At 35.1% G+C, this 72089-nt stretch overlaps 1 protein-coding gene across 1 annotated transcript; it reads left to right on the plus strand.

Annotated features, from left to right (window-relative positions):
* Positions 1-9345: 9345 nt before the first annotated feature.
* LOC141690717 (putative pectinesterase/pectinesterase inhibitor 41) lies at positions 9346-39687 on the plus strand. The gene is made up of 8 exons (XM_074495492.1): positions 9346-9561; positions 9639-9691; positions 9781-10176; positions 37844-38175; positions 38289-38543; positions 38626-38819; positions 39449-39453; positions 39543-39687. The coding sequence occupies exons 1-8, from the start codon at positions 9346-9348 to the stop codon at positions 39685-39687; spliced, it is 1596 nt and encodes a 531-aa protein (XP_074351593.1).
* The last annotated feature ends 32402 nt before the right edge of the window (positions 39688-72089 follow it).

Raw genomic sequence — 72089 nt, forward strand, 5'->3', positions numbered from 1 at the left:
AGTTTTCCAAAGAAGCTACTTGCGTTTTCAGTTCTTGGATATCTTGAGAAGAAGAGCTTGTAGTAGAGATTATAGTAGATTGACCAAAAGTAGCTTGCACAAACTTCTGAATTTCATTCATGTCCAAAGGTGAAGGAGTGTATCTTACAGTGTGCATTTGATCCAACTTCAACCTTATGTCATTGGTTTTATTGATATGATCTTGAACAACTTTGTGCAAGGCTACAAATGATTCTTTGAGTTGATTTACACTTTTATCAATCCCACTGACATCGTATCAAGACATTTGTTCTGAGAAGATCTTAAATTGGCTTTTTATCTCAGTTCGTGAAGGGATGATTTGGTCCATCTTTTCTCTGACCATCTTCATTACTTTGTCTTGATGTCCATTCAATGTTATTTGTAGAGCTTTTCCAAAGTTATGGAAAGCCTTGATTTGAGCCTTGTAGACCTCATTGATGGCATCATATACCTCTTGTGGAGTGAGGGATCTGGCATTGCTTCCCAAGATTCTAATGTACTCCCTGAATTTTGCCAACACAACATCCATCTCAATTGTGAACTCCTTGTCCAACCAAGCATCACAGTTAGCATCCTGACCAGCTTCATTAACAATCTTTGCTTGATTTTATTCCACATTAGCCTGGTAGGAGAGCATGATAGCTTGGTAGTCTTGATTGGACATGTTGGATGTGAGTAGCTGTTGTGAGATTTGAGCCAGACCTCCAAGTTGATCAACTCTAAGATCTTCAATGGTAGATAGTTGATTTTCAGTGTCTTGGAGAAATTGGGAGATGAGGTGTGATTGAGAAGTAGAGGGTTGTGAATTAGAACCACCTGTGACTGAAGTCACAGTTTTACTCACAGATTGCTCTGTGGCTTTGACAAGTTGTTGTTCCTCACATAAAGTGGGAACCTCCAACTGAATTGAAGGGGATTTTACTGGGCTACTTTCATGTGCACCAGTCTCAAACCCTTGTGCTTCTTGCAAAGCACTGCCACTTGAATATGATAAAATTGCCTCCCCTATAACAGGATCATTGGCAATTGTACTCCTAGCATCAACTGTCAAAGCAATTTTTGCTAGGGTTTTTAGGGGAGTTGTTCCTACATGAGGAACCTCCAATTGAATTGGAGATGATTTAGATAGCTCCCCCTCAGAAGTACTACCCTCAAACCTTACAGTCTGTGAAGACTAATTTGCACATGAAGGTGCATTTAGTATCTCAATGGGGTCTTCAGTAAAAACTGATGAATCCCCCATGGTTTTGATGGTGTCATCAAGGTCTACCCCAACTAGTAGCCTCTCACTATCTAATTGAAGTGACTCGGTGGTGATCAAGGTTTTTTGAACCAAGTCACTTGAGTTAGCTTGCACTTGAGAATGGGATTCAAGTGCTGTTGGTAGAGAAGAAATTTGAGATATGAGAGATTGTTTCTCAGATGTGAGTGTTGGCAGCTCCCCCTGAATAGATGAGGGAGCTTTAAAATATATGCTCTCATTGTGTGTTCCATCCTTATTCCTCCTACCATACACTTGAATTGCTTCAAGTGCAGGCTGTGCAGACTCTGTACAAGGTGCATTAGGGTGAATGCTCTTTTCAATAGACACACCCTGTTGAGAGGATGTATCTAGAGTTTGTTTAGTCCCCATTTTTACAACTGCATCATGTTGGCAGGATACAGAGGTAGCTTGAGTGGTCAACTCAGATTTCTTACTCTTCTTTGATCTCTTGACCAAGGGTGAGTCAGCTTTCATTTGATCCGTACCACTCTCAGTTATAACTGCTAAGGTTACCTCCTTTCTCTACCTTTTACTCACCTCATCCTTTTAAGAAGATGAGGCGGTTGGTTTCCTAGCTACTAAGGGTTTTGAAGAAATGGTTTCAGCTTGGGAAGATCCCTGTTAGTGTTCCTGTGTTTGTACTTCCACGGGTTCAGGGATCATAGCTATGCTAGATTGTACATTTGACCTCATGTCAGGCATTGGGTAAGGGTAAGTCCTAAACCTCTCCAACATGAATGGAGTGATTTTTAGACTTACATTTACCTTATTCTTTGTAGTAAGTGAACCAAATATTATTTTGGACACTTGCTTTCAATTGCCTATTTTTGTGCTATCTATACCATTTAATAAATGTATGTGTGCTACTTTATGATTTAAAGTGGACATAATAAATCCAGGAAAGAAAATTTCCTTACCTCTAGCTGACAGGGCATTGTTAGCCTGGTTTCAAGTTCTTCCAGTATTAATAGACCAATATTCGAGTGTCTGTTGTGGGCTATTGAGTACACCAGCTTCCTGCATGTGAAGGCCCTCACCACGGAATCACAGACAAAGGACTAATCCTTCCTTAGATTGGTCCTGTTCAAGCTTGACAAGTTCATTCTTCCACCATAATTGATGAAGTCCAGAAACTCAGTCAGCTCATCAAGAGTTGGCACCTCCACCAGATTTGCAGTTGGCAGTCCCAAAGCTCTATTCACATCTTGCTCATTAAACTCAATTTGTTGGCCTCCAACTGAGCAAGTTACCACCAGAGATACAAAATTGTCATTCATAACAGTCCTCACCACAGCTGTTGTCCAAAACTCATGCAGCACATCTAGGTACAGCACTGGGTTAGTAGTTAAAGCTCCTGTAAGGTAAGATTCAGACAATTTTTTTATAAACCCCTTGAAACTGTCAGGAGCTTGGTTAGCATCAGTAAAGGCGAGGTAATTAGTTCCTTTCTATGGAATAGAGGATCTTGCAACATTGAGTGCCATTGTTGATTGATGAGAGGGAATGGGTAAAAATTGTTTTTGAGAAAGTAGTGAAAACAAGAGAGAAATCGTTTTTTTTAAAGGCTAGGTCACTTGAGATCTCGAAAATTGTAAGTATGTATATGTATCGAGATGTCTAGGTATTTATAGTAAAAACAAATGACTTTTCGAGAACTCAAAAATAGATATTTGGAATTAGTCTATCGAGAAGTCATATTAAGAAATGAAAAACATATCGAGAAGTCATTTTAAATTACACTTATAGAGAACTAAAAATTAACTTATCGAGATGTCAAATAAATACCCAGTTTGTCCAAAAATGGACTGAATTCATTCCAACTTTTATTTGAATAAATTCAAAATAAAATTAGAATAAATTTGCCAAAAGTATTTTACCAAAATAATTTATTATGTTAAATTATTTCAGTTCTGAGTTATTGAGAAGTCTAAAAAATTATACTTGTAGAGAACTTTATGAATTAACACTACCAGAGAACTCTACAAGGACTTATCGATAAGTCATAATAATGCTTATCGAGAAGTCAGTGAATTGACTTATCGAGAACTCACTCGAGAAGTCTTAAAATGACTTCTCGATAAGTCAGTTATACTTATCGAGAACTCAGTTCTCTATATACTTTTGAACAACTCAATTCTGCCTTGTGTTATTTTTACATATTAAGGATGTAAATTAACAACTAAGCAGTTTACTTAAAATTTGAAAAATTCTAAGAAAAAATATTTGTTTTAGAAAGAATAAATATGCACAAATTTCTGAAATATTTATAATTCATATTTCAGTTAATTTCTAAATAAAATTAAACAAAAGTTGATTTATTAGAAATTAATCTGCTGCAAAACATTAGCTGAGTTCTTGCCTTAGAATGAAGAATTAAGCATTCCAATTTCACCTACAAGTCTCGTGAAAGTTGCTTCATCCAAAGGTTTAGTAAAAATGTTAGCTAGTTGCTTTTCTGTTGGAACAAAAATGAGCTCAATGGTGCCATTTGTAGCATGTTCTCTAATAAAATGGTACCTTACATCAATGTGCTTTGTTCTCGAATGATTAACTGGATTAGCCTTTATAGATATAGCACTAGTATTGTCACACATGATAGGAATTTTGTGTAACACTATGCCATAATCCATTAGCTGATTTCTAATCCAAATCACTTGAGCACAACAACTTCCTGTAGCTATGTATTTTGCCTCTGCTGTAAAAGTTGATACAAATTATTGTTTCTTGCTATACCAGGATACAAGCCTTTGACCAAGAAATTGACAGCTTCCACTAGTACTCTTTCTGTCCACCCTGCATCCAGCAAAATCTGCATCTGTGTAGCCAATAGCTTCAAAACCAGTTCCCTAAGGATACCACAATCCCAAGTTTGGAGTCCCCTTCAAATATCTGAAAATCCTCTTTACAGCCATCAAATGTGATTCTTTTATATTGGCTTGAAATCTTGCACATTGACATATTGCAAACATGATGTTTGGTCTACTTTCAGTTAAGTAAAGCAATGATCCAATCATTCCCCTATAGCTTGATATATCTACACTCTTGCCTTTTCTATCTTCATCCAACTTTGTTGTTGTAGATATTGGTGTAGAAGCAGGTGAACAATCAACCATACCAAACTTTTTCAATAAGTCCTTAACATACTTAGTTTGGCTGATAAGATTCCATCAATTCTTTAGATTACTTGTAGTCCAAGAAAGTAAGTTAATTCCCCCATCATACTCATTTCATATTCACTCTGCATGAGCTTAGAAAATCTTTGGAAAAGCTTTTTATTTGTAGAACCAAAGATTATATCATCCACATAGATCTGAACTAGGATCATATCTTCACCATGTTTCTTGTAGAAGAGAGTCTTGTCTATAGTACCTCTAGTAAAACCATGTTTTAGTAGGAATTCTGACAATGTATCACACCTAGCTCTAGGTGCTTGCTTTAGTCCATAAAGAGCTTTGAGTAATTTGTACACAAAATTTGGAAATTCTGGATTTTCAAAGCCAGGTGGCTGTTGCACATAAACTTCTTCTTCTAACTCACCATTTAGGAAGGCACTCTTGACATCCATTTGATACACTTTAAAGTTTGAATGTGTAGCAAATGCTAGAAAAATCCTTATTGCTTCAAGTCTTGCAACTAGAGCAAAAGTTTCATTATAATCAGTTCCTCCTTCTTGTGAGTAGCCTCTTGCAACCAACCTTGCCTTGTTTCTGGTAACTATATCATTTTCATCCATCTTGTTCCTGAACACCCATTTTGTTCCAATAATGCTTCTATTATTTGGTGCAGGAACTAACTCCCAAACTTTTTTCCTTTCAAACTGATTAAGCTCCTCTTGCATTGCAGATATCCAATCAGGATCCATTAGAGCTTCTTCAGTTTTTTAGGGTTCTATTTGAGACAGAAAGCATGCATGTAGGCACTCTTTAGCAGTTGTACTTTTAGTCCTCACACCAGCAGTTGGATCACCAATAATTGCTTCTCTAGAGTGACTCATGTCCCACTTCCTTATATGAGTTTGTTGACTTGTGCCTTCATCATTTTCTTCATTATTGGTATGACTGCTAGATCCTTCTTCTCTTTCTCCCCCTGAGTTTGTGCTATCAAATTCAGGTGTTTGAGATGAGCTTCCATTCCCATGATTATCATGTTCAGTAGTTTCTTCATTTATCATCTGTTGTGTATCAACTTCCTCTTCTCCATCAAGATCACTATCAATGTTGAGGTTTTCAAATGCAAGGGCTTCAACTTCATTTTCATCAAGGCATTCCAATCCTGGACACTTATCATCATCAAAAGTCATATCTGTGCTTTCTATAATCTTCGTTTGATCTATCACATAGACCTTGTAGGCAGTTCTCTCCAATTTGAGTCAAATTTTCCCACATATTCAGAGTTGTCTTTCAAAATGTAACACTTGCTTCCAAACACATGAAGATATTTTATAGTAGGCTTTCTCTTGGATATGATTGAGTATGGTGATTTGCCATGTGCCTTGTTAATGAGATATCTGTTCTGAGTGTAACATGCAGTGTTAACAACCTCTTCCCAGAAGCTTTTTGGCAACTTGGCATGTTGCAGCATTGTTCTTGCAGCTTCAACTAATGTTATGTTCTTCCTTTCAACTACTCCATTTTATTGAGGTGTTCTAGCTGCTGAAAATTCTTGAACAATGCCTTTGGTTTTGCAGAATTGATTCAAAGTTGCATTTCTGAATTCTGTTCCATTATCACTTCTCAGTCTTTTTACATAATTATGATATTCAGCCTGTTTTTCTATCTACTTGATGTGCTCAATTATGATGTGTGGAGTCTCATCCTTAGAGCACATGAACTCTACCCAAATGCATCTTGAGAAATCATCCATCATCACAAGTGCATATTTGTTTCTTGAAATAGATAAGACATTTACTGGTCCAAACAAGTCCATGTGAATAAGTTGCAATGGTGCTCTTATAGAATTCACAGTTTTTGACTTGTGAATTGATCTTTTCATTTTTCCTTTCTGACAAGCTTCACAAACTTCAAATTGAGCAAACTCCAGTTTAGGCATGTCTCTTACTAACTCCTTTTTGACCAAGGTGTTAATTGCCTTGAAATTCAAGTGAGACAACTTCTTATGCCATAGTTTGCTTTTTTCTTCAGATGGCTTGGTGTAGAAGCAACAAATTCCATTTTTATTTGTTGAGTCCATGTCTGCAACAAACAAGCTTCCTTTCCTTGCTCCTTTCAGAGCAAATTCACCAGTTTTCTTATTGATAAAAGTGCATTCTTCTTTGTTGAATAAGACTTCAAAACCTTTGTCTGCAAATTGGCTAACACTGAGAAGATTCACTTCAAGACCAGCTACTAGTGCTACATCATCAATGACAACATTTTCCGAAGCAATCTTGCCATATCCCATTGTGAATCCTTTGATGTTGTCTCCAAAGGTCACCAAAGGGCCACCCCTCTCCTCAAACTGTGATAGCAGGGCCTTATCACCTATCATATGTCTGGAACACCCACTGTCAATGATCCATATGACCTTCTTCACTTCGCCTGCACAAAATGAGTTTTAAGTGTGTTTAGCAACCCAAGCAGTGTTGGGTACTTTCTTCTTGTTAACTGATGTAGCAGAAGTAAAATGAGTTGTTTCAGATAAAATAGAATTTAATGACTGTTGTGCATTCTCCCTATCTGATGTAAATGAGTAGGGATCATTTGCATCTGCTTCATTGTATTTGCATGCTCCTTCAGCTGCCTTGCTAACAACCTTTTTACACAAGTAAGTTAGTGTGATTCACAGAGTCACATTTTTCACACTTCTTTCTTGGAGCATCTGCAACATAAGCAAAATTATTGCGTTTGTTTATCCCAATTTTTCCATTTCTATTTTTCTTCTTCTTTCTTGCATCTTCAGACTTGGTCTCTTTGACAGGTGTCTTGGAACTTTGTTTATCCATGAGCTTCTCTTCAGCTTTGGAAGATGGAATTGCTTCTGCATTTTTCTTCTCTTTATCTTCATCAGCAATTTCTTGCTTGATAATCAACTCTTCTTCACTGAAATTTACTTCACATGCCTTGAACATAGGTGAGAGAACCTTTTTCAGCATTGCTGGTACATTTTCATATTTTGTTGCTTTTCCTTTGTCACCTTTATCTTTTTTTTGTTGTTCAAGGCATCATAGTCAATACCAATAGCAATATTTGCACATGGCTTGTTTTTCTCATGGTACTGTCCAATTAACTCATATGCATTCTTGAAGGATTTCAATTTAACTTCATTTTTTTTTCAACTTCTCCCTTAGCACTGCTTCATTGCACACTTGAGCTTGTTCTTCAGATATGTATTTTCTTGTCTTATAGTTTCAAGCTCCACCAACAACAATCCAGCTTCTTGTTTGTCACTTTCAAGCTTCTCATTTATCTTTGTTAGTCTACCAACTTCTTCATTAGTATCAACCAACTTGTATGTATGTGTAACATTTCTCTGCTCATCTTTTATACAATTTCCTTATATTGACTCGCATTTAAGTCAATGGCAGTGAGAGTTGGTACATGTGATTTTGATGAGGATGATTCTCCTTGTTCCAAGGCCATTAGAGCATAATTTCCAACTTTCTCATCTTCATCATTATCAGAATCATCCCAACTTTTTCCCTCTGCAATATAAGCTTTGCTTTGTTGTTTCTTCAGAAGAGCTTCATACTTTGCTTCTAGTTCAAGATAAGCTTTGTCCTTCTTTGCTTTCTTGGGTTTCCTGCATTCAGTAGAAAAATGGCCTAGTTCATCAAAGTTAAAGCACCTTATCTTTGATCTGTCAACAGATCCAGTTTTGTAACCATTTTTGCTATCAGATGTGTAATTCCCCTTTCCTTTCCAGCTGCTACCTTTGTTGAAAGACTATATTTTACCCTCGAAGAATCATTGCTTCTTTACTCTAATGTTAGACAACTTTCTTGCCAGATAGACCATTGACTAATCAAGCTCATCAAGTTCATCCAAGGTGTAGAACTCATCTTCTTCCAGTTCCAGAATGACCTGTTCTTGTGAATCAATTGTTCTTTGCTCACTTGTTGAGGCAACTGAAGTTTGAGATCTTGGGTCATCATTAGAAATCTGGCTTTCATTGACAATTAGCGCACTTGAACCATCTATAACATGCCCTTCACTACTAGAATTCTGTCAATAGACATCGGTCCTTAGACATCGGTTGCTCAGACGACCGATGTTAAAGTTCTTTTAGACATCGGTTATTTTAAAACCGATGTTACTGCTTATATTAGACATCGGTCGAGAAAATAACCGTTGTCTATAGTTATTTTTCAAAAATGAAAATGTTAGTTAGACATCGAGTTTTTATATAACTGATGTCTTTGTTTTATAGACATCGGTTGTAGTTTACAACCGTTGTCGATGATTAACTAAAAGAAATTAAAAAAACATGCGGAAAGTTTCCCCCCTTTTATTTCCCAATTATTCCCCCCTTAACCAAAAACGAAACCCACGTTCTCTTGTATATCTCTCCTCTCAACTCTCTTCCTCTCCGGTATCTCACTCTTATTCTCTCTCATATCTCTCTCTGTATCTTTCTCATTCTCTCTCATTCTCTCTCTCTCTCTTTTCTTCTTTCTCATCTCTCTATTTGTGACCATATTTCCATAATTAAAACCCTAATTTATATTACCATCTAACATTGCAAGTAATTAGGGTTCCAATTAAACACCAAATTATAGATCTTCAATTAATCAAACTCCTACTATGAGAAACCCTAATTTCTCGACCCGGCTTGGATTAGTTGTTTAATTGGGTTTTGTTTTCTTTATCAAGATTTGTTTTTCTGTGTTCTTATTTTTTATTGGTGTTTTCAACAAGTTTTAAAATATCAGTACCCATCTCAAATTAGAGGTTTCAAAGCTTGTGGATGAGATTTACGAGAAAGTGAAGGAGAAAGCTTGGGGTAAGTAATTAAAAACTTTACTCTCAAGAAAACCTCTTTGGTCTTGATTTATGAATGTTCTATATCTCTCTTATGCATTTGACTTTTTTTTATCAAAGAGTGAGAGAATTTGAGCAAGAGGGATGTCAGCTTTAGATCGTCTCGATTTGGAGGATATCAAGGTTTTGAGGGAGCGGAGTTTACAGCAAATGAAGAAAATGGTCGAGAAGAGGCGACAAGGAGTTGCGTTAGGTAATGGTGAGTACATGGAGATTTATGTCTTGAAGGTGTTCTTTTCTGTTGTTAAAGCTAGTGATCGCGTTGTTTGCCAATTTTATTGTGAAAATTGGCCTTTCAAGGTATGATTATTATGTGTATCTTCGTGTTCGTAATTAATTTTATGTTTTGTGTTGTATATGATGTGTAATACATCAAGTTTGATAGTGTATATGATGTCAATCTTCTCTTACGAATAACAACAACGCCAAAGTGCATGGCTATGAATGCTCATCCTTCACCAACTCCTTATCAACTGCTCGTACATTTTTGTCATTGACACAAAAATTTCTTCAGTGAAGCTCTTGTTTGAGAACCGGAGCTATTGCTGGTCTTAAAGATTATAGTTTACTAGCTGAGCTTAACGTTGATTATATATTAGAGTCTTCCACAATAATCAAGCAAGCTCAGACCTTATTTGTTTCTCAAGCAGACACTGTTCATACATTAATGATATCTGTTTTAACCAATACACAAACTTGTTTAGACGGGCTCGAAGAAACTGCTTCTTCTTGGAGTTTGAAAGATAGAGTATCTGTTCCTCTTGTTAATGCAACTAAGTTTTATAGTGTTTCTTTATCTCTTTTCCAAACAGGTTGGGTTCCAACTACAAAAAGAGTTTTATCTCGTACTCCTAAGAGGAGAGGAGCATTTGCACACGTTAGATTCCCCTCTAAAACATCTGACAAAAATACACTGCACCATATATGACCTCTCCCAAAACTTTTTTTGGTGTTACAAGCAAAAATGTTACCTTATATCCCCCAAAATTGATCTAAGCTAACATTTTGATTTTGCGTTGCAGTAGAGATGAGAAAGTGTTACTATTGACAGGAGAAAATCGCTATTGTAACATAAAAAAAATTGTAACCATTGATATCAAAAAATATGTTACCATAGAACTGAAATTTTAGGCTGTTCTTTTTTTAGTCTTTAGAGAGCATTTAGGCGGTAGTTTTTTGGAACAAAATTTTGGGCGGCCCAAAACTAAATAACACCCCGCTCATTTATTTTGTCCAAAAACACATCTGACTCAAAGACATCTCACTCAAAAACTCTCACAAATACATTTCACAAACACATCTCACAAACACTCTCGTCAATAACTGGAGCTGAAGATGAATTAGGGTTTGAGGTAATCAGTTGGGTTTGAGCTTTTCAGAGCTAATCAGTTGGGTTCAGAGCTAATCAGTCGGGTTTAGGGTTTCTTTTCTTTTCTCAGTCGAAAATTGGGTTTATTCAATCGGGTTTAGGATTCAGAGCTTTCTTTTCTTTTTAATCGAGCTTTTCAATCGGGTTTATTCAGGTATGCCCTTATTTTCTTCTCTTATTTTCTTGTAATTAGGTATTTAGGGTTTGATTTTCTCTTGTATGCCCTTATTTTCAGAGCTAATTTCTTCTCTTATTTGCTTATTTTTTCTTTTTGTAAGCATGCATCTTTGCCTGGTCGATTTGTGATTTTGCCTGGTCGGTTTGTGATTTTGCTTGGTCGACATGATGCAAAATCCATCTTGTCTTCTTTTCTTTTTGAGAATACAAGGGGTGTTGTAGATAATATATATTAGTGAAGTGATGATGTATTGTGTTTTGCTTATTTCTTCTCTTGTATATTTGTGTTTTGTTATAAAACAAATAACCTGTTACTTGTCTTGTTCTTCACTATAATTATTATTTTTGCTTGGTTTGTATTTGGGTTTGTTATTTTTGTTCTTCACTGTAATATTCAGATGCATTATCTGAATATTAGTTCTTCGAATCATTAGTTCAAAATAATTTAGAGTTTGCTTATAAGTGCTTGAATTTGCGCCTGTTTGTTTTATTTACGGAATTGATTTAGAGTTTGCTTATAAGTGTAGAATCTTTGAGTTTTGTGCATAGTTGCGAATTGATTTAGAGTTTGCTTATAAGTAGTTTACAACAGGTTGGTTCGTAAATTAAAGTAATGTTTCCATATGCTGCGAGTGGAAATTAGGTATGTAATTAAAATGTTTAACAAACTTTAATATGGTAATCCAAATAAACACAGTGCTTATATAGATTCGGCAGATCAGATTGTTATAAGACAGGGTGAATAATGGTAAATTGAATGTGTTTTTAATTTATTAAATAAGATTGAAGTTATAATTTTGGTCCATATATGAACCTGGTAAGAACTTTAATAGATGAAACAAAAAGTAATGACTTATATGTACTAGCAAATTAGAAAATAAGGAGTCATTATTGGTGAACATCGACTAAAGTGGATTGAAGAATAACTGCCCTGACCCTGATGAGAAAATAATAAGGCAGGGGCCGACTAATAATTTTGTAACATGAATAATACTCTGAAGTGTATGCTTGTTTATAAATATTAGTGGTCAGTTTCAAATAATTATGAATTCACTGTCTAAAATAATTGGTATCATGTAATAGAAATATATGCAAGTTTTAGTATATAAATTAATTAGCTTTTAAGGGGCTGGTTATGTTAATTAAGTTTTTAAGGGACTCATTTAGTGTAACTATAAAAGATGTATGATAATAAATGGATAAAATATAAAATAATAAATGTGGTGCTAATATTATAGAAATTTAGCGATATTATAAATTTGATAATTGTTTTCTTTTTATGTAGACATGACTGATCAGGATAGTAATTGGTTAAATCATCCTAAGTATAGTGAAGTATATAGGAATGGAGTACAAGATTTTGTGAGAAACTCGATGTCTAAATTCGGTGTTGGAAATGAAATTAAGTGTCCTTGTCGTCCATATGATAATCGTCTATGGTGGTCTCAAAAGGATGTTTATGATCACCTTGTCTGCAATGGACCTCATGAGAGATTAGTACACTTTATATATGAGGTTTCAATATCGACGATGGAGCACGAAGAAAATAACGGGTTTCAAGATAATATTGATGAGATGCTGAACGCTGCCTATGGTAATATGGGACCGAATGTAGATGCAAAAAAATTTCTACATCTTGTCGAGGAAGGAAGACAGCCATTATATCCAGGTTGTAAGAAATTTTCGCGTTTAAGTTTCTTAATTAGGCTTTATAACTGGAAGTGTCTTAAAGGAATAACCAAGACAGCTTTTAGTGAAATAATAGAGTTATTAAAAGAGGCTGTTCCCGAGATTAGGTTGCCTAAATATTTTAATTCTGCTAAAACTACCATGAAGGATTTAGGTCTTAACTACGTGAAAATACATGCATGTCTAAATGACTGCATGTTATATTGGGGTGAAAATGAAAAAGAAGTTAAGTGTAGAAATTGTGGTGTTTCAAGGTGGAAGGTTGTGGCACAAGGGTCAGAAAATAATAAAATTGCAGCCAAAGTTATGAGATATTTTCCACTAAAACCAAGGCTGCAACGAATGTTTTTATGCAAAGACTTCTCTAAACTAATGAGCTAGCATGCAGTAGACCGAATGAAGGACGGAAAGTTACGACATCCGGCTGATGGGGAAGCCTGGAAGATGATGGACGCAACATATCCCCATTTTTCTTCAGATAATCGGAATATCAGATTAGGTGTAGCTTCTGACGGCTTTAATCCATATGGCAAGATGAGTTCCACTCGCAGTATATGACCAATTATTATCGTTAACTACAACCTCCCTCCCTGGTTGAACATGAAACCCGAAAATTTAATCCTCTCAACAATAATACCTGGTCCCAACGATCCCGAAAACAATATCGATGTCTACATGCAGTCGTTGACCGCGAAATTGAAAGAGTTATGGAATGTAGGGGTGGAAACTTATGATTCTTTGACGGATCAGAACTTTATGTTACATGTAAGCGTCTTATGGACCATTAGTGACTTTCCCGGATACGCAATATTGTCGGGTTGGAGCACAAAAGGCAAATTAGCATGTCCTATATGTAATTACGAGACGTCGTTGAAGTATTTGAAACATAGCAAGAAGGTCTGCTATATGAATCATCAAAAATTCCTAGACCCCAACAACAAGTGGAGGTCTGATAAGAGATGAAGAAACTCCTACAATGCTATCTGGGAGGGAAATTGAAGTTCTGCTAAATGGTTATGTGAACACATTTGGAAAGGGAAGTAAACGGAAAGTTAGTTGCGAAACTAACCCTTGGAATAAGAGGTCAATATTTTTCGACTTACCTTATTGGAGAGACAACTTAATTCGACATAACTTGGATGTAATGCACATCGAGAAGAACATCTGTGATAGTGTTAAAGGCACATTGTTAAATATGGGAGGCAAGACAAAGGATCATATGAATGCTCGATTAGATTTGCAAGAATCTGGTATAAGGAAGGTCCTTCATCTTATCACCACTGCTGATGGAAAATTTGTAATTAGGGCAGCAAACTTTGACCTGACCAACAAAGAAAAGGATATATTCAGTTCAGTATTCCAAAATGCAAAGCTGCCATACAAGTTTGGTTCTAATATCAGCAGATGCGTGCAATATAGGAAAATTGTGGGATACAAGAGTCATGACGCACATATTTTTATGCAGTATTTATTACAAATTGCAGTCAAAAAAACATTAAAGCCTGAGGTCGCAATACCTATAATCAGACTTGGAAATTGTTTGAGAGATATATGTACGAAAGTGATTGAGGTAGGTGATTTAAAAAGGTTGCAGCATGAGATTGTCGAAATACTTTGTCAGCTTGAGATGATTTTTTCGGATCCATTCTTTGACATAATGGTTCACCTACCTGTACATTTGTGCAAGGAAATCGAATATGGTGGACCAGTCCATCAAAGATGGATGTATTCGATTGAGAGATACCTAGGAGTATTAAACTGATACATTCGCAATAAGAGTAAACCAGAGGGATCGATTGCAGAGCGGTACTTGGCAGATGAGTGTTTGACATTCTGCTCAAGATTTCTAAATGATGGTCAGACTACGTCATCGAATCAATTTGAAATTCCTGGTGCAGAGACTGAAGGGTACTCTATCGGCTCAAGGAAGAACAAAGAAGGGAAAGATATTCACTTGTCACATGATACGTGGATCACAGCTCACCAATATGTATTATTTAACTATAATGACAAGGAGGTTGAGGACCTAATTAGGTAAGTCCTAGTTTAATATTCTACAGTCAAGTAAATAAAAATTAATGCCTTTATGTATATTAACTTAACATACTTGTCTATAATTGTAGGAAGCACCATGAATTAATGGCCAACAATGAAAATTCTAAACGGTATAAAAGGGAAAGAATACACGCTGATGAAATCTGTGACTGGTTCAAGGATGAAGTTGGTAAAAAAGTTGAAGTTTCCAGGGAAGTGGCATCATTAGCAAAGGGTCCAAGACGATCAGCTAAGCAGTTTAGTGGTTATGTCGTAAATGGATTTAGGTTCCATACAAGAGAAAGAGATCATAAATGTACAACGCAAAATAGTGGACTGTATTTGACAGCCTTGACAACTAGCTTCGCAAGTTTGAAGGATCAAAATCCAATAGTTGGGGATGTAGGTTACTATGGATCGATTGAAGAGATATTTGAAGTTGACTACTGGGGTGCATTTAATGTTGTCCTGTTTAGGTGCACCTGGTACCAAGATGATAAAGATTCATTTGTTTTTACTCGAGTTAACTTTAACCGAGTTTGTCAAAAGCATGATTCTTTCGTTATGTCAACTCAAGTGCAACAGGTTTTTTATATTGAAGATCCTGTTGAAAAGATTTTTTATTATCCTGTTAAGAGGATATCATCATAGTTTTTGGAAATAGGCGTTGGAAATACAATTGAAGATGACATGCTTGGGAAGTTTTCACATGACACTAGCTTTCGTACCATGATAGAAAATCATGAAAATGAAGTTACATGGTTCAGAAATGATGTCCCTGCGAAGGAAATTGCAAAGGAAGTTCAAGATGGAGCGAATGATTAAGTCATGTGTTCTTTGTTATTGCTTAAGACCTAAGTGTTTGAATTAATTATTTAAAAGGAAAGGGTAGATAAATTATATAAAAATAAAAAACTACAATTAAACTTTAACAACAATTTATAGTCGGTGAGTATATGCTAAATATTCATTTTATGCCTTGAATTCTAGAGTCTGTTTAATTTGGTTTAGTTTATTAAATGTAAGTGTTAAAAATAATATTTAGATTAAAATTAGAAATGTAAGATGAAGTAGCTGCTATACTTGGTTTGAGTTGAAATTATTGCATTTGTAGCCGGCTTTGAATAATCTGTATATTGTGTGGCTTTGTTTTCTATGCATGTAGTTGGTTATGGTAGTTTTAGATCATTTTTTAAATTTACATTATTGTAGTTTTTATTTCTCTCCACCTTGTTACCTGGTAGTTTCAAATTATTTTAGTTTTTTTTATATCTCTAACATGTCTTTATATTTTTATAGGATGACTGATTCAAGATATACCATCCACTTGCACCATACTGGAGATTTCAAAAGGACTAAATACATCGGTGGCTCACATGTCACATATGACACGGTTGCTGACAGATTTTCATATTCTGTACTCATGGATTAGATTAAAGAAGATCTCAAGTATGATGAAATTGGGGGAGTATATGTCAAAAAAGGGAAGGGAGGTGGCTGGACATTGATAAGAGATGATAGCAGCATGTTTCGGTATATTCATGAAAGTAATAGTTCAGAAGTGAATTTTTTTGTTGACTGCATTGTTGACAAAAGAATAGCCCCAATGGCGCAGATGCTGTCACACCCCCAACTTAACCAACAAATTGAATATAACTATTACAATATTTAAAAATAAGTAAACACAACATAATCCAAGATCTTACAGTTTAGGGTTTGGAACAGCCCAACACTACCATCTATTACAACTGATTTTAATATCGATTCCTCACACATAACTATCTCTTATTCTACCTGAGCTCGAACATACGCATCAGCGTCACAAGTCTTACGGGCGGTTTGCTTGAACCTACCCATAGCTGCTAGCTGAAATATCAGGGTAAAGCAAGAAGTGAGCCAAATGCTCAACAAGTGCTAAACAATACGATACAAAACATAAATCGAGATATATTTAAAGAATGTCAATGTGAAGACATAACCAATGATAACATGAGATAGAACTTTGGGTGATGGCATCATTTGCTTGTATCAAAAAAATTTCAAAATCATATCTTAATCAAAATCATTTTATGACGCTACGGATTACAGCCGGTGATCAGCCGCGAAGTAATCCCGAACCTCGCTGGGTTCTAAAACATTAATGGGATCCCTAGGCAACTTTTAAGCCTACATTATAAGTGTGGAAAAGACTCGCATCTCAGTCCAGATCAACTATTCAAAGAAAACATTTATCCCCCTTTGGGATTGAAAATCCACATTTTATTCATTTCAAAAACTGATGCCGATTTATGACAAAATAAACATTTTTATCAAGGGATTATAGATCAACTTGAATCACTGGAAATATGATACTAAATCTCAGGGCCATGATCCACTGTACTTTACTCTATTAGGGTAACTGAAAGGTTTTCATATATGAAAACTTGGACAAGGAAATTTAGTGAGGCTATTGGATATAATGATGGGGTAATGCCAAACTAGGCTTAAAGCAATGGTTTCTCGACAAGGTGCAAGTGCTAGATCATCAGGAGGATAAGCTTCATGAATGGGTGTTAAGGTATGAAGAAATGATCTTTAACTTAGGATATATCAGAATTATCAAGCTTTAGGATAAGAAAGAGGGGTATCAATCAATTAGGGACAACTTTGATAAATATCTGGATTTCAGGTATCAAGGTAAGGTTCTAATGGGGTTCAAGTATCAGGATGAGATATCAATACTTAGGAATCATTAGCATGTTAATCAAGAGGATCAACCAAGTGTTATAACAACTCTTTATTTTATCATGGCATTCAAATTACTTTAATATACTTATCATGAAAACACTTTTGAACTACTTGCAATACGTACTCGAGGGTTCATGGCATTTCTATATGATTCAAATATAAACATAAGATACGCTTGATTCAAATATATTAAAATGACTCAGGATAGTTGCATCAATATATATGAACTATTTGTAGTGAATACGAAAGACAAGTTGAATCACTTGCCTTGAGAAAGGCTGGTCTGGTCTGACTGGTAGGAGCAACTGGAAGCTTCACTCGACCTTTATGGCAAGTTTACCCTTGTCTCGAGATCCTACATAAATAATAATAATCCTCATTATAATATATTCTCACCAACTTAACCTATTTATAACCCGAAATTAAACACGAATGACACTTAGGCCTATATGCACTTAATTTATATTCACCTTCAAAATATAATTGCACACAAAGCCACATATACTCACATATCATATTTTAATACCAAATAATACCACATACACCATAATGCAACACTAGGCTTGGATGATCACGATCCCCAACTTAAGTCACTTAGTCGCTATACTAGACAAAGTCTCCAAATTTTGGCTTCCTAACTCGATGTGCCTTTACTAAACTATACAAGACCTATTGACTCTCACTTGGGCCTTTTTCTCTAATGACTTTATAATGTCTTACAACCATGATGGTCAACCTAGATCTCACTCCTAAGTGTTCTAAAACTATGTGATAAGTGAAAATGCTCACTGGTGTAAATTTCAGAATGACATCTATGGTTTCTTGAGTGCATTAGACACCCTTAAACTACTAGTTTTCCTCCAAAACTCTTACACAAGACTCTCCTGACCTTAGGGCATCTCCCAAACTTGATGTGGCTCAAGGGCTTGGCTTGGGCCTCCTTGGGCCTAAGCTTAAAGTCCATGGTTCCCCTGTTTTTCTGGGACGAAAACACCCTGACTTGAATTAACTTGTGACACATGGTTCTAACTCATATCCTATGAACTATGGTTGGAAAAACTTCTCTGACACTCCCTCTAACTAAGGCCCAATAGGGCCTAATGAGGGCCTACCCATGACATGGTCAAAACTTCTTAATTCTAAGTTGCAACAAAACTGTCCCCTGCTGGACAGATTTTGTGATTCCACTTGTGCACCTAACCAAACGACTTGGAAACCTCCAACCAACACCTAAAACCTTTTATATACTCTTAATTCTAGCTTCTGGTGGCTTGGGACTTAAAGTTCACATCAATGACATGGTCAAAACTCAGTCTAAACCTCAGGGTACTAAACTGATTTTCTGCAGAAACTAAAACTCTCCTTTCTCTAAGGTTTTTAGTTGACAAACTCAACCACCAACAACCCAAATACCCAAACCAAGACTTAAACATGGTGGTCTACTGAACTAACTCCCTTATACTCAAAATAATCTAGATGGAGATCATCCTTACCTAAGGCGCAATCATGGAAAAACAAAGGAAATCACATTTCACAACTTACAAGTCATCAAGTTTTTGAAAATAACAAGTTATGTATTTTTATAAAATATATACACGAATTATTACCATACATCAAGGAGCACTAATCAAGATTAACACCTTATCCCTACTGAATTTAAAGCTTACTAACAAAATCTCTCCAAATGATCAAAATCTTCCAACATTCCAAGAGAATTCCACATGCATAACTTCGAGTTTTACAAACTAAAACAACATATTTTCTAAATATATTCTATCATGGAATTGACATTCAAGCCTAGCATAAGCTATATCTAGATGATCAATTAGCATGCAAAGAGTTTCATCAAGTTTTCACTACAAGATTTATGCCATTACCACATAAACATACAAGAATTGAACAAAGCAACAAGAATGATCTCAATGACCATTCATTCGGCTCCCTTAAGGTCATGTCCGAATGAAATGGAAGGGAAATGGCCATTCAACATCAAGAGCTTCCTTTTCAATACTTGGCACTTCACCATTCCTTGTAGTCCTCTCAAAAACAACCTTAAATCCATAAGAATCAAGGTTGTACTTTGAGTTCCAACTAAAACCTTGACATGCAAACTTAAAACTTAAACTTTTTACTCAAAACTCTTTGAAGTATATATGATCATGATATGGGAAGTAGTATTTACTTGTATAGAAGGTGAGAGCTTGAATGAGGAATGAAGAAAAGGGGAGGGGGTTGGTTCTCAGCTAAAACCCGAGAGGAGAGGGGGAGGGCCGAGAGTGAGAGGGAGGAGGGAGGGAGGAGAGAGTGTGGTGTTGGTGGAGTGTGGAATGATCATGACACTTTGCTTGTTTTATGGTTTTTGATTTGACAAAATATGAGTGGAAATGAGAATTGACAAGAATAACCTTCCAATTATACTTAGATCATTTTGTAATCAAGGACAAAGAAGGAATTTGGCTAGTAAAATGAGAGTTAGTGGGGTTGGAATTGTCTCTTTAGCCCTTTAAATTGAATAGAAAAGGATTTGCATGCAAGGGCAACCATGTAATTTGATAATTAATAAGCAACTTATTTTCAAAGATTTATTTTTATATAATAAAATAAAAGTTCAAAATTATAAAATTTATACCATAAAATAATTTGGATTTTTAGAGATTTTATAAAACCACTTTCAAGATTTATGAACAAAATATCTTTTATAAGAAAATTTCTCCAAGGCTTAGAATATTCTTTATAAATTAAAAATAAAGGAAATGAATAAACTTTTACTTTGAAAAATCATGTACTACACATAAAAATTTTATAATGCAGAAATTCTCACTAACACATCGTGAAATCATTGATCATATTTACTTTCGACTTTAATATTATACCAAAACCACAAATAATATTACACGAAAATGCCGGTCGTAACAGATGCAGCCATTTGTGATTGTAAGGTCAAGAGCATGTATTGTAGAGAATAATGCAGAATAACGTAAATTTGTGACCTTGAAAGACATCACTGATGAGAAGGAATGAAGGTTAACTTCAAGAAAGAAACTACAATTTAGTTTTACTATTCCGAGTGTTGTTCCAAGTGCTAAAAAAGGGGAACAAGGTCAAAAGCTCTGCTGGAGGATGTAGAAACAGGGAAGGTGGTAGAAACAGAGATGTTGGTAGAAACAGAGAAGGCGGTGGAAACAGAGAAGGCGGTGGAGACAGAGGACAATAGTGAGCTGATAGGGTTGGGAGAATATTTGAGGAGATGGGAAATACCTGCAGAAGATACAGTAGACAATGTTGGGAAGCAAGCACTGACAAAGATTACAGTTGAAGATGAAGGATGTACCGAATATGAAATTAATCGAAACAAGAATGTTGCGGAACTTCAGAAAAAGGTTGATGAACTCAGACTAAAGTAGATGGAAGCTGACATGTTTAAAAAGAACCCTCAGCAGAAAAAGAAAAAGCTATTGAGTGCTCGAAGTGGAAGTGAATCATGTTTTCCAAATCCAGAGGTCGGACCAGAAAATGATGAAGCTCACATTGTCACATCAAAGGTAGAAATTCTTGCTTTATTTCTAATTCTTCTAGCATCGTATAATTTATTATAGTCACCTGCTCATTAGCTGACTTCTACATTTTTAGAGATCAAAAAAGGTGCATATACCTGAGGTCGGAGCTGGCCCAAGAACTCGTTCCCGCGCTAATAAAATTGCAAATGTTCCTGAGAAGAACGTAGTTGGTGGTTCAGTTGCTGCTGAGGTATTATTATTTTTTTGTCTTTAGTTTTTTAAAAACATTGTATTAAATCTTGATTCCAAGACTGTAATATTATAGGTTAATTATTTTAGGAAAATAATTGGGAAAAATAAAAAAAATAGAAAAATATTGCTAAGTAGTTGAAATATTTATATACACGTGGTAATTTCTCTTTAGGAAAATGAAGAATCACCAGTTCCTCTTGGAGAAAAGCTGAGGCAGCTGAAAACTGCAACTCCTGGTTCAATGGAAGCATACAACGTTCTCCGAAAACGTCAAAAAGCTCAAGAGGAAATTGAGACTATCCAGTCACAATCCCAGCCGGAGAATTTGCAAACACAAACTACTGGTTTTCTTGTTTTCTTCTTACATATCAATTTCTGTTTTAATTTTACACCAAGGACATTAGATTTGTGTATCGTTTGGTTGGACAGATGCGCCTGAAGAGTTGATAGAGAAAAAAGGGAAGAGGGGAAAGACAAGAATGGATCATGTCCATACAAGAAAGGAGAAAAAAGTGATTACAATGAACAACAAGTTCCAACCTATATCAACTGATGACAAATTATTATCTGAGTTCAGCCACTTTCTAGGGACAATGGTAAGGGATTATGTCTCACTAACTTGTGTTAGTTGGAATAAAGTTCCTAACAATGAACTCATGTGGGAGTATATCAAGATAATTTGTATAATCATTTGTTGTATTTTTGAAGTAGTTCATAAATGTTAATTTGTAAGAATTTAATTTAAGAATCATATATTTTCCTTAGGATAAATACGTTGTTCCTGAACATTGTAAGAAGTGGGTATTTAGAGGAATGGCTGACCAGTTTAGGATGTACAAAAGTCGCGTCAAGGCTACCCATTACACTGCTTATGCATCAGATGAAGAGAGATTGAAAAATAGGCCTAGGGAAATTCCTCTTGCTGACTTCAAGATACTTTTAAATTATTGGGCTGATGAGAAAGTGTAGGTAATAATATTATTGTTAATAATGTCGGTTAAATTATTTGACTGATCAACCAACAGTCATTGTTAATGCAGTATGCTTTTAATCATTTTTTGTAGAAAAAGGCTGGAAAAAATATAAAAGCGTGAAGCAAGGTTGAAGACAAACATACTACCGGTCCTAGGAGTTTCGCCTAAATTCGAAACAAAATGGTAATAAAATGCTATAACATGTATTTTATTTTGTAATTCTGGTATGCTTTTACATTATCTATGTCATTATTTATGCAAGGTACTTGAAAAGGAGGCGGTGGAACCTCCGAATCCGGTTGATTCTGAGAATACTGATGAGGAACCTCCAGCGCCGATATCTGATGCTCGCCTTTTTATAGAAACCCATAAATGGAACCCCAAGCGTGATTACAAGGTCCCCGCTGAGGCGGTTTTGAACAAAATTGCAAGTAAAAATTTTAATTTTGGTTAAGCCCTTTGAAATGTGGATATATATTGGTCTGGTGACTAATTAACGTTATTGCAAAATAATTGGGACGGGATTATACTACATGTATTTAAAGATAAATAAATAAAAAGGTTATGTAAGTAAAGTGCATGTTTGTGAATTGTTGTGGTAAAAAAATTTATTTAAGCGATTAAGGCACTGAATTGTTGGTTTATATTCGATTGCTTGGCCGTAATATTTTGAACTGACTTGTTGGTTAATGTAACACCCCCAGATCCGGGGTCGGGGATCCGGGTCGTCACGGTCTTTCTTTCCACAATATCACTTCACTTAATTAATAATAAATAACCTTATGCTGTGACCCCACACTAACACACACCACAACCCGTTATAGTCTCAGAGATGAAATTTAAATAAGTACAAGTCTTTGAATCCACAATTTAAAAGTTATTACAACCCAAAATGATTACTTGATAAATTTACAGTTAATTGCCATTATCTGCCACAAGTTATAATTATACATAATTGATTCTCAAAAGTAGATGGTCTGATCTACAATAGATCTACCTCTGCAGCTATAGCAGCTACAACATCAACGGGAAGACGCGGGACGCTTCCCACGCGCTTGCGCTGGGTCTGCTGGGGTCTGGCCATCTTTCCTAACTGTTGTTGTGTGATGAAGAAATAAAGCAAGGGTGAGCAGCAAGCCCACCAAAATAATATGTATAATGATTTACAATATATGAGCCTACTCATAATACTCATGAAAGTCTTGGTCAAAAGAAATGAACCAAGTTCGATATCTTAATGCGATGAAGTCGCAAAATATTCAGTATATATACATATATACTTTTCAAAATATTGGAAGTCCTCTTCCATGCATAATATACACAAAGTCCCAGTGTATAACTGTATATAAAAAAAATATCGTTGCAAGGTGATCTCATATATCTAACCTTGTCTCAACGTTTTTCTGAAAATCTTTGTCATTCATAAGACAATTATTAATTAGATATAAGTTTAAAAGATGAGGTTACCAAATACCCCAATATACTTATATCTTTCCCAATACTACTTGAACTACCACCGTTCAAGTTATAATCAGTTTCAAAAGTTCATCACATAGATGAGACTACAAGACAAGATTTGAATAGATTCAATCTTTGAAATATTATTGAATGAAATAAAGTTACGAGATACTTTATTTAGTCCCGATATATATATATCCACATATATATATCTCTTAAACATTTCCTGGAACCTCTGTTATGTAAAGTATGAACAGAGTTTGAAACATCCAATGAATTTTGGAAAGGAAAAGAATTTTGGCATAAACCCGATATCTCGCTGATCAGGCAAAGATACCAATAAGTAACCTTTTCTACTAGTAGATGGACGAATTCCCCACTGGTCATCACCCTGGTCATAATTAAGACCTATGCTGGACTGCCACTCAGCCACTTATGCATTTGATGGACTCCCACTGAGCCACTTACACAATAATAGACCGTACCCCGGCCTGTCGCTTATGCCGACTCAATGAGAGGGGCTTACTTCCCGAACGTTGGGCAAGTAATCAATTCATTTACCAAATCTGCAACCTTGTTGCGAATATAAAATACACCACAGAGCCGGATTCCCCAGGTTTTGAGCGAGTATTTAAATCCCCTTAAAAGGAAGATCTTAAATATAAAAATGAGTTTTGGGATCCGCTCTGACTTTTAAAAATCATTTTGAAGACTCGAAAACACTTTAAAGAGTGTTTGGAGTAAGGCTGATTTAATGAAGTAAATCAGTCCCCAGAATATTTAGAAAATGACTGAATATTATTATTTAAATAATATTCCCATAAAGAATAATCTTTATAAAAATAATTGAAGTAGAAGTATTAAAACTTATACTTGAAATAAACATTAAATAACCAAAGATATACTTATATGAAAGTATTATCTTTATTTGAATAATCGAAAATAAGTTTGATTATTGACATCTTATTCTTTAATAAAATAAAGAATATATCTCAGCAAATAATCGGAGTCATAGATCCTCAAATGAATATTCAAATAATATTCAATAAATAAAATAAGCTGAGTCATAATACCTCGAATGAATATTATAAATAATATTCATTAAATAAAATAAAGGAGTCATAAGTCCTCGAATAACATTCGAAATAATGTAATAAAGTTTAAAGTTATCGAATAAACCTTATTCGATTAATAGTTTGGAAAACTATAACCATATATATATATAAATATATATATATATATATATATATATCCATATCCATATATACAAGATTACTCGGGATCCTCGACTCCCGGTTTTAGAAAATATTTTCACCTTTTGGGTCCCTATACTAAGGGTATATGCAAGTTACCGCTATCCTCTAGCATAGGTATTATCAAATGAACCAACAGATATATATTTCAAGAATATGAAACAGGCATGCATATATACCATATTAGCATACTCCAATATATTGCAAAATTTGCTACTAACAATCATGCAATATCACAAGATAATGCATATACATATATTTACATCACAACAACAGTATAACGGGTAGAAAACTTGCCTGAGCGACTGGGGGTTACGAATGGCTCGGGACGAGTCTGGTAACCTATAAACAACAAGTAAGTTGGAATTAAACCAAAGTCACTTGTGAATCTATACTTTAACTAACTTAGACTCTAACGCTTGTTTTGCGCTCACTGATTCGCTTAAGTCACTCGGGTACCCTCGGCTCCACCATTTTTAATAATTTAACCTTTACGAGTTTTAAAGCGATTCCTTCGCGAGTGACTTACCAACTGCCTAAAACACTTACCATAAATGTTTCATGCATTAATTAACCCTTTTTGGTCTTTAACCTACATTTCAAAGTAAGGCGAGGGAAAAAGTTTCGTTCGCAAAACGCCGTTACTTGAAACGGTCGTTTCTCCTAAACCGTAAATCGGAATCGAACGAACTACATATCAAAACGAAGCTCGTAACATGAGCTATCTAAACATGGCAGTGGTCACAATCTAGCAGGGGGTTCTCGGGTCCTAATGTTATGCACAAAACAGTCTAAAGAAAATCGGACGTTACGACGGCTATGTTTACGCGATTACCAATATTTATACCACTCCAATTCTTTACCAATTCACTACAAACCACCCAACCATCATCAATACCTCAAACACAACTTATATCAAGGCAAAGTCAGTCCATAATCTCAAGGTTTTCCAACTTATTCAACCACAAACATGATCTACTAACCATAACTTAAGATTCATTAACCATTAACCAAGATTCATATCCAAAATCACCACAAATCCAACCAAACCATTTATCATACATGGATCTTGCTATACATACATGGATATTTCTATATATACATTAATCCATCCATAAACTCATCAAAACTCAAAGTTCAAACTATAAGTTAAAGGTGAAAGTTGTTTATACCTCCTTGAAGCTTCCTAACACAACCCAAGAGCTTTGAATGCCTAAAAGAACCTTGATCCTTGCTTGTATAACCTTAATCTTTCATAAAAATTCAAGAAAACTAAAGTTATTTCTTGAAGGTTACTATTCACCATCTTCTTCCTTGATTTATAGAAAAAGATTGGCTTGGAATTAGAAGCTTAAACTTATAGGAAGTATGTAACTATCCATGGGGAAGCTTAGATAATTACCTTGCTAAATAGTAAGTGGTGGAGCTTGGATCTTCAAATTTTAAGAAATGGGCCGAGAGCTAGCTTGGGAAGAAGATATTTTTGTGTTTTGTTTGATGAAAATGAAATGATTTGCTTGGTTGGTTGATTTTTGTGTTGTTTTTGGTTAATGACTTAATTAACCTTGATTTTGTGTGGTTATAATTCAACCACACTTCCTTCCCTTCTATGTCATGCTTGTGTCACCTTGCACATGTCATTATGCTCCCACTTGTCCACACCTTGTGGTTTGATGATGTCACAATCCCTGGCTTCTTGTACAAGCTTGTCTCTTGGTCACTTATTTGTTTTACGGTTCGCTTATCTTTCATTCTCGTTTATCGTTTGAGGGATCATACCCGGGATCTTATTACTTAGGTTCCCTTAACCTTTCTCAATATATTATATTCCTTTTATGATCCTCTCCTATAATCCTTTAATTTCAATCCTTTTTATCCTGTTACCTTATACTCAATTCTCTCCGTATCTTGTGGATTTCCGGGAAAAATCAAAGTGTTCGGAATTGGATTCTGACGATCTTTACATACACTTATATACCACATAGAGTACTAATAATATCCCATAAGATCAATAACAGAACCCCTACATAGCGTGGCATGAAAAGTTTTCTCGTTCAGCAAAAACACTATTCATAAGGGTTTCAAAATTTCTCAAAAATTGGGGTTATTACAGTCTCCCCTCCTTAAAAGGATTCCGTCCCGGAATCAGATAGAAAACAAATGGGGATACTTTCTTAGCATTACACTTTCTAACTCTCGAGTCAATTTTCCACATTGTGGTTCTACCACCAAACTCTGCCTAGTTTGATAATCCTTCTCCTAAGCACTTGTTCCTTTTCACTCTATAACCCTTCCTGGTTGCTCCATATAGGTTACGTCGGGTTGCATATCTATGCGCTCATATGCCCCTATTTGACTGGCATCCGAATTACACTTCCTTAACATTGATACGTGGAACACGTTATGAACTTGCTACATATTCGGGGTTAGGGCTAGCTTATATGCTAACTTCCCAAACGTCTTAATATATCCAAGGGTCCAACAAATTGTAGACTTAGCTTTCCTTTCTTTCCGAACCTCATCAATCCTTTCCAAGGGATACCTATAACATTACTAGGTCCCCTATTTCATACTCTTTATCCTTTCGTGTCAAATCAACATACTTATCATGTCCATCTTGGGCTACTACCAGCCGTCCTCTGATTAGATCTATCATATCCTTGGTCCTTTGGACTACTGCGGGTCCGAGCATCTTGCGCTCTACAACTTCATCCTAACATAAGGGAGATCGACATTATCTTCCCTCAAGGATCTCATAAGGCGACATCTCGATAATGACATATGATCTATTGTCGTAAGATAACTCAATCCGAATTAAGTGATCATTCCAAATTCTTTCAAGTCTATTGCACAGACTCTCATTATAGCTTTTATCATTAGAGCTTCTGCTTCTCAATACCCATTCTTTTCCAGTTCATAATCGCTACTACCTTCCGTTCCTAATATTATACTGGTTATACTTTTGCTCGTTAGCGTTCTATAACCTTTTAATAACCACGTCAACCTTAGTATCACGAATGTGTTCCCATTCCGCATACTACCACCACTTTATTACTCCTTTTTCAGTTGTTTCTATTTTCCAAAATTTGATCAATCAAATAGAAGTAAAGGAATTTGTTGAGAGATCACTATGATCATGAACACTTGTTATATTGCATAGTTAGTACAGAAGGTGGCCAGCCTTTAGTACTTGACAAGCAATTAAACAATAGCTGGTATCCTACTCGGCTTCTATCACACAGATAGATAGTCATTCGGCAATACCTCCCCTTTTGGAAGGGTTGTCCTTCTTAGATTACATGAAATGAAAAGAAGAGAAAAGAACGAATTGAAGAGAATTGTATATTCATAAAAATTTTATTGCCATAAAATATCTGGCTTGGAACCTACCTCTGAATTATAGAGGTTTGTCATAGGAGAACAAAACATAAACGTATTTATATCAGTATCAAGTATTATAGCATCGTATTTCCCATGCCTAAATATTTCTATTCCGTCCATCATTCTATGGAACCATGCTCTTCCTCGAGTTTAAACACAATCACCTTTGAAACTCCCTCGACATCGAAAATCGAATCTGGGATCTCATTCTATACATCATCGCTACTAGAATTCTATGCTTGCACCGCAACCTTCCTCGTATAATAATACGACTCTCTATTGATAAGAAAGAATAATAATTCACTAGGTAGATACTCTACTTAATTAGTCTATCAATGATAACTTATACACTACCACGACCCGATTAGGGGTACTCAATCTCGACACCTATTCCAATACAACTCTCACGGTTGTAATCAGCTCGATACTCGCAGAATCATTGCTGCCTTACTATGGTCCACCACTGACCTACTGTAGTCATTCATTTTCCATGAAGTCTTAATATCTAACCATACGGAGTCCATACATGTCGTATCAAATACTTCTAAGGAGTTAACATAATCACCAATCATAATTCATGAAGAACACTCCAAACTCTGGCGTACTTTCATGACATGAAGCAGATAAAATTTGCAGAAGAGTTTCGCTCAAAGCAACGATAGCAGGTTAATACCATTCTTAATCATATGCCTTCAATAGAAGACTTAACTCAAAGGTTTGTTTAGTCCTTTTTGAACTATGGTCCTGGCTTATCTCAAGATAGTATCTTCTGAGATAGATAGCCCGCTCATGGCGATTACACGAATTAAACCTTTACTAACTACTATTACGGTTGGGTATTGCACAGTCATCAGAAGGAATGTCAATCTTCCAAACCATAATACAACCTTCACAGTTTTAACCATCATCACTGTATTCCTTTGGCACAAGTGCCTATAATTATCCTCTTACCTTTAAAGTGACGGCCACCTCTTTGGCCTTTCCTGATAGTACAATTTCCTTACAGTCAATGTCATTTTAACCACCTCCAAATAATTTTCTACCTCATTTCAATCACAGCTTATGTGAAGATGTATTCCTTAAAATCTGATGAGTAAAAAAAAAATCACCATTTTTCCATAAGTTATTGCCTCAGTCTTTAGAGGTTAATCACTGTCACGACTGACTCTCAACTATACTTAGAACATCTTTTATCTTAAGTCCTAATTGCCTAGAACAATTTCAACCTTTACTGGTTTGATCCATACTTTCTCGTGGTTTAACACGTGCCCCACTTGGCATCATTATAATTACGTCATATTTCCTTTATCCCCATTTCCATTCTTGAGAATTTTGAATATTACCTTTTTCCTTATAAAACCTCTAAGGTTATCCTTCAATCGTTCCTCCTGTATTCCCTAGATACAGGGCATATCACAATACCATTTACTAATAGTAGAACCATTGTCTATATACTTCTGAAGAATTTCTCCACTGATCCTTAAAGGTTATTATTACCTTAATCCTTTCCAATTCATACTGTCAAAACTCATACTATCCCTATTAAGGGTGAAATGCCAACCTTTATGCATTCCCCTAGGATTCGTTTTAAGTTACCGATGTTCTATCCTTAATTCCACCTTTAAAAAGGTACAAGCATCCTTCCATGGATAAATAAAGTCATATATCCCTGATATGGGTATCTTATTCAATCATTCCCACCTCGATAGTAAATGCCTAATTTCACAATAACATCTGTATACAAAATGAGGTTAATCAAAATGGCCTCCAAAAGATAATAACGGTTATCCGCTTTTCTTGCCTAATCTGGTAACGATAACATGGATGTTCTGGAAGATATTGGTCATGTTCAACGTGAACCTCTTCTTAATAATTCCTTATTTACTTTTGTTGTTTATCTCCACAGTCATCTCAATGTTGGGATATCTCTCATACCTGGCGTCTCCCTTTCTGGGTATCGAGCCACCGGTCTTACATTTCACATTATTGAAGGTCACTTCCTTCATCCAAATTTTTTTTTTCCTGATTTCTTACTTTCTTGTCTCCTCAGTCTATCCGCGTCTCATTATTTATCCTTCGAATTATCTCAAGGTTTCCTCGAATCCTCCCAACTTAAAGGGGGTACAATATATGTATCTCTTATGCCTTCAACCATCAATTTTAACTCATGGTGGATCATCATCATCCTGACGATTACATACTTTTCTATTTCTATTGCTATGAGTCTTTAGGGTTTCCTCATACCCAACTCCCTTATCATTCCTCAAACTCTATTGCCTTTATATTCCTTTCCACTTCAGTTTCTTTTTATTTTCCTTTCTCTTATCATTATTTCACAAACCAATCACAATATAAGCATTGATTTCAAACATCCCGTCATTCTGGATTCGTGTCCTCAGAACGAATCTTGACCACTTTTACGACTTAGATTCATAATTCATCATACTCATCCACTTTTGTTCTAGCTCCAAAGTTTTTACACTATCTCCATAACCTTGGGAATTACTTTCCCGAAAACAATTGACTGAACTTAAATCAGTTTATTCTATCCTCTGGCTCCGTGCCTTTCTTGGTCTTTCACCAGCAGGTGGCCTCTCTCTTAGGAGGGTAAGTGATAAAAATAGTCTTTTGTGATTCGTCAATCATTTAGAATCTCAACTGATTCCTCTATTTCCTTTAGCCAGGCTATTGCCTCGACTGGGTCAACCTGTTCCTTGGAACTCTGAGAGCTTAACGACTTAAAGGTCATGAAGAATTTCCTACCGCATTGTTTCCTCAAAGTGGTGGTTGGGGATAATAGTCTAAGTTCTGTCTAGACAGGTCTATGAATTGCCGTATAGGAGTACCGTCTCGGGTCTCCTTTCCTTACTCGACTTTCTGTTTCCTTATTATGAAATGTTTCATCCTACTCCCCATAATTGGGGTCATCTTTTAATTTAAAATCCTCATTTTCCACTCCATTATGTCATGGGTTCCTTCTATCTTGATGGCGACCTCCCTGACTATCGCGTTCAGGGTTTGCTCTAAATCTTATTCCTCAACTATGGCTCTCATCTAAGTTCTCATCCTTACACTCTTGAACTTTCGGAACCCAAATTCTATAGGAATACCTCATTATTCCCTTATCATCTTTCTCGATATTAATCTTTTATCTAATTGTTGGCTCTCTACCTTCATTCATAACTTTTTCTGGCACAATATGATCTTTTCCAATAATTCGGGCTGTATTGCAATCTCAAACAGCTTTTCGGTACCGGCTCCGGTTACCTTCACTTCTATTTCCATTTTCTCAAAATCTCTTATAAACTCTCCAAAAGGCATTATCATCTTGAGTCTCTCCTTTTTACTAAGGGCATCAGCCACCATATTGGCTTTCCCCCGAATGATAAAGAATCTCATAATCGTAATCCTTGATTAGCTCTAACCGCCTCCTCTGGCGTATGTTGAGCTCTTTCTACGCAAAAATGTACTAGAGCTCCTATGGTTTGTGTAAATCTTGCACTTCTCTCCATACAAGTAGTGCCTCCAATCTTTAGGGAAAAACTATTGCCACGAGCCCAAGCTCATGGGTGGGGATATCGAATTTTATACTTCCTTAATTGTCTTGACGCAGACGCGATTATCTTGCTGTGCTATATAAGAAGCACCCTAATTCCTTATGCGAAGCGTCACTTACAAATCACAAAATCTCATTTTTCATCCGGCAACGCCAACATATGGGCCGCCACCAACCTTTGCTTCAGTTGTTAAAATCTTTTCTCGTATTTCTCTGTCCATTCGAACTTCTCAGTCTTACGAGTAAGCCGCGTTAAAGGGGCTACTATCTTTACAACTTGAACGAACCTCCGGTAGTGACCGGCCAATCCTACCTCTGGTAGTTTCCCTAACCATGGTCATCAATTCCTCAGTGGTCCTTTATTCATTCTTTTCAGGATCCTCCATGGGATCCTCCTCAATAACTATCCCTTCTAGGACAACATCATCAACCGCTACATCCTCACTATCAACATCATCCGGTCCTGCATTAGGACACTCTATCGGATCCGCAATCCGATCTCCAATTAGTAATAAAATATCATCGCGATGTTGCTCCTCAACCTCAGGGTTCGGAGTCCCGCTACCATATACGATAACGAACTACGCTCCTATCACGATATTTATAAGGGTTCCCATAAGGGTTTTAACTGTCAGTGCTACGTTAGGTAGCCCGACTATGAACTTGGCAAGAGTTCTTATTATCTTAGTGAACTTATTATCTTTACGTCCCATCATCTCTGAGGTTTATAACGCTTAGCTCTGATACCATTTCTGTAACACCCCCAGATCCGGGGTCGGGGATCCGGGTCGTCACGGTCTTTCTTTCCACAATATCACTTCACTTAATTAATAATAAATAACCTTATGCTGTGACCCCACACTAACACACACCACAACCCGTTATAGTCTCAGAGATGAAATTTAAATAAGTACAAGTCTTTGAATCCACAATTTAAAAGTTATTACAACCCAAAATGATTACTTGATAAATTTACAGTTAATTGCCATTATCTGCCACAAGTTATAATTATACATAATTGATTCTCAAAAGTAGATGGTCTGATCTACAATAGATCTACCTCTGCAGCTATAGCAGCTACAACATCAACGGGAAGACGCGGGACGCTTCCCACGCGCTTGCGCTGGGTCTGCTGGGGTCTGGCCATCTTTCCTAACTGTTGTTGTGTGATGAAGAAATAAAGCAAGGGTGAGCAGCAAGCCCACCAAAATAATATGTATAATGATTTACAATATATGAGCCTACTCATAATACTCATGAAAGTCTTGGTCAAAAGAAATGAACCAAGTTCGATATCTTAATGCGATGAAGTCGCAAAATATTCAGTATATATACATATATACTTTTCAAAATATTGGAAGTCCTCTTCCATGCATAATATACACAAAGTCCCAGTGTATAACTGTATATAAAAAAAATATCGTTGCAAGGTGATCTCATATATCTAACCTTGTCTCAACGTTTTTCTGAAAATCTTTGTCATTCATAAGACAATTATTAATTAGATATAAGTTTAAAAGATGAGGTTACCAAATACCCCAATATACTTATATCTTTCCCAATACTACTTGAACTACCACCGTTCAAGTTATAATCAGTTTCAAAAGTTCATCACATAGATGAGACTACAAGACAAGATTTGAATAGATTCAATCTTTGAAATATTATTGAATGAAATAAAGTTACGAGATACTTTATTTAGTCCCGATATATATATATCCACATATATATATCTCTTAAACATTTCCTGGAACCTCTGTTATGTAAAGTATGAACAGAGTTTGAAACATCCAATGAATTTTGGAAAGGAAAAGAATTTTGGCATAAACCCGATATCTCGCTGATCAGGCAAAGATACCAATAAGTAACCTTTTCTACTAGTAGATGGACGAATTCCCCACTGGTCATCACCCTGGTCATAATTAAGACCTATGCTGGACTGCCACTCAGCCACTTATGCATTTGATGGACTCCCACTGAGCCACTTACACAATAATAGACCGTACCCCGGCCTGTCGCTTATGCCGACTCAATGAGAGGGGCTTACTTCCCGAACGTTGGGCAAGTAATCAATTCATTTACCAAATCTGCAACCTTGTTGCGAATATAAAATACACCACAGAGCCGGATTCCCCAGGTTTTGAGCGAGTATTTAAATCCCCTTAAAAGGAAGATCTTAAATATAAAAATGAGTTTTGGGATCCGCTCTGACTTTTAAAAATCATTTTGAAGACTCGAAAACACTTTAAAGAGTGTTTGGAGTAAGGCTGATTTAATGAAGTAAATCAGTCCCCAGAATATTTAGAAAATGACTGAATATTATTATTTAAATAATATTCCCATAAAGAATAATCTTTATAAAAATAATTGAAGTAGAAGTATTAAAACTTATACTTGAAATAAACATTAAATAACCAAAGATATACTTATATGAAAGTATTATCTTTATTTGAATAATCGAAAATAAGTTTGATTATTGACATCTTATTCTTTAATAAAATAAAGAATATATCTCAGCAAATAATCGGAGTCATAGATCCTCAAATGAATATTCAAATAATATTCAATAAATAAAATAAGCTGAGTCATAATACCTCGAATGAATATTATAAATAATATTCATTAAATAAAATAAAGGAGTCATAAGTCCTCGAATAACATTCGAAATAATGTAATAAAGTTTAAAGTTATCGAATAAACCTTATTCGATTAATAGTTTGGAAAACTATAACCATATATATATATATAAATATATATATATATATATATCCATATCCATATATACAAGATTACTCGGGATCCTCGACTCCCGGTTTTAGAAAATATTTTCACCTTTTGGGTCCCTATACTAAGGGTATATGCAAGTTACCGCTATCCTCTAGCATAGGTATTATCAAATGAACCAACAGATATATATTTCAAGAATATGAAACAGGCATGCATATATACCATATTAGCATACTCCAATATATTGCAAAATTTGCTACTAACAATCATGCAATATCACAAGATAATGCATATACATATATTTACATCACAACAACAGTATAACGGGTAGAAAACTTGCCTGAGCGACTGGGGGTTACGAATGGCTCGGGACGAGTCTGGTAACCTATAAACAACAAGTAAGTTGGAATTAAACCAAAGTCACTTGTGAATCTATACTTTAACTAACTTAGACTCTAACGCTTGTTTTGCGCTCACTGATTCGCTTAAGTCACTCGGGTACCCTCGGCTCCACCATTTTTAATAATTTAACCTTTACGAGTTTTAAAGCGATTCCTTCGCGAGTGACTTACCAACTGCCTAAAACACTTACCATAAATGTTTCATGCATTAATTAACCCTTTTTGGTCTTTAACCTACATTTCAAAGTAAGGCGAGGGAAAAAGTTTCGTTCGCGAAACGCCGTTACTTGAAACGGTCGTTTCTCCTAAACCGTAAATCGGAATCGAACGAACTACATATCAAAACGAAGCTCGTAACATGAGCTATCTAAACATGGCAGTGGTCACAATCTAGCAGGGGGTTCTCGGGTCCTAATGTTATGCACAAAACAGTCTAAAGAAAATCGGACGTTACGACGGCTATGTTTACGCGATTACCAATATTTATACCACTCCAATTCTTTACCAATTCACTAAAAACCACCCAACCATCATCAATACCTCAAACACAACTTATATCAAGGCAAAGTCAGTCCATAATCTCAAGGTTTTCCAACTTATTCAACCACAAACATGATCTACTAACCATAACTTAAGATTCATTAACCATTAACCAAGATTCATATCCAAAATCACCACAAATCCAACCAAACCATTTATCATACATGGATCTTGCTATACATACATGGATATTTCTATATATACATTAATCCATCCATAAACTCATCAAAACTCAAAGTTCAAACTATAAGTTAAAGGTGAAAGTTGTTTATACCTCCTTGAAGCTTCCTAACACAACCCAAGAGCTTTGAATGCCTAAAAGAACCTTGATCCTTGCTTGTATAACCTTAATCTTTCATAAAAATTCAAGAAAACTAAAGTTATTTCTTGAAGGTTACTATTCACCATCTTCTTCCTTGATTTATAGAAAAAGATTGGCTTGGAATTAGAAGCTTAAACTTATAGGAAGTATGTAACTATCCATGGGGAAGCTTAGATAATTACCTTGCTAAATAGTAAGTGGTGGAGCTTGGATCTTCAAATTTTAAGAAATGGGCCGAGAGCTAGCTTGGGAAGAAGATATTTTTGTGTTTTGTTTGATGAAAATGAAATGATTTGCTTGGTTGGTTGATTTTTGTGTTGTTTTTGGTTAATGACTTAATTAACCTTGATTTTGTGTGGTTATAATTCAACCACACTTCCTTCCCTTCTATGTCATGCTTGTGTCACCTTGCACATGTCATTATGCTCCCACTTGTCCACACCTTGTGGTTTGATGATGTCACAATCCCTGGCTTCTTGTACAAGCTTGTCTCTTGGTCACTTATCTGTTTTACGGTTCGCTTATCTTTCGTTCTCGTTTATCGTTTGAGGGATCATACCCGGGATCTTATTACTTAGGTTCCCTTAACCTTTCTCAATATATTATATTCCTTTTATGATCCTCTCCTATAATCCTTTAATTTCAATCCTTTTTATCCTGTTACCTTATACTCAATTCTCTCCGTATCTTGTGGATTTCCGGGAAAAATCAAAGTGTTCGGAATTGGATTCTGACGATCTTTACATACACTTATATACCACATAGAGTACTAATAATATCCCATAAGATCAATAACAGAACCCCTACATAGCGTGGCATGAAAAGTTTTCTCGTTCAGCAAAAACACTATTCATAAGGGTTTCAAAATTTCTCAAAAATTGGGGTTATTACAGTTAAGGCACTGAATTGTTTGTTAAGGCACTGAGTTTCATATTTGCTTGGCCGTAATATTTTGCATAAACGTGACTGGGGCAACGATACTTAGATTTAAAAGTTTATGTGCACAGGATGACATTGGCAAGATTCTCAAAACTCGAGGAGATGTTGAAGCTGCGAATAAGCTTGTTTATGGTAGCAAGGAACACGGCCCGTCCTTTCTTGTTGGCAGGGTTTGTAAGAAAAAAGATGTTAAGGGAAAGTCTTCTGCTTCAGCTGTTCAGGATGACTAGTACGAGGCACAGCTTACAGCAAAGATCCGTGCTCAGTTAGAAAGAGAGATGGAGGAGAAATTTGACAGAAAAATTCAAGAGACAATGAGAAAGTTAGCAGAGAAGAATCAAGAACTGAAAGTCTTTGACGAGGGCAACTTTAGTGGAAATGGTACTAACACAGGAGATGGCGACTCTGGTGGAAATGATGAATCTGGTGGAAATGAGGGCGACTCCAGTGGTAATCATGATTATGGCGACTCCAGTGGAGAAGATGATAATATTGATGTTTGATCAACATGTTTCTTAAGCAAACTCTGTTTAATTTAAGTAAATGCGTAATCTTCTGGGAACTTTATGCATATTAGTAACTAGTTGGTGCTCGTGGCAGTTAAACTTTTTATCTTGATTAGTTAAACTAGTACTTGGAATTTGGTTATTTTTGTTTGTTGGGAGCTGGAACTTTAAATTTGTTGGATTGCTGGACTTGTGCTTTTGCCAACAGTTATCAAGTTCAGTTAGTATGTATTTAGGTTTTAATCTTGCAAGTTGTTTTATATTTTGTTTGCATCTTGAAAATTAACAAAACCAATTGATATTTTAATGTTAGCTAAAACAGGAAAAAATGTTACAATAAATATAAAAGTGTAACAACAGAGACCAGGATGTTTATAAAGAAAGTGTTACAATAAGCTCTAAAAATGTTACCAAAAGAATATAATTGTTTTACCATATAGTGGTACAATAGAAAAAATGGTGTTACAAAAGAGCTTAATGCAACATTTTTATTGGTGTTACTAAAGGTTCAGGGGTGTTGCAACAGAACTGTGGTTACACATGCATAGTGTTACCATAGAAACCTAATGTGTAACCATAGGGGGTCTATTGTTACATCTTTACGTGTGTTACCACAGGTTCCAAAAGTGTTACCTTAGACCCCTATTGTAGCACGAGCAAATTCAACACCACTAAAATTTCAAAAAGTGTAACCATAGCCCTATTTTTTGTTTTAGGTAACACTTTTTGGCCATTTTTACACTTTTTTTGGGGTGTTTCTAGAGGTCATATATGGTGTAGTGATAAAGTAATTCTTCAAAAGATAGGTCACAGACATCTTCTACAAGATGATGATGATTATATAGTAGTGAGTAACATTGTTGTTGTGAGTCAAGATGGAACAGGGGACTTTACAACCATCAAGGATGCCTTAACTTTGGGTCCCAACAAAATTGTAGCTAGTGATGGCTACTTTGTGATATATGTCACAGTTGGAGTCTATGAAGAATATGTGTACATTCCAAATAATAACAAGTACATTAGGATGATTGGCGATGGAATTAACCAGATAGTAATCACTGGCAACCATAGTACTGCTGATGGCTTGGCAACTTTTAACTCTACAATATTTGGTAAGACATTATTAATTTCTTGATTTAATTGAGTCAATTTTAACTTGTAATATTTTATACTTTGATATTATATAATACCTGTAACATATACTGATACAATGTTATTTATGCAGCTGTAGTGGGACAGGGATTCATACCAGTAAATATAACATTCCGGAACACAGCAGGGGCAGTAAATCACCAGGCAGTTGCAATGCGAAGTAGGGAAGATATGTCAACATTCTATAGCTGTAGCTTTGAAGGGTATCAAGATACCCTGTATCCCCACTCCAATAGGCAATTCTACACAGAATGTGACATATATGACACAGTCGACTTCATATTTGGCAACCGAGCAGCTGTGCTACAAGATTGCAATATCTATCCACGTAAATTTAAATGTATTTTTCAGTTTTTTTCTTTTTGTTCAGTAGATGTTGGTTGTAAATTGTTCATTCAGCTCTGATACAGTGTATGTTCTACAGGTGATGAAAGAAAGAGCAAAGAATAGAGTGGATGATCTACAGGGTATGTTCTGTGAACTTCAATCAGCTAGAAAAGAGAGTCATACTAATGATGTTGCTTTATTAGAAGAACAAGTTAATCAGATGCTTGGAGAGTGGCAATCTGTACGTAATCATCCTTCTCATGCTTCTTCTTTTCAGGTTATCACACCCACCCTCTTATATATGTATTATAGTGTTTGCTGATTGTTTTGGTTTTTGATTGCGTAATTTTGTTTTTGTTTGATCTTTGTGTGATTCGACAATTATGATAAACGGGGATTTGTGCGCGGGATAGGATAATTTAATATGTATTTATGTTTTGATTAAAATTATAACTACTTTAAGTTGAATAAAAAAAACACTTTAAATATATTTCAAGGGATATATTTTCAGGTAGTTGCAAAGGGCATGAAACAGGAAGCCTTGGCTCGACTAAAAAGAACCAAAATCAACGGATCGCTGAAGGCCGCTGCTATATTTTAAATGGCATGTCACAATTCTATTTTGAGTATTATATCCATAACTTTCTTGCTGCTATTTAATTTGATTCAGAAAGTCTTAGTTTTTTAATCACAGGTTAAGATTAATACGTGTTTATAGCCAGTTTTTTAATCACAGGTTACATGTCTATAATGTCGTAAAATTAGTGTTAATGTCTATAATATAGGCCAATGTCTATAATACAGGTTATAGCCTTAGAAAGTCTTTGATTCAAAAGTAATTGATATAGTTTCTGCCCAGGATATTGTATTTACCCTTGTGCAATCTGGTGTTTGTGTTGCATTTAGCCGAGGTAATTATTTATTTAGATCTTTAGATACAAGTTAAAGCTGTCTTTGACATGAAAAAAGGTAAATGTAACATTTGAATTGTTGAATGCAGAAACCAATGCAAGGATATGCTTTATAAATATCGTGGCAAGCCAGATGTCGGCTTCCCTCTTTTTCAGTTCGAGTCATTCAAATGGTCTGGCTTTGTCAACCCTGCTGACAACCCTGTTGTCGCACAAGGCTTGGAAAAGTTTTAGGCGAGATAGAATCTTTTTATTGATTGGAAGCATGGTAAAGAAAATTGGAGCCCGCATGAAAGGGGATGACTTGAGTACTAGAAATATGGTTGATTTTACACATTAGTTGTACTTTATTTAGAATGATAAACATATTTGATATTAGTTGTACACATTGAGAATTTGTTGATCTTGAATCCAATTGAGTAATAATGAATATATATATTGGTTGAGTTTTGAGAATTAAGTTTTTTCAGTATTGTGGTTAATACATTGTCTAATATTCGATGTTAATAAAAGGATATTAGCACATATAAACAAGGCAATAACATCAATTCAAAAATAAACACTTGATGTCTATTTGTCATATTAACATCGGTTATTTAATAAACAATCGATGTCTATTGTTCAAATTGACATCAGTTATTTAGAAAACAATCGATGTCTATTGTTCAAATTAACATCGATTCTTTAAAAATAACCGATGTCTAATTGGTTTGAGACATTGATTTTTTAATTTTAATCGATGTTAATTCATAAATATTGTTTGTGTGTTATAGTTCTAATATTGCAATTCTGAACTTGACATAACTCAATTAGATAACAATAATGTGAATTGGACATCAGAAATTTTCCAGAAACGTTGTGTAAGATTACTTAGACATCGGTTTTTAACCGATGTCTATGAGAAAATATCTTTAACATCAGTCGCGAAGACATCATACATTTTTTACATAGACATCGGTTTTTAACCGATTTCTAAGGTGTTTTTTCTAGTAGTGCTTGTCCAGTTCTTAATGATTTTCTTTGAATCATTTCTAATTCATGAGTTTTCGAGATTCCATAAAAAACTTCCAGTGTTATTCTGCTTAGATCTCTCCCTTCTCTGATTGCTGAGATTTTCTAGTTCCAAATGATCAGGGAGTGTGAGCAAAAACTTCAAGTTCACGTCTTCAGCTTCATAGTATTTGTCATGGAGCTGCAAGTCATTTATCATCTTATTGAACTTTTCAAACACATCAGTGATACTTTCTTTTGGCTTGGCCATGAAACCCTCATATTGTGAAATCAGTATCCTTCTTTGATTAGATCTATCTTCCTCAGTTCCCTCACAAAGTATTTCAATCTTTTCCCATATTTTCTTGGCAGTGTCACAGTTGACAATGTTGTTGTACATTACATTGTCAAGTGACTATATCAATATCAGTTGCAAGCCATTATCCAGGGAAACTTTCTCTTTTTCAGGCTCAGTGTACTCAAAAGGGTCTTTTGGAGTATAATGAGCTGGAATGACCATACCACCATCTGTTGATTCTTCAACTCTAACCATAGGAGTGAAGGGCCCATTTTTGAGAATCTGAATATAGAGTGGATTGGTCATCCAGATAAACAACAACATTTTCTTTTTCCAAAGAATTTAGTTAGCTTTGTCAAAGGTAGGCATTTTGATGCAACTGATTTTCTGTGTATTCATTCTTCCAAGATCTTGAATCTGTTTACTTTCAGATTTTTCTCTGATACCACTTGTTAGGTAATCAATTACACACAAAGGGGGGGGGTGAATGTGTTTTTGCGTTTTTGATACTTTTCTTTAACTGTTTTGGTTGTCAACAAAGTTAATCAATTGTTGTAGTGAAATGTGTTCATGCAGAAATTAAACATGCAATAATAAAGAACACAGATATTTCAAAACTCACTTAATTTTATATTAAAATTAAACTGTTTTGCTATAAAATTTCTAGGCTCTTTGTTGATAAAGAGCTTTGCTTCTTTCTTGAGAGAATACAAGAGTTCCTGATAAAAATTGTTACAACTTACAAAACGACCAGTGTTAACTTTATAATTTAGTTAACAGCTGGTTTACACAGTGTATAATAAGATATGTTGTTAACTGTAGTAAACTGTCACTTGTCATTTCAATTTAAGGAAAAGTATATCTTCCATTTCTGGCTTAGCATATCCTTACATACTGTTTTAACTTTGATCTTCCTTTGTCAATTAATCTTCACCCTTGATCTTGCATACTCTATAAGATTCTTTTTATAGACTTATCAATCCAGCTGGTTGGATTGTTTGTTGATTGTAAATCTTGGATATTGAACTGGTCTGCAAATTGTAATTTGAGATTTTACCTCGAGATCTCCATTTTGGTCTATAGAAAACTTGACATCTCAATAAGTATATTGGCTTATCGAGATCTCTAATACTCCATTGTAACTTTGACTTGTAGAGGTCTCTGAGTTCTCTATAAGAGAATTTGGCTTGTCGAGATCTCTAGTCTTCATATCTTCACTTTGACTTATCGATATCTCTGAGTTCTCTAGTGGCTTATTGACTTATCGATAACTCAGAGGTCTCTAGTCAAATTTGACTTGTCGATAACTCATAGTTCTCTAGTGAATTTTGGCTTATCGATATCTGAGTTCTCTAGTGTAATTTGACATATCGATAACTCAGAGTTCTCTAATGAATGTTGACTTGTCCATAACTCTGAGTTCTCTAGTGAAAAAAGCTTCTCGATATCTCCAATCTTAATGTCTTCAATTTGACATGTCGATATCTCTGATTTCTCTAATAGCTTTCTTGACTTCTCGATAAGTCATTTGGAGTTCTCGAATGACTTCTCTATAACACTAAATCTGTGACTTGTAGAGATCTTTGACTTAGAGTATTTTTATCCAAACAGATTTATTCAACTCCAAGCTTCTTCATAATTATTCTGAGGCATGATCTTCTTGATCTTCTTCCAGATAGAATCCTTAGGCTTGATACTGTTTAAACAAAAAGACTCCAGTCTGCTCTTTTATATTTTTACAGACTTTAAATGTTACAAGTACAAATGTAAACTAAGTTTACAATACAACTTACTTAGGGTTCTCAATTTGACTTAGTCTTGTTAAAGTACATGCATGTCTTGCACAATAACATCCACTTTATTCCAATGATGCTTCTGTTTCTTGGTGCTGGAACCAACTCCCAACCTTTGTTTCTTTCAAATTGATTTATCTCTTGTTGCAGAGCAGTTATCCAGTCAGGATCCAGTAGAGCTTCTTCAATTTTCCTAGGTTCAATTTAAGATAAGAAGTATTCATTTAGACATTCAATTGTAGTGGCAATTTTAGTTCTCATACCAGCACTGAGATCACCAATAATAGTGTCTCTAGTGTGACACATGTCCCATTTTCTAGTGTGTTGATGTTAATTGTAACATTTGGGAAAATCACGCTTGCATTTTATAATAAATTATGTGTGTTAATGTGTCATTTATGTGTAATTAGTAGTAAAACCCTAACTGCTACGTGTTACGTGCATTCTGTATCGTCCGGGTATTTTCAGGGTATATTTCAGAGATTTTATTATGTATTTATAGTTTTTGTATTAAAAGTTATATGACCCGAATTATGATTTTACAGCTGATATTTCAAATAAAATAATGGGCTTTATTTTTCATCAAACAGCTTGTACCATTGTGTTATTCCGAACATCTAGATATTTTATAAATTTTCTCGTTTCGTGAAAATGACTTTTTCGGGCCCCAGTGGGTGTTAAAAACCCCCACAAAAATCGCATTTTTGTTTTTATAAAATTATAGGACTTTCATTTATACAATTTCTTTGTATTTTTGCATTATTCACAATTTTTGGGAAATTTTGGTGTATAAATTGTATATATAAAAGATTTAAAAATTAAATGTTAATACTCAAAAATTATAAAATTAGGGGCTAATTAATTTTAAAAGATGTAGAATTAGGGGGTTAATTTTAACTAGGAGTATTGATTTTACTACTATAAATAGCCTAATTTTTATTTAATTATTATTAATTAAGTAATTAAAATCAGAAAATTCTAAAATTCTCTGCAAATCGGTCGGGTAGAACAAATTCGGGTCGAGGATTCAATCAAAGATTTTGAACTGATTACTGCATCAAATTAAGTGATTCGAGTATCCAAATCGAAGGTTTTAATCTGTTCATTTGATTTTATCATCAATTTCAAGTTTTAATTCGTTATTTTTGATTTTCGAATTCTAGAGTTTATGTTCGAATTAGGGCTTTTTGATTCTAGGGTTATTATGATGTATCGATGATTGATATAGCTTCCTGATGTTATTTGCAATCGATTCATGGTGTTTAATTGAACTAACGATTCCTGGATAGTGATTTTCGATTATAAGGGTTTATGTTCAATTTTTAATTTATACGTTTTTTATTTTGGTGAATATTTGGTTCCTGAGATGTTAGGGGTTTGATTGTAGAGTTCACAAGCTTTTATTTGCACTATAGAACATAGATTTTGATGTACAGAATCGAAAGATGGGATGTTGGCCGGAGTTTGGCCGGTGTTCAATCGATTTTGACCGGAGAAATCGTTGATGGGATGATTTTGGCTAACTGATTGTTGGAATGAAGTGTTGGTGTGATTTGCAATGAAAACCCTTCAAAAATCACCTCAAACGGTGAATACTTGAGTCTCAACGGAACATGGCTGGAGTCCGGGGAACTTGCCGGATTCTGGGAATTTTCCGGCCAGTTCATCCCGACCCGGATTTTTCCTGGTGACCCGATTTCAACCCGATTTTAAAACCCGGTTTTTATCCATAATTGTCAGAGATAGATTTCTGACAAATGATTCTGAGGATTATTTTTATTTTTTTTTATTTTAATTATAAAATCAGTTTTATTTATTTTATAAATTGATTAATTATTTATTTATTTAATTGATTTCTATTACAAATAATTCTGAAATATTTTCTAAAATTCAGATTTGTTTATTTTCCTAATTATTTATTTATTATTTATTAATTATTAATTAGTTAAAAATGATAATTTATTTTGATAATTAATCAAATAATTTTTAATAAATCATATTAAATTTATTTTAATTCCAAAAATTATAGAAAAATCATTTTTAATTCTGATTTTTCCCAAATAATCATTTAAAAATATTTTTAGGGTTTAATAATTAGTAATAATTATTTATAGTGAATAATAAATTGATTTATCTGTGTTTAATTGATATTAATTAAACCGTTTATCCGATTCGAGCGAAACGATAGCCCTTTGACTCAGAAAAATGATTTATTTTCATTAAAAATAATATTAAAACCTAATTTCTTTTAGAAACTAGTTGACTTTTAATATTTATTTAATTATGAGATGAATCGCGTGTAGAGACGAGTCCGATAAATTTTAAAAAATAGGAAACGCGCCAGATAATGATCAGTTAAGTGAACAACGAGTCAATTTTGATTCTAAAAATTATTTTAAACCTAAAAATGACTATGTGGCTTATGTGTTTAAGTGTATAATGTGGTTAATCGAGTCTTGCTTGTTAATAAATAATATACGAGTCAATGATACGTGTATGGGTAGACAATAGGAGCTACGTGAAGTCGGTTTGAGATGCGATTGAGATACGAGATGACTAAATCAGTCTATTTATTTGATAGAAGCAAAGCCAGCAAGGCGGATTGAGCCGGTGATAGACGAAGGCGAAATACTTGGAGTAAATCGCGTGAAAGGCAAGTTTTTCCCCTATTCAAATTTCAGAATAATGACATTTTTTCAGATTCGTATCACATTTGCACTCTTTTGATCCTTATTCATAAACACTGATACACAATTACTATTCTCTTGTTCATATTTTATTTCGATTCTTTATTTCTCATTTTCCTTTGAATTTCCTATTCATATCCCAATAGTTACACATACACATTGGTATATTCTGTTGATTAGAATATATCAAAGCATACCGATTATTCCAGTTGCTACTCTATGAACAAGTTAGTGATGCTTGGGGCTAAGTTTGTACTTGATCCTAAGGACCGGGACATTACTGGATCCTTGATATGGGCCGTAGAGCCCGAGTACCTGACTGGATCTATATAGTGAGATATAGATCTGCACTATATCCTGGCTGATCAGCAGGGTATAGGTGCGAACTTGTGTCCAGTTTAGTTAATTTGTATTCGCCAATAATGGCCTTTGTTCTTTCTCGTAGGGTTATATCTTTGCAGATGTAAAAAGATTACCGATTCATTTAAATTGCTTTAACACTATTTATATTGCGGACTTGTTGAGCAATTTTTGGCTCACCCCTTTCCTGTTGTTATTCACCTTATTATTTTCAGTTAAGAAGGAAAATGAAACCTATCAGGACTCGAGTAGTAAAGAAGCAAGTCAAGCCACGGGACCTTCTCATACCCAAGGTGTTGATTCCAATCCAAGAAGAAAGCTTTGAGTTGCCTGAACAGTTGGAGTGTAGATAGTTAGTGTGTGTGTGTGTTTGAATAAAGATGAACTTAGTTTAAAAAATGGTTAGACAATGGTTTGTAATAAAGAGAGTTTGTAAGATTTTTAATTTGGGTTGTAATAAAGTAGTTAGTGGTTCTTGTTTTCATACTTCAACCTAAAAAGATCCTGGTTCGTGTTAAAGGGGTTTATATATATTTCATTATTATTATTATATAGGTTATACAGGTTTGGATATTAGCTAGTAACCCCCAGACTTATACCCCGGGTCTGGAGGGCGTTACAGGTTTGGCATCAGAGTTGTAGAGTAGATCCCTGAAAAGAAGAACATTTGGATTAAGATAAGATAGGAAGATCACATAAGATAGGAATAGTCAAATAGGAAGAGTAGTGTTTGGATTTAGATAAATTTAGACTAGGAAAGTATAAGTTCTAGGATTATTAAGTGACCTTTCTTCTTTCCTTGTTACATTATCAGATGGCGTTGTCAGGTTACTCAGGTTCATCCGAGAGGACAATCAGAAGACTAATTGCACCAGTTATTCCACCAGTATCTGAGCATGTATTTCCACCTCTTCCACCACCACCACCATTGCCCCAGGAGCCAGCACCACTAGTGCCAGAGCTGATTCCTGATCCGGTAGAGATGTTTGATCCATTAGAGTTCTTTGAGCCGATGCTTCCACCTCCACTTCCGGTAGAGTATGTGTTTATTCCAGAGCCTGAGCCAGAGTTTCCACCACCAGCAGTGTTACCTCCTATTCAGGTGCATGCCCCAGAGCCAGAGATATTTCAGATGGCCCTGGTTGAGGGTACGGATGAGCATGATGTAGGGTTATAATTGGGATTACCACAACAAGGTGCTGCAGGGATGCCGAGAGTTCCGTCGCAGGAGTCTGTAGGACATGTGGCACAGCTATATATGGTACCATATCATGATTACAGTGTTTTGAGAGAGGATGCTGAATATTGGAGATCCCAGTGCAGGGAGATTATGCATTTGCTTGATCAGAGAGACCGAGGACCATTAACCGCACTTCAACCAGATTATATGACGAGACTGTTAGGTCCCAATGTGTTTGTAGAAGGGGGGGTTGAATACAAATAATACCGAATAATCGAATTTAGTGCGGAATAAAAAATTGAAACAAAATTCAAGTTAAATAAAAATATTATTAAACTTGAAAGGTGTTACAACAACGGTATCGATTACAAGGGATTAATCTCAAATTAATTATCACAAATCTAGAATAAATTCGACATGACCTTTTTCTATTTTTGCAATAAAAAGATTCAAATGCTAAACGCAATTTGAGATTAAGTTCTAGGGATTTTGATCCGCTAGATAGTTACACAAGAATAAGAGAATGATTTCTAGTTGTTTGGATTTAACTTTAAAACTAGAAATTGTGATCTTGAAATATGCAGATGAAAAGATGAAATATTGCTTCTGCTTCTTTTCTCTTTTTTTTGTTCTTGAATAAGTGTGTTTTGTATATTGAATGACTTCTGCTGCTTCTCTCTTTTTAATTCAATCAACAGAATCACTTGAACTGCAATGACAATTGGTTGAACTAGCAAGACAATCTGCTGAACTAGTAGAACTTTCGGTATGACAATCAGTTTAAGCTAGTATGACTTTCGGCAAGACTATCTGTTGAACTAGCAAGACTATCAAACTGAACTAGCAAGACTATCTCCTTCCAGTAGAACTTTCGGTGAGACAATTGAAATGACTTGGCATGACAATCGGTATGATAATCCAGATTGTCATGCTAGTTCAATTTCAATTGTCTTGCTGAATTAAAACTGATTTTAATCTAATTAAAATTCTGAAAATTCTTAATATTAATTCAGAATTAATTAATCAATTAATTCAATTAATCAATAAATTAATCTTTGCAGATATAATTTATTTTCTTAATTAAACTATATGACTTAATTAATTAATAGAGAATTAATACTAATCTTGAACTGCAACCATTCTTCTGAAAATCTTCTGAAAATCACTGAAAATTATGAATCAATTCCACCACTTCAATGTTGACACTCGATGTACTGTCTGGTTCATGAGTGACTAACTTTCATGATGTTTCTTCATGTCTTGACTTTGATACCTGATTTTCTTCAGATTAAGTCCTTGTAATTCTCTGATACCCTAACAAGATCTCTATTTCACTTGATTAAATCCACAATCTTGATTTGTATCACTGAGGCTTGATCAATTTCTTGAACTTCTTCCAGTAAAGTAATTCCTCAAGTCTGTAGATGAACCTTGTTTCTGAATTCTTTGACAGATTTTACTTTGTGAGATCTCTTTGACGGTAGATCCACTATTTACTTGTTACATTCTTATTTGAGTTGAGTTAAATCCTCGAATATACAAATAGGCTATGACATATGCCTTACAATCTCCCCCTATTTGTTTGTTAGAAAATAACAACAAATACCTAGAGGATAACTCAACTAACAAATAAGAAAAAGATATAAACAGAAATGCAAAGTAAATAACAGAAAAGTTCTGGATTATATTTAGCCTTTTCCAGATTCCAAATAGATGTTCCTCTAGACTGAACATATCTTCAAGTAGTTCCATCTTCTTTTGTACAACCACATTTCCTGTTGAGAAGCGCATATCTCTCTTGCTTCTCCCCTATGAGAATCAACTGATTAAAGAAGATCACCTTCGTTTACCACATCTCCCGTACAATAGGATCCGCAGATAAAAACCAATGGTACTCCCCTTTTGGAAAACAGCTTCTTCCCTTATGAAGAAAATCACCTTGTTTTTACCACCTCTCCCGTACAATAGGATCCGTAGTTACAAACAGAAATGGTGTGGTGTAGTGTACATATGTAGGATCTTTTTCTTCCTCCCTGCTATTTCTCCCCCTTAGTTGAGGAATCCTCCAAACTATTACTTAAGCTTTAATCTCCCCCTTAGAGAATGAATCTATACCGTTGTCTGAAGGAGTTCTCATATTTCACTTGGTTGGAAAAGAAATAACAAGTAGTTTCATCTTTTTTCCTCACTGTGAGTGTGTGATTCTGTCTTAGTGTACCTCACATGTGTTTCACTATTCTCTCCACTCGTGTTTACACTCATTCTCACAAGTGTATCACTTCTCTCATAGCTCCAACATTCAGCTATACCTGCAAGGAAAATCACCTTAGCCATCCTTAAGGAGGTCACAGGTGGTGCAATGGGAGTTCGCAAATCCCCATCCTTATTAAACTCGTCAGATGAATCTGAGTCATAATCTACAAGTTGCTAGTTTCCCTTTTAGGGTTCCAGATTTGAATTCTGGGAAGGTAAACAATGATCCAACGAATTTACCATAATGATCAAAGTTCCCTTCTAATGTCTATGAAGACATTTCCTTGTGACTCATCAGGTAATATCTGAATCATTGTCAACAAGTTGTCGATCTGCACCTATGTCAGATCCACTATCCGTAGATGTATCCAGGGGATTTAAGCCTGGGGAGGTAGACACTGACCACTGACATATGGCTTTTGGATCAGTATCCTCTCCTAACACCTGTAAAGGCAATTGGTCCATTAAAGAACCTTGAACAATCGAATCTGACCTTAAAATGGTCGAAACTCTTGTTTCCATCAACTCATCCTTTGTGTGTGTACCCTTTCCTTGTGCATCAAGAATTGTTAGTGTTTGAAGTGGTGACACTACATCGGATACCCTGGCCGACAAGCAAATTTCAATAGACGCACCCTGTTGAGAGAATGAATCTAGTAACTTTTTTGAGCCTTTTCAGCCATTACATTTTTTTGAGAAGATGTATGGGGGCTAGCAGTTGTCTCGGTTTAAATACTACTCATCTTTGTAGGAGATAGAGCTGCTGGGTTGACTTCAGAACCTTCCTTATGTGGTGCACTAAGGCACTATCTCCCTCACGCTCACTCATACTTCATTTTAGTGGTAAGAGAGTGTTGGTTGGTTCTGTTTCTGTGTTTGTTTTTACAGTTCATCACATGTCTGTTCATCAAGGGATCGAGGGAATCAACTAAAATTAACTGAAGGCTGGCATCCAAGGAGGCTTCTTCTTTTTCAGCAGGAGAAAAATCCTCAAGCTCTTTTGGATAGGTTCTATCTTTGGTAATCACAACATCATCTACTGTCACCTCTGGTTCAATAACCATCAGAGTTTTTGGACCCATCTTTAACAAGTTCAGATATTTGGGATTTGCAACTTGTAAAAACAAGAGCATCTTCTTCTTCCACATGATATAATTTTCTTTATCAAATAGTGGAATTTTAATGGTTCCAACTTTTTGTGAAGTCATTATGAATTTTTTGAATAAATAAAAATTCAAGGAGTTGAAAAATCATAAAAGTTTAGGATCTTGATTTGTTCGTTAATCAGAAGGCTCTGATACCAATTGTTAGGTCCCAATGTGTTTGTAGAAGGGGGGGTTGAATACAAACAATACCGAATAATCGAATTTAGTGCGGAATAAAAAATTGAAACAAAATTCAAGTTAAATAAAAATATTATTAAACTTGAAAGGTGTTACAACAACGGTATCGATTACAAGGGATTAATCTCAAATTAATTATCACAAATCTAGAATAAATTCGACATGAACTTTTTCTATTTTTGCAATAAAAAGATTCAAATGCTAAACGCAATTTGAGATTAAGTTCTAGGGATTTTGATCCGCTAGATAGTTACACAAGAACAAGAGAATGATTTCTAGTTGTTTGGATTTAACTTTAAAACTAGAAATTGTGATCTTGAAATATGCAGATGAAAAGATGAAATATTGCTTCTGCTTCTTTTCTCTTTTTTTTTGTTCTTGAATAAGTGTGTTCTGTATATTGAATGACTTCTGCTGCTTCTCTCTTTTTAATTCAATCAACAGAATCACTTGAACTGCAATGACAATAGGTTGAACTAGCAAGACAATCTGCTGAACCAGTAGAACTTTCGGTATGACAATCAGTTTAAGCTAGTATGACTTTCGGCAAGACTATCTGTTGAACTAGCAAGACTATCAATCTGAACTAGCAAGACTATCTCCTTCCAGTTGAACTTTCGGTGAGACAATTGAAATGACTTGGCATGACAATCGGTATGACAATCCAGATTATCATGCTAGTTCAATTTCAATTGTCTTGCTGAATTAAAACTGATTTTAATCCAATTAAAATTCTGAAAATTCTTAATATTAATTCAGATTTAATTAATCAATTAATTCAATTAATCAATAAATTAATATTTGCAGATATAATTTATTTTCTTAATTAAACTATATGACTTAATTAATTAATAGAAAATTAATACTAATTTTGAACTGCAACCATTCTTCTGAAAATCTTCTGAAAATTACTGAAAATTATGAATCAATTCCACCACTTCAATGTTGACACTCGATTGACTGTCTGGTTCATGAGTGACTAATTTCCGTGACGTTTCTTCATGTCTTGACTTTGATACTTGATTTTCTTCAGATTAAGTCCTTGTAATTCTCTGATACCCTAACAAGATCTCTGTCACTTGATTAAATCCATAATCTTGATTTGTATCACTGAGGCTTGATCAATTTCTTGAACTTCTTCCAGTGAAGTAATTCCTCAAGTTTGTAGATGAACCTTAATTCTGAATCCTTTGACATATGTTACTTTGTGAGATCTCTTTGACGGTAGATACACTATTTACTTGTTACATTCTTATTTGAGTTGAGTTAAATCCTCGAATATACAAATAGGCTATGACAATAGCCTAGTGATGAGTGCTACCTTTGAGTTAGATGCTTTGATGCATAACAGGCCGCCTTCTTATGCGGAGTTTCAGAGGTTTCTTCGTTTCGCACAGACAGTTGTCCAGATACTCCGGGTTGAGCTGAGGCGTATTCCGCCAGGGTTTTAAGATCTGACAGCAGGAGACCAGATGTGTAGTATATGTGACTAATGTAGATAGATGCAGCCTAGTATAGTATAGTTAGTGATGTATATGTGTAGTACTCAGTTTGACTTATAGCAGCAGCAGCCATGACAGTTTTGATCGAGACTTTTTGTACCAAGAACTTACACCTGAGGCTGGTGTTATATATATATAATGAACTTTTTCAAATTTTCTTTTATTTAAATTTCAGTCTTTACAGTTTTATAGCATTTATATTTACATTATCATCTTAAAATTTTCCATATTTTAAATTCTGTTTAAATTTAAAAACAGTGTACCATCATTCCCATTACAAGTTACAAATCATTTCAACCGATTGTTTAAATTTCTTGGTTTTATATTAAGCAAATTGTTTTTCCTTACATAAATCATTATATAAATTTTGTTAATACAATTGTAACTTTATTTATTGTCAATTGTTTAATAAGCTGTTAAAAAGAATTACTTGTTTTATTATTAGAAAATGGCACCAAAGAGAAAGACTAGAACTGAAACCTCCAACAGCAACTCTGAGGGACAAACTAATGACCTGATGAACCAAATGTTCCATCTGATGCAACAACAGATGGTAATAATACAGCAGCAGATGCAGCAACAACAGCAACAGATTCAGCAACACATGTTACAACAGCCACCCTGTCCTGAACCCTAGATAGCACCAGCTATGCCTGTTGTTACCTTCAAGCAGTTTCAGTCAGTTAAGCCTCCGGAGTTTGAGGAAACAGCAGATCCTATTAAGGCTACAACGTGGTTGAAGGAAATAGAAAAAGCATTTGTGCTTGTGAAAGTAAGTGAGGACCAAAAGACTGATTTTGCTAGCTACTTTATGAAAGGGGAAGCGAATTATTGGTGGGAATCTAGAAAAACTTTATAAGGTGAAGACATTTTGACCGGGGATAGGTTTAAAGAGCTGTTTTTAGAGAAACATTTCCCTCGATATGTGAAGAATCAGATGTAGATCAAGTTCTTAGAGCTGAAGCAGGGGAATATATTCGTGACAGAATACGAAGCCAAGTTTACTGAGTTGGCTAGGTTTGTCCCAGAACAAGTTGATACTGAAGAAAAACGAGCCCAAAGATTCCAACAGGGATTACGATCGTGGATTTATGGCGAAGTGGCAGCTTTTGAACTAACGACTTATACTGCTGTGGTCAAGAAAGCCATGATTATTGAGGGAGAAAGTGAAAGATCCCGACAGGAAAGGGGACAGGGAAGTTTTTAGAACCATTCCAGCAGAAAGTCGGGATTCCAAGCCCGGACAAATATGAATTTTAAAAGGATGGGACAAGGTAACCAAAAATCAGGTAACCATTTCCAAGCTCCCAACCAGCAGGGAATTGTCAGAGTCCCAGTGTCGTACTGCAAGACATGTGGTTAGAAACATACCGGTGTCTGTATCAAGGCAAATGTGACGTATTTCAGATGTAAGTAGAAAGGGCACTATTCTAATGAATGTCCAGCGGAAAAAATAGAAGTTACTTGTTTCCAGTGTGGAAAGAAAGGACATATCACTAGGGATTGCAGAGGACCAGCAATGACAACTAGTATTTCTAAGGTATTGGCACTACCTCCTCCACCACAGCCTAATCAGCCCAGAGCAAGGACTTTTAACATGACAATGAAGGAAGCTGTGCAGAGTCCTAGTTTGATTGTAGGTACGCTTTTGGTGAACTCAGTAAATTCAAAAGTACTAATTGATTCTGGAGCTACACGATATTTTATTTCCGAAGAATTCATTGATAAGTTATGTTGTGAAACTGAATGGTTGGGCGAGACATTAATTATAAAATTAGTGAATGATGACCTAGTTCCGGTAGATCGAGTATGTCCTGCATGCGATATCGAAATAGCCAGACATCATTTCTCCGTAGACCTGATTCCTTCTAAGTTAGGAGAGTTTGACGTTATTTTGGGAATGGATTGGTTAGTTTTTCATAATGCCCAGATCGATTGCGCGAACAAGAAAGTAAAATTACGAACTGCCGAAACTGCAACGGTAATGTTCAGAGATGAAAAATAGCAAAAGAAATTTCTGACAATAATGCAGACCAAACGATTGTTACGAAAGGGATGTGAAATGTATATAGACTATGTGTTGGATACAGAAAAGGGAAGTCCCAAGATAGAAGATATTCCAGTTGTAGGTAAATATCCTGATGTCTTTCCAGATGAACTTCCAGGGTTACCGTCGGACTGAGAAATTGAGTTTACAATCGATTTAGCGCCGAGTACGGAACCAGTTTCGAAATCTCCATATCAAATTACACTAGTTGAGATGAAAGAATTGTCAACGCAGTTACAAGATCTTTTAGACAGGGGAATCATAAGACCCAGTGTATCCCATGGGTGCACCGATATTGTTTGTAAAGAAGAAAGACGACAGCATTCGACTATGCATCGACTATCGGGAATTAAATAAACTAACTATCAAGAATAAATATCCTTTGCTACGAATCGATGATTTGTGTGATCAACTAAAAGGAGCCGCATGGTTTTCTAAGATAGACTTAAGATCGGGCTATCATCAATTGAAGATCAAAGCTGAAGATATTATCAAGACTGTTTTTTATACCAGATACGGACATTATGAATTTATCGTAATGGCTTTCAGATTGACCAATGCACCAGCAATATTAATGGATTTGATGAATAGGGTATTCAAGAGGTACTTGGATAAGTTCGTTATTGTATTTATTGATGACATCTTGATTTACTCGAAATCTGAAGAGGAGCATGCCGAGCATTTGAGGATTGCTTTGGAAATTCTAAGAAAAGAACAGTTGTATGTGAAATTGTCGAAATGCGAATTTTGGTTGAAGGAAGTAAAATGACATATCATTAGTAGGGAAGGCATTCACGTTGACCCAGCGAAGATTGAAGCTGTGTTAAATTGGGAAAGGCTGAAGACACCAACAGAGGTTTCAAGTTTCTTGGGATTGGAAGGTACTATAGAAGGTTCGTCAAGGATTTTACAGCAACGCCACTGACCAAGTTGACTCGAAAAGGTGAAAAGTTCGTATGGGATGACAAGTGTGGGGAAAGTTTTCAAGAATTGAAGAATCGGTTAGTAACCACACCGGTACTTGTGTTACCATATGAGCATGGAGATTTTGTCAATTACAATGATGCTTCATACCGCGGACTAGGATGTGTACTGATGCAACACGGTAATGTAATTGCATATGCCTCGAGACAATTAAAACCTCATGAATAATAATATCCTACACATGATCTGGAATTAGTAGCGATCGTATTTGCATTGAAACTTTGGAGACACTATCTTTACGGCGAGAAATGTGAAATCTACACGAATCATAAAAGTTTAAAGTACATCTTTACACAGAAGGAACTTAACATGAGGCAACGCCGATGGTTAGAGTTGATCAAAGATTAGCATGTTACAATCAACTATCATCCAGGAAAAGCGAACGTTGTGGTCGATGCACTGAGCCGAAAAGAAAGATTGAATTTGTTAACTTCATCTGAAGAATTGGCCAAGGAATTTGACAAGTTGGAAATTGAGATTCGTGTTCCCAATGAACCTACTGAAGCTATTTACGCAATGACTTTTCATCCAGAATTGTTAGTAAAGATTCGACGATGTCAAGAAGAAGTGATGGGTCAAGATGACAACTTAACGAGAGAATAAATCACAACCCAGAAGGATAATGAAGGAATTTTACGCTTTGCATCAAGAATCTGGATCCCTAATGTGGCAGAACTGAAAGGAAGAAATATTACGAGATGCTCACAGGTCGAAATATTCCATACATCCAGGAAGTACGAAAATGTACCGCGATCTGAAGGAAAACTTTTGGTGGTCAAATATGAAAAAGGAAATAGAAAAATGGGTAAGTAAATGTTACACATGCCAGCAAGTCAAAGCGGAACATCAACGTCCAAGTGGATTACTGCAACCATTGGATATTCTATAATGGAAATGGGAACATCTAGCAAGGGATTTTGTGGTAGGACTTCCAAGGACCAAAGCAAGTCATGACGCGATATGGGTAATCATTGACAGACTAACGAAGTCAGCACATTTTCTACCGATCAATGAAAGATTTTCACTCAACAAGCTAGTGCACTTATATCTCAAGGAAATTGTGATGCGACATAGAATTCCAATATCTATTGTGTCTGATCGAGATCCCCGTTTCAATTCAAGATTTTGGATACAATTTCTAGAATGTCTTGGAACCAAATTAAATATGAGTGCCGTTTATCATCCGCAAACTGATGGGCAGAGTGAAATAACTATCCAGACAATCGAAGACATGTTACCAGTTTGTGCGATTGATTTCGAAGGCAGTTGGGATGAGCATTTACCTTTAGTCGAATTTTCTTACAACAACAGCTATCACGCGAGCAGTGGAATGCCGCCTTACGAAGCTTTATATGGAAGAAAATACATATCACCGGTGTATTGGGATGAAGTTGGAGAACGCAAGATTTTGGGTCCAGAATTGATTCAACAAACCAAAGAGAAGATAGAGCTTATTCGAAAGCGACTAGATGCAGCGTAGAATTGACAACGTAAATATGTAGATCAAGTTAGGAAAGATATGGACTACCAAGAAAGAGAGCATCTATTACTTAAAATATCGCCATGGAAATGATTGACCAGATTTGGCAACAAGGGTAAATTGAAGCCGCGATATGTTGGTCCATTTGAAATCTTAAAGAAAGTCAGAAAAGTTGCTTATGAGTTAGCTTTACCGCCTCACATGCAGCATATCCACAATGTGTTTCACGTGTCGATGCTTGAGCGATATAATCCTGATTCTAGACATGTAATAGAATATGAGCCGATAGAAATTCAACCTGATTTGTCTTATGTAGAACAGCCGGTAAGAATTCTAGATCGGCAAGAGAAAGTGTTGAGGAATAAGTTTGTATCTTTAGTGCGAGTTTTATGGAGAAATCCTATGGTTGAAGAATCGACCTGGGAACTTGAGAGTGAAATGTTAGAAAAATATCCCCATTTGTTTTCATAGCGAGATTCTGAGGACATAATCCTATTAAGGGGGAAGGATGTAACGTCTGGGAAAATTACGATTGCATTATATCATATTTATAATAAATTATGTGTGTTAATGTGTCATTTATGTGTAATTAGTAGTAAAACCCTAACTGCTACGTGTTAAGTGCATTTTGTATCATCCGAATACTTTCAGGGTATTTTTCAGATATTTTATTTTGTATTTATAGTTTTCGTATCGAAAGTTATACGACCCGAATATAGCTCAATATTTGAGTCTCAACGGAACATGGCCGGAGTCCGGGGAACTCGCCGGATTCTGGGAATTTTCCGGCTAGTTCATCCCGACTTGGATTGTTCCTGGTGACCCGATTTCAACCCGGTTTTAAAACCCGATTTTGATCCATAATTGTTAGAGATAGATTTCTGACAAATGATTATGAGAATTATTTTTATTTTTATTTTACTTTAATTATAAAATCAGTTTTATTTATTTTATAAATTGATTAATTAATTATTTAATTAATTAATTTATATTACATATAATTCTCAAATATTTTCAAAGAATTATATTTGATTATTTTCTTAATTATTTATTATTTATTTATTAATTATTAATTATTTAAAAATGATAATTTATTTTGATAATTAATCAAATAATTTTCAATAAATCATAATAAATTTATTTTATTTCAAAAAATTATAGAAAAATCATTTTTAATTTTTATTTTTCCCAAATAATCATTTAAAAATATTTTTAGGGTTTAATAATTAGTAATAATTATTTATAGTGAATAATAAATTGATTTATCTGTGTTTAATTGATATTAATTAAACCGTTTATCCGATTCGAGCGAAACGAAAGTCCTTTGACTTAGAAAAATGATTTATTTTCATTAAAAATAATATTAAAACCAAATTTATTTTAGAAACTAGTTGACTTTTGATATTTATTTAATTATGAGCTGAATCACGTGTAGAGACGTGTCCGATAAATCCATAAAAATAGGAAACGAGCCAGATAATGATCTGTTAAGTGAACACCGAGTCGATTTTGATTCTAAAAATTATTTTAAATCTAAAAATGACTATGTGGCTTATGTGCTTTTGTGTATTATGTGGTTGATCGAGTCTTGCTTGTTAATAAATAATATACGAGTCAATGATACGCGTATGGGTAGACAATGAGAGTTACGTGAAGTCGGTTTGAGATGCGATTGAGATACGAGATGACTAAATCAATCTATTTCTTTGATAGAAGCAAAGCCAGCAAGGAGGATTGAGCCGGTGATAGACGAAGGTGAAATATTTGGAGTAAATCACGTGAAAGGCAAGTTTTTCCCCTATTCTAATTTTAGAATAGTGACATTTTTTCAGATATCACATTTGCACTCTTTTGATCCTTATTCATAAACACTGATACACAATTGCTATTCTCTTGTTCACATTTCATTTCGATTCTTGATTTCTCCTTTTCCTTTGAATTTCCTATTCATATTCCAATAGTTACACATATACATTATATATTCTGGTGATTAGAATATATCAAATCATACTGATTGTTCTGGTTGCTACTCCATTAACTGGATAGTGATGTTTGGGGTTAAGTTTATACTTGATCCTAAGGACCGGGACATAACCAGACCCTTGATATGGGTCGTAGAGCCTGGGTACCTGACTAGATCTGTATAGTGAGATATAGATCTACACTGTATCCTGGTTGATCAGCAGGGTATAGGTGCGAACTTATGTCTAGTTTAGTTCATTTGTATTCGCCAATAATGGCCTTTGTTCTTTTCTCGTAGGGTTATATCTTTGCAGATGTAACCAGATTACCGATTCATTTAAATTGCTTTAACACTGTTTATATATTGCGGACTTGTTAAGCATTTTTTGGTTCACCCCTTTCTTGTTGTTATTCACCTTATTGGTTTCAGTTAAGAAGGAAAATGAAACCTATCAGGACTCGAGTTGTAAAGAAGCGAGTCAAGCAACGGGACCCTCTCATACCCAAGGTGTTGATTCCAATTTAGGAAAAAAGCTTTGAGTTGCCTGAACAGATAAAGTGTAGATAGTTAGTGTGTGTGTTGGAGATGAACTTAGTTTAAAACTAGTTAGACAATGGTTTGTAATAAAGAGAGTTTGTAAGATTTTGAATTTGGGTTGTAATAAAGTAGTTAGTGGTTCTTGTTTTCATACTTCAATCTAAAAAGATCCTGATTAGTGTTAAAGGGGTTTAGATATATTTCATTATTATTATTATATAGGTTGTACATGTTTGGAGATTAGCTAGTAATCCCCAAACTTATACCCCGGGTCTGGAGGGCGTTACATTAATAACTAGAGGTGTCCTTATTTTCTTCATTAATGGCATGACTTGTAAAAATATCATATCTTTCTCCCCCTGAGTTTGTGCTGTCAAATTCAGGTGAATTTCTTTCTTGAGATGAATTCTCATTCACGAAAATTACCGGATCACTATCTCATTCTTCTCCATTATCTACATTATTTCCATCATCTTCAAAATCACTATCAATGTTGAGATTTTTAAATTTTAAGGCTTCAACTTCACTTTTATCAAGATATTCCAAACCATGATACTTGTCATCATCAAAAGTCATATATGTGCTCTCCATGATTTTTCTTTGCTCTAGCACATAGACCCTGTAAGCAGTCCATTTTAATGAATAACCAAGAAAGATAGCTTCAAATAATTTAGAGTAAATTTTCCAACATATTCAAAGTTGTCTTTCAACACAAAACATTTACTTCAAATGTTTAACTTTAGGCTTTTTCTAAGACATGATTGAGTAAGGTGACTTCCAAAGATTTTTTCTTACCAGGTATCTATTCTTAATATAACATGATGTATTAACATCTTTTTCCCAAAAGCTTGTTGATAACTTGACATCTTGCAATATTGTTCTTGCAGCTTCAACAAGAGTTCTATTCTTTCTTTCAACCCTACCATTTTGTTAAGGTATTCTTGGAGCTGAGAACTCTTGACCGATACCTTTGTCTTTACAGAAATCATTTATAATAGAATTTCTGAACTCAGTACCATTGTCACTTCTCAATCTTTTCACATAATTATCATCTTCAACATGTTTCTCAATCTTCTTTATGTGCTCAATGATAATGTTTGGAGTTTTATCTTTAGAATGCATAAATTCTACCCAAGTGTATCTTGAGTAGTCATCCACCATTATCAGTACATATCTCTTATTATAAATGGACATGACATTCACAAGACCAAATAAATCTATATGTATAAGTTATAGAGAAGCATTTATAGAGTTCATAGTTTTACTTTTATGACTTGATCATTTTATTTTTCCTTTCTGACAAGATTCACGGACTTCATCTTTGACAAATTCCAATACTGACATGTCTCTTACTACTTCTCTTTTCACAAGAGTGTTGAGTGGTATAAGTTTAGGCAAGAGAGATTTTTGTGCTAGTGTATGCATTATTCACTTATTGCCTTGGTGCGGAAGCAACACATTTTATCCTTGGTTGTTGATTTTATATCTGCAACAAATATGCTTCCTTTCCTAACTCCCCTAGGAGTAACTTTACCAGTTTTCTTCTTTGAGATTGTACAATCTTCTTTATCAAATTTAACTTTGAATTCTTTCTCTATAAATTGGATGACACTTAGAAGATTAACCCAAAGTCCTCCAACCAGTACAATATCTTGAATGACAACATTTCCATAAATAGTTGTCATATCCCATTGTGAATCCCCTGTAGTTGTCTCTAAAGGTCACCAAAGGGTCATCCATCTCCTCAAACTGTGATAGCAGGGCTTTATCACCTATCATGTATGTGGAACATACACTATCAATGACCCACATGACTTTATTCTTCTTGACCAGCATACAATGGGTTTTAAGTATTTTTAGCTACCCAAGCAATGTTGGGTACATTCTTCTTCTTTGCAGAGTTTGCAGGAGTAGAGCTAAAGTTATCAAAAGAAATAATTTTCTTAGGTTGATTAGCATTCTCATTTTTAATCTCAGATCCAAGATTGATTCCTTTTAGATCTTTTCTTAATCTATGACAGCTAGTCATGACCTTCATGTTGCAGTGTATGCAATAAAACTTGTCACAAAAAGAATACGGGTCATTAGTTTGTGCTTCATTGTACTTGCATGCCCCGTACTTTGGCTCAGTGACTGTCTTTTTACAAAGATGAGTTAGATGATTTGTTGAGCCATATTTCTGATATTGTTTTCTAGGGGCATCTGCAACATAAGTATAGTTGTTGCTATTGTTAACTCCTATCTTTCCATTCCTGTTCTCATTTTTCTTTCATGTGCTCTCATTCTTTGCTTCAAATTTAGGTGTCTTGGGAACTGAACTAGTCTCAAGATTCTTCTCACTTTCAGTGTTGATAGCTGATTTGACATTTTTCTTATTTTCATCTTGATCTGCAATTTCTTGCTTGATGATGAACTCTTCTTCACTGAAATTCACCTCACACACAGGCTTTGAACACGTGTGCATTCACCTTTTGAAGCACAACATGAACTTCCTTGTTCACACTTTCTTTGCCTTTATCAATTTGATTTTTTTAGATGAACTGGTCTCATAGTCTAGCCCAATTGCTATATTAGCACACGGTTTGTTCTTTTCATGATATAGGTCAACTAATTCAGAATTTTTTTTAAATGACTTGATTTTAGTTCATTTTTCTCAATCTTTTCTCTTAGTACAACATCTATATTTTCTATACATTTCAGCTTATTTTTAAGATATTCATTTTCTTGCCTAATAGATTCTAGGATCACAAGTTGTAGTTCTAGTTCTTATTTCTCAATTTCCAGTTTCTCATTCACTTTAGATAGTCTGTTCATTTTATCAGTGGAAGCCACCGTACTTGTGTGAATGTGAAATATTTCTATACTCATATCTTCAACAGTTTCCTTAAATTGTGAGGCATTTAAATCAATGGTGGTTAGGATGGGTACCTAGTATTTTTATACAGATGATTCACCTAACTCCAAGGCCATGAGAGCATATTTTCCATATTCTTCATTATCATCTTCATCATCTATATTATCCAAACTCTTTCCCTCAGTAATATAAGCTTTTCCCTTCTGTTTCTTCAGAAGTGCTTCATACTTAGCTTCAAGTTCCATGTATGCCTTATCTATTTTCACCTTCTTAGTCTTCCTGCATTTTTTGGCAAAGTGACCAAGCTCATCACAGTTGTAGCATCTAGTCTTACATCTGTCCAGAGATCCTAACTTGTAGCCACCTTTTCCAGCTGTGTTTGTCTGAGATTTACCTTTCAAATTGCTGTTGTAGGATATTTGACCTTTACCCTTGAAATATATGGGCTTCTTGACTCTTATGTTCGAGAATTTTCTTGCAGGGTAGGCCATGGACTGATCCATTTCATCCAACTCATCAAGAGTATAATATTCATCCTCTTCCCACTCCAGAATGACTTGTTTTTGAGGTTCCTTGTTTTTCTGTTCAATGGGTTGTAGAACTTGAATCCGAGATTCAGTTTCATTTTTAATCATTTTCTGATCATTAGCTATCAAGGCACTTGGCACATCAACAACATTCATTGATTCAGCTTTAATGATTTTCTCTGCATCATCTCCAGTTCATAGGTTTTAAGAACACCATATAAAACCTCCAAATTTATTCTGCCTAGATCTCTCCCTTATCTTATTGCAGCGATCCTTTATTCCAAATGGATAGGAAGAGTTAGCAAGAATTTCAGGTTGACCTCCTCAGCCTCATAGAACTTTTCATGCAGCTGAAAGTCATTTATCAGTTTGTTGAATCTTTCAAAAACCTTAGTAATGACTTCTTTAGGTTTAGCCATAAAACCCTCATATTGTGAGATCAAAATTCTTCTCTGGTTTGACCTCACTTCCTTAGTGCCTTCACACAAGATCTCTATCCTCTCCCAAAATTTCTTAGTTGACTCACAGTTGATAACGTTATTATACATGACATTATCAAGAGACTCAATTAGAATAAGTTGCAAGCAACTATCAAGTGAAACTTTATCTTTCTCTGGCTCAGTGTATGTAGATGGATCTTTAGGAGCATAGTTACCAGGAATGACTACATCACCTTCAGTTGCTTTAGGTACCCTTACCATAGGAATGAAGGGTCCATGTTTGAGAATTTCAACATACAATGGATGAGCCATCTTGATGAACAACATCACCTTCTTCTTCCACAGAGTGTGGTTTCCTTTGTCAAAGACATGGATCTTGATACTGCAAATTTTTGTGCACTCATACTTCCAAGATCTAATCTGTTTACTTCCAGATTTTTCTCTGATACCACTTGTCAAGTATGAAATACACATAGAAGGGGGTTAATGTGTGTGTCTTGATCTTTCTTTTAGACTTTTTAAATTGCTTTCAAGAAAAATCAAGTTTTATGTTTAAGCTTTGGAACTCAACAGGCTAAATGAAATTGCAGTGATAATTAATTGACTGTGAAAAACACGTAAAACAATTATCAAAACTAACTTGATCTCTATATTAAAAATTGAATTAGTTGTGCTACAAATCTGTGTTCTTCAATATTTTAGAACACAACTAATTCTTGAGAAAATAAAAAAACAATCTAGATCTGTTTTTTTTCCTCTGAACTAAGGACTTGTGACATGTTTTATAGATCAACAAACACAGTTTACAGAAATTGCACTAAAATAGACTACCACATTTTCTAAAGTCCTTTTGTTTATTTTTATTTTAAGTGCAGCAAATTTGCATACAATCTACGAGGTATGTTACCCTCCTTTGTCCAGTTCATCTTGACCCTTGATCTTGCACTTTTCAAGCTATATTTGTAGAATTTCCATTTTAATGATAAAATGGTTTGTTGACAGATTATCTTGAACCTTCATGGTTGATGCATTCTATAATTTGAAGCTTTTATCGAGATCTTCGTAGTGTATAGAGATGTTTGTATCGAGATGCAAAATGGCTTGTCGATATCTTCACTTTTCTACATGTGTAAATGGCTTGTCGATATCTTAACTTCTCTACAAGTATTTTGACTTGTCGATACCTCCTCTTCTCTACAGGCACTTTAACTTGTTGATATCTCCAGTTCTCTGCATGTGTTTTGCAGCGATCCTTTATTCCAAATGGGTAGGAAGAGTTAGCAAGAATTTCAGGTTGACCTCCTCAGCCTCATAGAACTTTTCATGCAACTGAAAGTCATTTATCAGTTTGTTGAATCTTTTAAAAACCTTAGTAATGACTTCTTTAGGTTTAGCCATAAAACCCTCATATTGAGAGATCAAAATTCTTCTCTGGTTTGACCTCATTTCCTTAGTGCCTTCACACAAGATCTCTATCTTCTCCCAGAATTTCTCAGCTGACTCACAGTTGATAACATTGTTATACATGACATTATCAAGAAAATCAATTAGAACAAGTTGCAAGCAACTGTCAAGTGAAACTTTATCTTTCTCTGGCTCAGTGTATGTAGATGGATCTTTAGGAGCATAGTTACCGGGAATGACTACATCACCTTCAGTTGCTTCAGGTACCCTTACCATAGGAATGAAGGGTCCATGTTTGAGAATTTCAACATACAATGGATGAGCCATCTTGATGAACAACATCATCTTCTTCTTCCACAGAGTGTGGTTTCCTTTGTCAAAGACATGGATCTTGATACTGCTAATTTTTTGTGCACTCATACTTCCAAGATCTAATCTGTTTACTTCCATATTATTCTCTTATACCACTTGTCAGGTATGAAATACACATAGAAGGGGTTAATGTGTGTGTCTTGATCTTTCTTTTACACTTTTTAAATTGCTTCAAGAAAAATCAAGTTTTATGTTTAAGCTTTGGAACTCAACGGGTTAAATAAAATTGCAGTGATAATTAATTGACTGTGAAAACAACGTAAAACAATTATCAAAACTAACTTGATCTTTATATTAAAAATTGAATTAGTTGTGCTACAAATCTATGTTCTTCAATATTTTAGAACACAACTAATTATTGAGAGAATAAAAAACATTCTAGATCTGTTTTTTTTCCTCTGAACTAAGGACTTGTGACATGTTTTATAGATCAACAAACACAGTTTACAGAAATTGCACTAAAATAGACCACCATATTTTCTAAAGTCCTTTTGTTTATTTCTATTTTAAGTGTAACAAATCTGCATACAATATACGTGGTATGTTACCCTCCTTTGTCCAGTTCATCTTGACCCTTGATCTTGCACTTTTCAAGCTATATTTGTAGAATTTCCATTTTAATGATAAAATGGTTTGTTGACAGATTATCTTGAACATTCATGGTTGATGCATTCTGTAATTTGAAGCTTTTATCGAGATCTTCATAGTATATAGAGATTTTTTATCGAGATGTAAAATAGCTTGTCGGTTTCTTCACTTTTCTACATGTGTAAATGGCTTCTCGATATCTTTACTTCTCTACAAGTATTTTGACTTGTCGATACCTCCTCTTCTCTACAGGCACTTTAACTTGTTGATATCTCCAGTTCTCTACATGTGTTTTGCAGCGATCCTTTATTCCAAATGGCTAGGAAGAGTTAAAAAGAATTTTAGGTTGACCTCCTCAGCCTCATAGAACTTTTCATGCAGCTGAAAGTCATTTATCAGTTTGTTAAATCTTTCAAAAACCTTAGTAATGACTTCTTTAGGTTTAGCCATAAAACCCTCATATTGTGAGATCAAAATTCTTCTCCGGTTTGACCTCACTTCCTTAGTGCCTTCACACAAGATCTCTATCTTCTCCCAGAATTTCTTAGCTGACTCACAGTTGATAACATTATTATACATGACATTATCAATAGACTCAATTAGAATAAGTTGCAAGCAACTGTCAAGTGAAACTTTATCTTTCTCTGGCTCAGTGTATGTAGATGGATCTTTAGGAGCATAGTTACCAGGAATGACTACATCACCTTCAGTTGCTTCAGGTACCCTTACCGTAGGAGTGAAGGGTCCATGTTTGAGAATTTCAACATACAATGGATGAGCCATCTTGATGAACAACATCATCTTCTTCTTCCACAGAGTGTGGTTCCCTTTGTCAAAGACATGGATCTTGATACTGCTAATTTTTTGTGCACTCATACTTCCAAGATCTAATCTGTTTACTTCCAGATTATTCTCTGATACCACTTGTCAGGTATAAAATACACATAGAAGGGGGTTAATGTGTGTGTCTTGATCTTTCTTTTAGACTTTTTAAATTGCTTTCAAGAAAAATCAAGTTTTATGTTTAAGCTTTGGAACTCAACAGGCTAAATGAAATTGTAGTGATAATTAATTGACTGTGAACAACACGTAAAACAATTATCAGAACTAACTTGATCTTTATATTAAAAATTGAATTAGTTGTGCTACAAATCTGTGTTCTTCAATATTTTAGAACACAACTAATTCTTGAGAGAATAAAAAAATTCTAAATCTGTTTTTTTTCCTCTGAACTAAGGACCTGTGACATATTTTATAGATCAACAAACACAGTTTACAGAAATTGCACTAAAATAGACTACCATATTTTCTAAAGTCCTTTTATTTATTTCTATTTTAAGTGCAACAAATCTGCATACAATCAACAAGGTATGTTACCCTCCTTGGTCCAGTTCATCTTGACCCTTGATCTTGCACTTTTCAAGCTATATTTGTAGAATTTCCATTTTAATGATAAAATGGTTTGTTGACAGATTATCTTGAACCTTCATGGTTGATGCATTCTGTAATTTGAAGCTTTTATCGAGATCTTCATAGTGTATAGAGATGTGTGTATCGAGATGCAAAATGGCTTGTCGATATCTTCACTTTTCTACATGTGTAAATGGCTTGTCGATATCTTTACTTCTCTACAAGTATTTTGACTTTTCGATACCTCCTCTTCTCTACAGGCACTTTAACTTGTTGATATCTCCAGTTCTCTACATGTGTTTTGCAGCGATCCTTTATTCCAAATGGCTAGGAAGAGTTAGCAAGAATTTCAAGTTGACCTCCTCAGCCTCATAGAACTTTTCATGCAGCTGAAAGTCATTTATCAGTTTGTTGAATCTTTCAAACACCTTAGTAATGACTTCTTTAGGTTTAGCCATAAAACCCTCATAATGTGAGATCAAAATTCTTCTCTGGTTTGACCTCACTTCCTTAGTGCCTTCACACAAGATCTCTATCTTCTTCCAGAATTTCTTAGCTGACTCACAGTTGATAACGTTATTATACATGACATTATCAAGAGACTCAATTAGAATAAGTTGCAAGCAACTGTCAAGTGAAACTTTATCTTACTCTGGCTCAGTGTATGTAGATGGATCTTTAGGAGCATAGTTACCAGGAATGACTACATCACCTTCAGTTACTTCAGGTACCCTTACCATAGGAATGAAGGGTCCATGTTTGAGAATTTCAACATACAATGGATGAGCCATCTTGATGAACAATATCACCTTCTTTTTCCACAGAGTGTGGTTTCCTTTGTCAAAGACATGGATCTTGATACTGCTAATTTTTTGTGCACTCATACTTCCAAGATCTAATCTGTTTATTTCCAGATTTTTCTCTGATACCACTTATCAGGTATGAAATACACACAGAAGGGGGTTAATGTGTGTGTCTTGATCTTTCTTTTAGACTTTTTAAATTGCTTTCAAGAAAAATCAAGTTTTATGTTTAAGCTTTGGAACTCAACAGGCTAAATGAAATTGCAGTGATAATTAACTGACTGTGAAAAACACGTAAAACAATTATCAAAACTAACTTGATCTTTATATTAAAAATTGAATTAGTTGTGCTACAAATCTGTGTTCTTCAATATTTTAGAACACAACTAATTCTTGAGAGAATAAAAAAAATTCTAGATCTGTTTTTTTTCCTCTGAACTAAGGACTTGTGACATGTTTTATAGATCAACAAACACAGTTTACAGAAATTGCACTAAAATAGACTACCATATTTTCTAAAGTCCTTTTGTATATTTCTATTTTAAGTGTAGCAAATCTGCATACAATCTACGAGGTATGTTACCCTCCTTTGTCCAGTTCATCTTGACCCTTGATCTTGCACTTTTTAAGCTATATTTGTAGAATTTCCATTTTAATGATAAAATAGTTTGTTGACAGATTATCTTGAACCTTCATGGTTGATGCATTCTGTAATTTGAAGCTTTTATCGAGATCTTCATAGTATATAGAGATGTTTGTATCGAGATGCAAAATGGCTTGTCGGTATCTTCACTTTTCTACATGTGTAAATGGCTTGTCGATATCTGTTAGGAATATATGTGCATTAGTTTGATGATATGTTTAACAAAACACTTAAGTAGAAATTTAGTGTTTGCAGCCTCAACGGATAAGACCACCTTGGCTATCCGTTGATGGTGCAGCTTTACTTAGAAATAAGTCTAGTGTTGTATCACATTTCAGTCTCTGTATTTAAGATATAATTCTTAGAAGTTGAGAGAAAATATAAGTCATGTTGACTACTAGAAGATATGCAAATAGGAAGGCCAATTGTAAATATTTCATGCCTTGTAATTTTGTATAAATGAAGTGGTATCAACGGATGTCTTAAAGACCTTCAACGGATGAGAAACAAAGCTTCAACGGATGTCTCTAAAGCTTCAACGGATAGAGCTTCAACTGCTAACACATCAACGGATAAAGCCATCAACGGATGAAGGCTTCAACGGATGTTCTGTTAAATAGCAGTTGATAAGTGGTAGTTGTAACAGCAGACAGAGGCACATGGGTTGACAGAGATAACTGAAATGTGGAAGCCTAATTTCAGGAACATCAGAAAAAGCAGTCGTTCTACTCTAGTACAAAGAGGCAATAGTCAACAAAGTACTTGAGTGATATGGAGAAGAAACAAGTGGAGAACTTATTTTATTATTGTATTTTTATCTTTGTCTTCACTTGTACACTTGGTGATATATAAACCAAGTAGCAGCTAGTAATTAGATAAGAATTTTTCCAGTGCTGTTTAGAAAAATCTTGAGAGAAAAATTATCTAGTTTGTACTAGGATGCAGCTGTGATCAACATCTTGAATCACAAATTTTCTGAAATACCATCTCTGGTGGAACAACAATCCACCAGAAAAGTTTTTAAGGTCTGTTGTGTTCTTTACATTAGTGCTTGAATATATATCTGTCTGTATTAGCTTAAAGCAATTCACACACTTGTTTATCTTGAACACAAAGCCTTTAAAACTGCTCAAAACTTGAAAAAGTTTTGAGATTTACATTCAACCCCCCCCCCTTCTGTAAATATCATTGTTAGTCCACTAGGAATAACAATTGGTATCAGAGCAAGCTCTTGACACACAAAGAGTTTAAAGATCTTGGAAACTAACAAAGATGAGTAAGAAGGATATTGGAGTAAAAATCCCAGTTCTTGACAAAGACAGTTATCACCATTGGAAGGTGAAAATGCACCTTCATCTACTCTCCCAAGATGAAGGTTATGTAAACTGCATTGAGAATGGTCCTCACATTCCCCACAAAGTAGCCACAGTTGCTACGGCCACAATTGTTGTTGGTCAATCCATTCCAAAACCTAGAGCAGAATGGACAATGGAAGACACAGAAGAAGTCCACAAGGATAAGAAGGCTATGAACATTTTGTTTAATGGTCTTGACAAGGATATGTTTGATAATGTGATAAATTGCACAACTGCCAAAGAGGTTTGGGACACAGTTCAGCTACTGTGTGAAGGTACAGAACAAGTAAAAGAAAACAAAATGCAGCTTCTCATTCAACAGTATGAGTATTTTCATTTTGAAGAAAATGAATCTTTAAATGAAACATTCAATAGATTCCAAAAGCTGTTGAATGGACTGAAGCTGTATGGTAGAGTGTACCAGGTGAAGGATTCAAATCTTAAATTTTTAAGATCCTTGCCAAAGGAATAGAAACCCATGACTGTCTCCTTGAGAAACTCTCAAGATTATAAGGACTTCACTCTTGAAAGATTATATGGAATCTTGAAGACTTATGAACTAGAGCTGGAACAGGATGAGGTATTGGAAAAGGGAAGAAAGAAAGGAGGTTCAGTTGCCTTGGTAGCTGAAAATGAGAAAGAATGCAGACAAGAAACTGTGAGATCTACATCAAACTCCAAAGATGGCACAAGCAAATCAGAATCAACAAGGGTAAGGAGCAAGTTGCTGAGAATGAAGACAACTCCAGCCAAGATGACTCTGATGGTATTGATGGGCATCTTGCATTTCTGTCCAGGAGATTTGCAAAGATGAAATTTAGGAAAAACACTAGAGCCACTAAACCTCATAAGAACATGGTGGACAAATCCAAGTTCAAGTGTTTCAATTGTGGTATAAGTGGACACTTTGCAAGTGAGTGCAGAAAGCCAACTTCTGAAAAGAAGAAATTTGACCAAGTAGATTACAAAAAGAAATATTTTGATCTGCTCAAGCAAAAGGAGAGGGCTTTCATTACTCAAGAAAAAGACTGGGCAGCTGATGGAGAAGAAGAGGATGAAGATGTGGAATATGTCAACTTGGCTCTCATGGCTGATTCTGAGGAAAATGAAGTTAGTTCATCAAGCAACCAGGGAAAAAGAAGAAATCTATGGTACTTGGACAGTGGCTGTTCAAGACACATGACAGGAGATTTCTCCCTGCTCACTGAGTTTAAGGAGAGAGCTAGCCCTAGCATAACCTTTGGAGATGACAGCAAAGAGTTTACTATGGGATATGGCTTGATTTCAACAAGGAATGTCATCATTGATGAAGTTGCATTAGTTGATGGTCTCAAGCACAACTTACTGAGTATCAGTCAACTATGTGATAGAGGGAATACAATTTCCTTCAATTCAGAAGCCTGTGTTGTCACCAGCAAGAAAGACAACAAAGTGGTTCTAACTGGAGTTAGAAAAGGGAATGTGTACTTAGCTGACTTCAACTCTACAGATGCAAAATCTATTACTTGTCTCTTCAGCAAAGCGAGTCCAGTTGAAAGTTGGCTATGGCACAAGAAGCTATCCCATTTGAATTTCAAGACAATGAATGATCTAGTCAAAAAGGACTTAGTCAGAGGAATTTCTCTTGTTGAATTCTCAATAGATGGTTTGTGTGATGCTTGTCAGAAAGGTAAACAAAGGAAAGCATCATTCAAAAAGAAGCTTGAAACAACAATTGATGAACCATTACAGCTGCTGCATATGGATTTGTTTGGACCAGTCAATGTATTGTCAATTGCAAGAAAAAGATATTGCTTAGTGATTTAGATGATTTCTCAAAGTTTTCATGGGTCTATTTTCTTGGATCAAAGGATGAAGCAAGTGAAATCATTATCAATCACATCAGGCAAGTCAATAATCATCCTGACTTGAAGGTTAGGAATATCAGGAGTGACAACGGAACTGAGTTCAAGAATTTGTCAATAAGGCTGTTCTGTGAAGAAAATGGAATCATGCATGAGTTCTCAGCTCCAAGAACACCTCAGCAAAATGGGGTAGTTGAAAGAAAGAACAGATCTTTGATTGAGGCTGCCAGAACAATGCTTGAAGAATCAAAGTTACCCACATATTTCTGGGCTGAAGTTGTTAATTGTGCCTGCTACACTCAGAATATTCCTTTGATCAATCAAGCTAAAGGCATGACTCCTTATCAGTTGTTCAAGAGAAGAAAACCAACTCTAAACTTTCTTCATGTCTTTGGATGTAAATGCTTTATACTGAGGAATCAATCTGACCATAAAGGAAAGTTTGATGCAAAGGCTGATGAAGGGATATTTGTTGGTTACTCAGCTGGAAAATCTTATAGGGTCTACAATCTAAGAACCAACATTATTATGGAATCTGTGCATGTTGTGTTTGATGATAAAAAGATTGATGGACTAACAGATGAGGGACACCATGAGAGACTCAAATTTGACAACATTGAGATATATTGTGATGATAGTGAAGAGGAGATTGATGGAGATGACACTTCAAAAGGGATTCAAAATATGCCCTTGGATAATGCACAAAATTCTGCATCCGTTGATAGAGGCAATGCAGTATCCGTTGAAAGACATAGTGCATCATCCGTTGAAGTACAAAATGAAGCATCCGTTGATCATAGTTCATCAATGGATAATCGATTTACATCATCAGTTGATAGAACTCCAAATTCCCTGCAAAGAACCAACAACTCAGGGGGAGTTTCAACTAATCAACACTCTGTCTCACATCATGACAATACTGAGGCCACCTTATCTAGAGCAAATCTTCCACCTCAAAGGAAATGGACCAAAAATCATC

This window comes from Apium graveolens, chromosome 10 (genome assembly GCF_009905375.1).
Source record: "Apium graveolens cultivar Ventura chromosome 10, ASM990537v1, whole genome shotgun sequence".
Taxonomy (NCBI): Eukaryota; Viridiplantae; Streptophyta; class Magnoliopsida; order Apiales; family Apiaceae; genus Apium; species Apium graveolens.

What these genes read in the sequence shown, in the direction of transcription:
- LOC141690717 (XM_074495492.1), top strand. Translation starts at nt 9,346, where the DNA reads ATGTCAGCTTTAGATCGTCTCGATTTGGAGGATATCAAGGTTTTGAGG. An exon ending in GTGAAAATTGGCCTTTCAAG is followed by an intron (nt 9,562 to 9,638) that starts GTATGATTATTA and finishes TAATACATCAAG; the next exon opens with TTTGATAGTGTATATGATGT. An exon ending in ACATCTGACAAAAATACACT is followed by an intron (nt 10,177 to 37,843) that starts GCACCATATATG and finishes TATATGGTGTAG; the next exon opens with TGATAAAGTAATTCTTCAAA.